This window comes from Dendrobates tinctorius, unplaced genomic scaffold, assembly GCF_039654945.1.
Source record: "Dendrobates tinctorius isolate UK_male_01 unplaced genomic scaffold, ASM3965494v1 ptg000039l, whole genome shotgun sequence".
Taxonomy (NCBI): domain Eukaryota; kingdom Metazoa; phylum Chordata; class Amphibia; order Anura; family Dendrobatidae; genus Dendrobates; species Dendrobates tinctorius.
Window position 1 is genome coordinate 7805059 of NW_027361707.1, and position 71666 is coordinate 7876724.

Consider the following 71666-nt stretch of genomic DNA (forward strand, 5'->3'; position numbering starts at 1 on the left):
CAAAGCCAGGGGCACACATCCAGAAACACAAGGCTTGCAGCCAGAGGCACGAGGCATAAAGCACGCAACCAGAGCCACAAGGCAAGTGGCCAGAAGCACAAGCGACACAGCCAGAGGCAGAAAACACGCAGCCAATACTCAAGGCACAAAGCCAGAGGCAAAAGGCACGTGGCCAGAGGCAGAAAGCGCGTGGCCAGAAGCACAAGGCACACAGCCAGAAGAACAAGGCATGAAGCCAGAGGAACAAATCTAGAGGCACAAAGCCAGAGGTACAAGGCAAGCAGTCAAAAGCACAAGGCACATAGCCAGAAGCACAAGGCAAGAAGCTAGGGGCACAAGGCACGCAGCCAGAGGCACAAGGCACGCAACCAGAGGCACAAGGCACGCAGCCAGAGGCACAAGGCACGCAGCCAAAGGCACAACGCATGCAGCCAGCGGCTGAAACTTTGTAAAAAAAAAAAAACATTAAAAAAAGCTGAAAAAGGCCTGGTGTGAACTTACCCTTAGGATAAAAATGTAGACTTCGGACCACCCCTTTAAGCTACAATTCAGTAGCTATATACAGAGATCTTTAGCAGTACGACTTGTGTTCCTGTCAAAGTCATCGTGTAGTCCTAACCCAAAACCGAACAGATCCTTTTAAATCTTCTTCAAAGCAGAAGTGAAATGTCTCCATTTATTTGTGTTGTGTCAAGTATAAATATATATCTAGTCCTACCAAAGAGTTGTTTTTTTGTTAAAGTAGATGTTGCTTCTAACTCACTAGAATCAGATGGGGTCTCCTTTTCTGTAAATATCTCCTCTTTGCTGTGATTCCAGTAATCCATATCTTCATCTTTTGCCCTGAAATTTATATGTTGTAAAATTGCACTTAAAGGGAAAAAATACAAAATTTATGCATATTATATACGCTTCTATATGGGGAGACTTAAAAAGGGAGATGGTGCATTTTCCAATCTGCTCACAACACTGCAGAACTATAGTCATGTGTACTGGAAGGGAAAGGATAATAGCCCATGTTTATTGTTGAAATTGTTTCCATGCACTCAGGGTCACGGTTTTTACGTACAGATTATATTTTTCCTGGCGTGTGCTGGATATACATGGCTCATCTGCAAAAAATACGGTAATTAAAAATCACATATACCACATATCATATTTCTATGACTAACGATGGTGGTGGCCTATATTTACTATACACAAGAGATTTATATAACTTTATTTTTTTTTATAGCGATGTAAAAAAAATAAATAAATTCCTTTAGTAAAAGGAAAAGAAGCAGCAATAAAATTGCTTCCTTCATTTTTAAAAAGGCCACAAAAATGACACATATTTGGCATGGCCGCATAACACATACATAAAAACTACTTGGTGAACATTTAAAAAAAAATAAATGTAAAAACTATCAGAACTACTGTTCTTTTTCATCTTGCCTCAAAGAAAAACTGAAATAAAAAGTGATCAAAAGTCGAACGTGTTCCAAAATGGTACGACTATAAACTACCACTTTTTGTGGTTTTGTGTTTGCAGGCAGCACCACTAGATGGAGGACACTACCTGAATGGCCAGGACGCAGTGCTGACAGTATTTTTCCGGCAATATGGGACATAGGTTCTCCATTGCAATAGAATCCAAAATCTTGTCTATAGTTGTCCATGTCTGACCTTAAAAACAAAAAGAAATAACAAATAACATGCCTCTACAAAGAAAACATCTAAATGAAACTAGGCAATCTCTGCCCCGAAAAACCACAGGGATGTACTGTACATATGTAAGTAATAAATCACCATTAATATTTTTTCTCATTTTTTATTTTAAAAGAAAAGAGGACAGCACAATGCTAATATATATATATATATATATATATATATATATATATATAGAGAGAGAGAGAGAGAGAGAGAGAGAGAGGTGGATTGGCTCACTTGGCTGCTCCTCATTCAAAATTTCAATTGGTTTATTAAAAACAGGCTTCATAAACTAGTCCAAACAAAAAAAAAGCCATATTCAATCATCTTGACATAAACAAAACAGCACTCACTATAGTTCTTAATCTTAACCCCTTAGTAACCAAGCCAATTTTGACCTTAATGACCAGGCCAAATTTTACGATTCTGACCACTGTCACTTTATGAGGTAATATCTCTGGAACGTTTCAACGGATCCCACTGATTCTGAGACAGTTTTTTTTCGTGACATATTGTACTTCACGACAGTGGTAAGTACATTTCTTTGATATGACTTACCTTTATTTATGAACAAAATACAGAAGTTTGGCAAAATTTTTGAAAATTCTCCAATTTTCAGACTTTTTATTTTTGTGCCCTTAACGTCCAATGACGGACACAGTCCGTCATGGCCGAGTGTCAGTTCCAGCACCGTGACAGACTGCATTTGTCATGCATTTAAACTATCACTGCGTGTAACTATGCAGTGACAGTTCAGTGCCGACAGCTGTCTGTGACAGTTGAGAGGCACGGCAAGGGGTGCAGGGACCGTGCTGTCGGTGCCCGCACCCAGATCGCTGTGATCGGTTAGTCAATCAGCACCTCCCGCCCGATCAGTCCAGCAGCTCAGCGATGGCCAGGTCATCAATCTTCGGAAAGCCCTTGAGCTCACAGCATGGTGTCAGAAGCTTTCAGAATAGGTACAATGCACTGCAATGCTAGTGCACTGCAATGCATTATACCTGCAATCAAAGTAAAAAAAAAGTGAAAGTCCCATACAGGGATGAGGTAAAAAATAAAACACTTTTTTAAATATGTAACTACAAAATAATAATAATAATAAAAAAAAAAAATACACTAATAAATGCACATTTTTTTTAAACAAAAAAAGTACACATTTGGTATCGTTGTGTCTGGAAGAATCCAATCTATAAAAGTGTCACACTAGTTAACCCCTTCAGTGAACACTGTAAAAGAAAACCAACAAAAGTAGCAAATTATGCTTTATCATTATACCGGTTGGAAAAAGTGGAATAAAACACGATCAAAAAGACAAATATAAATATAAACAGTATCACTGAAAACGCCATCTTGTCCCGTAAAAAACAAGCCGCCATACAGCTCCATCAGCAGAAAAATAAAAAAGTTATAGCTCTCAGAATAAAGTGATGCAAAAACAATTATTTTTTCTATAAAAGTTTTTGCGTAAAAAAGCCAAACCATAAAAAACTACATAATTGTGGCATTGCTGTAATCATACTGACCTGAAGAATAAAGTTACCTTATCAATTTTACCACACACAGAACGGAGAAAAAAAAATCCTGAATTGCTGGTTTTGCTCATTCTGCCTCCACAAAAATCGGAATAGAAAGTGATCAAAAAATGTCATGTGCCCGAAAATGGTACCAATTAAAAAGTCAGCTCGTCCTGCCAAAAACAAATCCTAACATGACTCTGTGGGCCGAAAAATGGAAAAATTATAGCTCTCAAAATATAGCGAGGCAAAAACTTTTTCTTGCAAAACAAAAGCATCTTTTAGTGTGTGACAGAAGCTAAACATTAAAAAAAAGATATAAATCTGGTATTGCTGTAATGGCACCGACCCGAAGAATAAAGCCGCCTAATTACTTATACTGCAAGAGGAATGACGTAAAAAATAAAACCAATTCTTCACCTGCTGTAGATTTGCTCATTCTGCCTTCCAAAGATCGCAGTAAAGGTCAGCGCACATTTATCCTGCGCTCTACGCTGAGCGCTTGCATCGGGGTTTCCATGTAAATCTCTGAAATACATGATACAGACAGAACCACCGGCAGAAGATTGGCAGATGGAGGCACTGTGAACGCCATAGGACCTGTGATCCAGCGGTGTCCGTCTTTTTCGGCATGCATAAAAACGCAGTCCACCATAGTTTTGTGCACCTCTGAAAGGAAGGATGATGCTGAACAGAGGCCAGACGGAGTCCAGAGTAACTCTGCTGCCTCATTATAGTGAATGGATCCCTCAAGGGTTTCATCTGTCACGTAGCTCGGAGATTTAGATGGAAACCCCAAAGTAAGTGCACAGTGTAGCGCGCCGGATAAATGTGATCACAAACATTATAAAAAATGTTCAACTCAATCCACAAAAAAGTCCCCACTCAGGTCTGTCATCTGTTAACAGAAATATAGAGGGCTTCCACGTTACTGGTAGCACAAAGGCTCTTGAAAAGCCAAAACAAATTCAGCAAATTGTGCGCTGTCCAGCCTCTGTTTGAAGACTTCCATTGAAGGAGAACTCACCACTTCTCGCGGCAGCCTGTTCCACTCTTTGATCACTCTAACTGTCAAAAAGTTTTAAACAGTTGACATTGGGATATCCCATTTCAGGATGATATTCTGCTACTTCTCTATTGGAGTCCTTAATCCCCAACATAAGTGTCTCTCTGGGCTACCACCCACTTGAATTTTCACGTTGGAAAGGTTTTCTGGATTTTTTTCTACAGCCCTCCAGACTGGCAGCATGCCCATTAAAGGATTCCTCGTATTTTAAGTGACATCTAATGTTGTGCCTACTTGCACAATCAGACAAGGTGAGAATAACAATTATCCATTCACCTTGATATATTTTATCACATCTACTATGCTTAAACGGCGCTCCTTCCTCACCCTTTTTTCAAGATGTAACTGTAGTTATATTTGAGGAAAATCCACCGAAAAAAAGGAGATTTTTGTGTACTCACCGTAAAATCTCTTTCTCTTAGCCTTTAATTGGGGGACACAGAACCATGGGTGTTATGCTGCTGTCCACTAGGAGGCGACACTATGCATAATCTGAAAAAGATTAACTTTGGCTCCTCCTCTGCAGTATACACCCCTGGACGGCGTCAGCCTTCTCCAGTTTTGTGCAAAAGCATTAGGAGGAATATACCAGAAACATAACCATGCCTGTAAGAAGGCTACTATAAACGAGCTCAAACAATATGAGAACCCAGCTCAAACAATATGAGAACCCAAACGTAACAACGGCCCGCAAGGGCAACAGGGTGGGAGCTGTGTCCCCCAATTAAAGGCTAAGAGAAAGAGATTTTACGGTGAGTACACAAAAATATCCTTTACTCTGTCGCCTTATTGGGGGACACAGAACCATGGGACGTCCCAAAGCAGTCCCTTGGTGGGAAGCAGTGGACGAATATTGTACTGACAGTTCCCTAAATTTGGGGTACTGCCGCCTGCAGGACCCGTCTACCCAGGCTTGCATACACTGAGGACTGGGTATGTACTCTGTAGTGTTTTGTAAATGTGTGCAGGCTAGTCCAAGTGGCTGCCTTACACACTTGATGTGCCGAGGCTTGATGCTGAATGGCCCAAGAGGCCCCTACCGCCCGCGTAGAGTGAGCCGTGATACCGGCCGGAAGAGTAGAATTGTTAAGGCGGTAAGCTTCTTGAATGGTGGACTTGATCCACCTAGCAAGGGTGGCGTTGGAAGCCGGTAGGCCCTTGCGAACGCCTTCTGGAAGAAGGAAAAGTGAATTAGACTTCCGGAAGGGAGCAGTCCTAGACACGTAAATACGCAATGCCCTGACGAGGTCTAGCGTATGCAGAGCCTTCTCCACTCTATGACCGGGAACCGGGCAAAGAGATGGTAATGAGATTTTCTCATTGAGGTGGAAGGTGGACACAACCTTCGGAAGGAAGGATGGCACTGTACGGAGAACCACCTTGTCCTGATGAAAAACCAGGAAGGGTTGTCTGCAGGAAAGAGCTGAAAGTTCGGACACCCTGCGTAGCGAGGTGATTGCCACCAGGAAAAACCACTTCCTGTGATAGAAAGCGGAGTGAGACCTCCTTTAGGGGTTCAAAAGGAGGTGTCTGTAGTGCTGTCAAGACCAGGTTGAGGTCCCACGTCTCCGACGGATGTTTGTAGGTGGGAACCAATCGAGAAACCCCTTGGAGAAAAGTCTTCACTTGCAGCTTGTTAGCAAAATGCCTCTGAAAGAGCACTGAGAGCGCTGACACTTGGCTCTTAAGCGAGCCCAGGGATAGCCCGGCGTCCAGACCTGACTGAAGGAAACCGAGGACCTTTGGAAGAGAATAGGGGAGTGGGATGTGCCCACCAAATTCTCACCATGTGAAGAAAGCCTTCCAGGTACGATAGTAAATTTTGGCTGAAGTTGGCTTTCGAGCCCTGATCATGGTTTTAACAACGGCCGATGAAAAACCTGCTTGGGTCAAAAACCAGGTCTCAATGGCCACGCCGTCAAATTGAGAGCCCCTGATTTCTGGTGGAAGAACAGGCCTTGTGACAGAAGTTCGGGACGTGTGGGGAGACGCCAGGGAGCATCTGCTGTGAGTTGCACTACGTCGGCCTACCATGTACGCCTGGGCCAGTCTGGAGCGAATAGGATGGTGGGAACACCCTCCTGTTTGATCTTCCTCAGGACTCTGGAAATCAGGGGAAGGGGTGGAAAAATGTACAGAAGCTGGAACTGGGTCAAGTCCTGAACCAGGGCATCTGCTCCGAGCGACTGCGGATCGCGCGTCCTGGCCATGAAATTGGGAACTTTGGCATTGAGATGGGATGCCATCAGAACCACGTCCGGGGTCCCCCAACGATGGCAGATCTGATGGAAAACTTCGGGATGGAGAGACCACTCCCCCGAGTCCATTCCTTGACGGCTGAGATAGTCGACTTCCCAGTTGTCCACACCCGGAATGTGGACCGTGGAGAGTACCGACCTCGCATCCTCCGCCCAGTGTAGGATACGTGTTACTTCGTTCATCGCCTGGATGCTGCGGGTGCCGCCTTGATGGTTCACATATGCCACCGCCGTGGCATTGTCCGACTGCACTCTGATATGAGAGTCTGGTAGCAAGTGATGGAAGGCTTTCAATGCCAGGAAGATGGCCCGAATTTCCAGGATGTTGATGGGCATGGTCACTTTCATTGGTGACCACTTGCCTTGCGCTCTGTGATGTAGGTGTACCGCGCTCCAACCCGTAAGGCTTGCGCCGGTGGTCAAAACCTCTCAGTGACCGGAGAGAAAGGATTTTCCCATTGCAAGCGAGGTTGGCTGGAGCCACCAGTGCAGGGACCTCCTGGTTTTCGCTGATAACCGGAACTCTCTCTTGAGGGAGAACAGATTCCTGTCCCAGGACTTGAGGATGGGGTCTGAGGTGAAACTGGGCAAATGGTACCGCCTCCATTGCCGCTGCCATCCTGCCCAGTCCGCTCATGGCATACCGGAGAGATCGGGGGAAACCACGGAGGAGAGTGTGAACTCCCAAACGGAGGGCCAGTGCCTTGTCCCTGGGGAGGATCACCAGACCCCTGGAGGTGTCAAATAGCATCCCCAGGAAGGTCAGAGACTGACTTGGGGTAGTCGAGGACTTCTGTAAATTGACTAACCATCCCAGGCGACTCAGAGTGTCGATCGTGATTGAGACTTTGACCTCGCAGTCCTTGAAGGTGGGGGCCTTGATGAGGAGGTCGTCCAGGTATGGAACGACTACTATGCCTCTGGAGTGCAGAACGTCCATGGTAGCTGCCATGTCCTTTGTAAATGTTCTGGGAGCCGTGGCGAGACCAAACGGGAGGGCCACAAACTGGTAATGGTCTTGGTTGATTGCGAGTTTGAGAAATCTCTGATGGGCGGAGCAATCGGTATATGCAGGTATGCGTCCTGTATGTCTATGGAGGCGAGATATTCTCCTTCCTCCATGGACGCAACGATTGACCGGAGGGATTCCATGCGAAGGTGACGAACTCGAACATACTTATTCAGTTGCTTGAGGTCTAGTATGGGTCGGACGCTGCCTCCCTTTTTGGGCACCACGAACAGGTTGGAGTAGAACCCTCGTAAGCGCTCGTCTGCTGGAACCGGTATTATGACTCCTGCTTGCAGGAGGGATGAAACCGCTTGATGGAAGGCTCGAGCTTTGAGTGGAGGTTTTGGAGGGACAGAGAGAAAAAACCTGTGCGGTGGGCTGGTAGTAACTCGATCTTGTATCCTGAAGACACTATTTCCTTGACCCACCTGTCTTCTGTAATAGGCAGCCAGACCTGCTGAAAGAGTAGCAGTCGTCCGCCTACAAGTGGGGTGTTTTCCGGAGGGGATGAGTAATGATGAATGAAAAGTCTGAGCTTTCCCTCCCTTGGATTTTGCCTGGCTTTCCTTTGACTGCCAGTTTCTGTCCGGCCTCTGTGCCGCCCGTGTGTTGTCCCTGAGAGGGGAACTGTTAAGATTTTGTGCCGGGCGCGAGACGGACTAGCCTGAAGAATTCCGAAAGGATCGGAAACGAGATTGATTACGTCTTTTAAACGTGCGTTTTGGTTTTAGCTGAGGGAGGGAAGTACTTTTACCCCCGGTAGCATTGGATATCATTGTATCCAGCTTTTCCCCCGAAAGGACGGCCCCTGAAGTACGGGAGATTTGTTAGGGACTTTTTTAAGGCCGCATCCACCTTCCATTGTCTTAGCCAGAGAATACGCCGGATTGTGATGGCGTTTGATGCTATTTCCTCTACCCCTCTTGCAGAATCCAACGCTGCATGGACCATGTAATCTGTCACTACTGCAATTTGCACCGCCTGGTCCGCCAGCTGAGGATTTGAAGCTTGGAGGCCCTGTTGTAATAGATCAGCCCAGGCCATAATGGCCTTGGCTGCCCAAACTGAAGCAAATGCAGGAGCTAAAGAGGCACCTGCCGCCTCGAAGATTGAACGAGCCATGCGTTCTACCTGTCTGTCTGCTGCGTCCTTGAGGGTTGAGCTGTCAGGCAGCGAGAGAAGCGTTTGTGCTGTCAGCCTAGAGACTGGAGGATCCACTTTAGGCGGATCTGTCCAATCCTTAGTGTCCTTCTGTGGGAAGGGGTACTTTGCTTTCAAGTATTTGCGATTGGCGTTTTCTCAGGCTGCGAAAAATGCTTAGAAAGTATTTTTTTTTTTTTTTTTTTTGAAATTCCGGGTGATCAGGAAAGATCTCAGATGGTTTCTGAACACTTTCAAAGGAAATCTTGTGTTCTGGTACTTCAGGGGTTGGATCAGAAAAGTCTAGCACCCGAAGGATGGAAGAGATTATATCCTCAACTAGCGCAGTATTGCTAGGGGGACAAGGGAGCAGAGCGTTCCTTGTTTCGTTATCTGAGTTGGAGTCACATATGCCCTCTGAGTCTTGTGTGGTCTGGGATCGTTGTGGAGATCCACATTGTCTCTCTCTATCAGGGGACGGTCTCGGTGACCTGTAGCCACTGTCTCTCCCTGGAGGGGGACGACCTAGTGCTATGTGAGGACGCAGATGAACGCGACCTGTGGGTCCGCTTACGTCTCGAACTGTCGTAAGCGGCCTGTTCCTGATACCGGACGTCCCTTTGCTGGGAAACGTTCATAGTCGAGACATGACCCTGCAGAGCCTGCAGTAGTGAGGAGGTCAGGTTATCTATAGACTTTGTTATAGACTGCGACATCTGAGTTGCCCATTCCGGCGCAGTAGCGGCCGCAGAAGCGTTGCTGTTCTTTGGGTACAGTCCCAGCAGTGCGGGTACGTGCTGCCGCTGGGGAGAGTGGCCTTGCAGGCTGTGCAGACTGCGTAAAAGCAGTCTTGCCTGGTCCTTTTTTGAGCCCGACATAGTACCTATTTGCAGAGGCCCTACAGGTGTATCTACGCAGAGGAAAGAAGGAGTAGGGGAGCGTTATAGGTTACAGGAACTCACAGCTGAGTACAAAGAACCCAGCTGTGATCTTACCCCACCGGTGCTCCCCCTAGGTCCAGCGCTGATAAATCCTCTTGTGCCCCCCAGAGACTGATGTGCCGCCTTCAGTTTCTTCAGGTGCAGCAAGATGGCCACCGGATTCTGAGGTGGAGGGGGAAGGGCGCGGAGAGCTGAAAAGGGCGAGCGAAGCTATGTAAAAGCGCGCCCTTCCTGTCTCGGTCCGCCCCTTCTATGACACTGTAGTGTCATTTTTCGTCATCCGGGGGGGCGGGCCGGGGGGCGGGAATAAGGCGGCGACTTCGGCTAGGCCGAAGCCGCGGCCTAAATTTGATAGCTCATGCCCAGAAGGGCTCCAGGACGGCGCGGTTGTCCGGGGGAGGGTCGGATTCCAACCAGACCCCCCCGGATTGAACGGTAGGCTAGCGGTGGGGACATGAGCGCCACCTGGGCCCTGTGGGGGGTCCCTTTGAGACGCTATGCAGCTGATGCTGCCGCAGAGACAGGGGTGCCGGGAGCCCTGTCTCTGACAAGTGCCATGCCTGCCTGCACCTCCCCCGGTCCAAACAGGAGCCCGCAGCTGGGCTGGGGTCCCTGGACATGTAAGTGGCCGAATGGTGCCTGGTACAGGCCCTACCTGCGGTGTCTCGACCTAATGCCCCCAGAGGGGGATTAGGGAGGGTGCTGCTGTCACCGTCAGGGGGCTTCGTCCTACCCTCGACCTCAACCCAGAGCCCAAGGAACTGGGGAAGGAGGGGGGGGGCCTCAACTTCGAACCAGTACCCGAGGGACTGGGGAAGGAGCGACATGGGGAAGAGCCATCTCGACCTCAACCGGGTACCCCTTAATAGGGGACCGAGGAGGGAGCCATGCCGGGGGTCTCACTGGAGACCCGCTTTTCTTCATCTGTAATCCGTTGAAAAAAATTAAGGAAAAAAACGGAAGAGCAAAAAATCTTAGGTGTGCCTCCTTGCGACACTAAGCAAAAACTGGAGAAGGCTGACGCCGTCCAGGGGTGTATACTGCAGAGGAGGAGCCAAAGTTAATCTTTTTCAGATTATGCATAGTGTCGCTTCCTAGTGGACAGCAGCATAACACCCATGGTTCTATGTCCCCCAATAAGGCGACAGAGTAAAATGGATTCACATTTACAACCTTTGTGCCAAGGGAGTAATATTTGACATATTTAGAGCCTTTTGTATAAGCAAGGATAAAGAAAAAGATCCAGACCCACTAGATCTACAGTTGTGGCCAAAAGTATTGACACCCCTGCAATTCTGTCAGATAATACTCAGTTTCTTCCTGAAAATGATTGCAAACACAAATTCTTTGGTATTATTATCTTCATTTAATTTGTCTTAAATGAAAAAACACAAAAAGAATTGTCGTAAAGCCAAATTGGATATAATTCCACACCAAACATAAAAAAAGAGGGTGGACAAAAGTATTGGCACTGTTCGAAAAATCATGTGATGCTTCTCTAATTTGTGTAATTAACAGCACCTGTAACTTACCTGTGGCACCTAACAGGTGTTGGCAATAACTAAATCACACTTGCAGCCAGTTGACATGGATTAACGTTGACTCAACCTCTGTCCTGTGTCCTTGTGTGTACCACATTGAGCATGGAGAAAAGAAAGAAGACCAAAGAACTGTCTGAGGACTTGAGAAACCAAATTGTGAGGAAGCATGAGCAATCTCAAGGCTACAAGTCCATCTCCAAAGACCTGAATGTTCCTGTGTCTACCGTGCGCAGTGTCATCAAGAAGTTTAAAGCCCATGGCACTGTGGCTAACCTCCCTAGATGTGGACGGAAAAGAAAAGAAAAATTGACAAGAGATTTCAACGCAAGATTGTGCGGATGTTGGATAAAGAACCTTGACTAACATCCAAACAAGTTCAAGCTGCCCTGCAGTCCGAGGGTACAACAGTGTCAACCCGTACTATCCGTCGGCATCTGAATGAAAAGGGACTGTTTGGTAGGCGACCCAGGAAGACCCCACTTCTTACCCCAAGACATAAAAAAGCCAGGCTGGAGTTTGCCAAAACTTACCTGAAAAAGCCTAAAACGTTTTGGAAGAATGTTCTCTGGTGAGATGAGACAAAAGTAGAGCTTTTTGGGCAAAGGCATCAACATAGAGTTTACAGGAGAAAAAAAGAGGCATTCAAAGAAAAGAACGCGGTCCCTACAGTCAAACATGGCGGAGGTTCCCTGATATTTTGGGGTTGCTTTGCTGCCTCTGGCACTGGACTGCTTAACCGTGTACATGGCATTATGAAGTCTGAAGACTACCAACAAATTTTGCAGCATAATGTAGGGCCCAGTGTGAGAAAGCTGGGTCTCCCTCAGAGGTCATGGGTCTTCCAGCAGGACAATGACCCAAAACACACTTCAAAAAGCACTAGAAAATGGTTTGAGAGAAAGCACTGGAGACTTCTAAGGTGGCCAGCAATGAGTCCAGACCTGAATCCCATAGAACACCTGTGGAGAGATCTAAAAATGGCAGTTTGGAGAAGGCACCCTTCAAATATCAGGGACCTGGAGCAGTTTGCCAAAGAAGAATGGTCTAAAATTCCAGCAGAGCATTGTAAGAAACTCATTTATGGTTACCGGAAACGGTTGGTCGCAGTTATTTTGGTAAAGGTTGTGCAACCAAGTATTAGGCTGAGGGTGCCAATACTTTTGTCTGGCCCATTTTTGGAGTTTTCTGTGAAATGATCAATGTTTTGCTTTTTGCTTCATTCTCTTTTGTGTTTTTTCATTTAAGACAAATTAAATGAAGATAATAATACCAAAGAATTTGTGTTTGCAATCATTTTCAGGAAGAAACTGAGTATTATGTCAGAATTGCAGGGGTGTCAATACTTTTGGCCACAACTGTATTTGTGGAGTAAACTGGTGCTACCTATGACAAGTGGTCCTAGCTGTGCTGCCAGTGAGCACCCTCCTCAGCAATATGCGTGGCTGAGGCGGCCTGTAGGGCCATCATATAACGTGTGGGTCCATCATACTGTGAGTGGGATACTGTGCAGACACCATACTGTGTGTGTGTGGGGGGGGTTGTGGAGGCATTATGTGTGGGGCTGTAGAAGCATCATAATGTGTGAGGATGCTGTGTGGAGGCATCATACTGTGTGTGAGAGGTCTGTGGGAGCATCATACTGTGTGAAGGGGCACTGTGCAAGTGTCATTCTGTTTGTTAGGGCATTATACTGTGTGTGGGGTCACAATACTGTGTGGAGAGGCACCACTGTGCAGGTCTGTGGGGGCAGCATACCGCGTGGTGGGGCATTATACTGTGTGTAGGGACATGTGCAGGTGTCATTCTGTGGGGGGGGGGTCTGTGAAGGCATCATACAGAGTGTGGGGTCATAATACTGTGTGCAGGGGCATTGTATGGGTGTCAATTTCTGTGTGGATGTCTGTCGGGGCATCATACTGTGCGTAGGGGCTGTGGGGACCTCATACTTTGAGTGAGGATCTATGGGTGCATTATACTGTGTGGAGTGGCACTGGCAGGTGTTATTCTGTGTGGGAAGGAGTGATACTGTGTGGGGGCGTCATACTGTTTGTGTGGGCATCACACTGGGTTGGGAGGTGTCATCATACTGTGTGCGATGGAGTCATACTGGGTGTGGGGCATCATACTGTGCGTAGAGGGCTGTGGAGACCTCATACTGTATGTGGGAATCTGTGGGTGCAATATACCGTGTGGAGGGGTTCTGGCAAGCGTCATACTGTGTGGGAAGGAGTTATACCGTGTGTGGGGCGTCACACTGTGCGTAGAGGGCTGTGGGGACTCATACTGTATGTGGGAATCTGTGGGTGCATTATACCGTGTGGAGGGGTTCTGGCAGGCGTCACACTGTGTGGGAAGGAGTTACACCGTGTGTGGAGCGTCACACTGTGTGGGAAGGAGTTATACTGTGTGTGGGGCGTCACACTGTGTGGGAAGGAGTCATACCGTGTGTGGGGCGTCACACTGTGTGGGAAGGAGTCATACCGTGTGTGGGGCGTCACACTGTGTGGGAAGGAGTGATACTGTATGTGGGAATCTGTGGGTGCATTATACTGTGTGGAGGGGTTCTGGCAGGTTATTCTGTGTGGGAAGGAGTTACACCGTGTATGGAGCGTCACACCGTGTGGGAAGGAGTTATACTGTGTGTGGGGCGTCACACTGTGTGGGAAGGAGTCATACCGTGTGTGGGGCGTCACACTGTGTAGGAAGGAGTCATACCGTGTGTGGGGCGTCACACTGTGTGGGAAGGAGTCATACCGTGTGTGGGGCGTCATACTGTGTAGGAAGGAGTCATACCGTGTGTGGGGCGTCACACTGTGTGGGAAGGAGTGATACTGTATGTGGGAATCTGTGGGGGCATTATACTGTGTGGAGGGGTTCTGGCAGGTGTTATTCTGTGTGGAAAGGAGTCATATCGTGTGTGGGGCGTCATACTGTGCGTAGAGAGCTGTGAGGACTCATACTGTATGTGGGAATCTGTGGGTGCATTATACTGTGTGGAGGGGTTCTGGCAGGCGTCACACTGTGTGGGAAGGAGTTACACCGTGTGTGGGAGCTGTGGGAACCTCATACTGTATGTGGGAATCTGTGGGTGCAATATACCGTGTGGAGGGGTTCTGGCAAGCGTCATACTGCGTGGGAAGGAGTTATACCGTGTGTGGGGCATCACACTGTGTGGGAAGGAGTTATACTGTGTGTGGGGCGTCACACTGTGTGGGAAGGAGTCATACCGTGTGTGGGGCGTCACACTGTGTGGGAAGGAGTCATACCGTGTGTGGGGCGTCACACTGTGTGGGAAGGAGTGATACTGTATGTGGGAATCTGTGGGTGCATTATACTGTGTGGAGGGGTTCTGGCAGGTGTTATTCTGTGTGGGAAGGAGTTACACCGTGTATGGAGCGTCACACCGTGTGGGAAGGAGTTATACTGTGTGTGGGGCGTCACACTGTGTGGGAAGGAGTCATACCGTGTGTGGGGCGTCACACTGTGTAGGAAGGAGTCATACCGTGTGTGGGGCGTCACACTGTGTGGGAAGGAGTCATACCGTGTGTGGGGCGTCACACTGTGTAGGAAGGAGTCATACCGTGTGTGGGGCGTCACACTGTGTGGGAAGGAGTGATACTGTATGTGGGAATCTGTGGGGGCATTATACTGTGTGGAGGGGTTCTGGCAGGTGTTATTCTGTGTGGAAAGGAGTCATATCGTGTGTGGGGCATCATACTGTGCGTAGAGAGCTGTGGGGACTCATACTGTATGTGGGAATCTGTGGGTGCATTATACTGTGTGGAGGGGTTCTGGCAGGCGTCACACTGTGTGGGAAGGAGTTACACCGTGTGTGGGAGCTGTGGGAACCTCATACTGTATGTGGGAATCTGTGGGTGCAATATACCGTGTGGAGGGGTTCTGGCAAGCGTCATACTGTGTGGGAAGGAGTTATACCGTGTGAGGGGCGTCACACTGTGCGTAGAGGGCTGTGGGGACTCATACTGTATGTGGGAATCTGTGGGTGCATTATACCGTGTGGAGGGGTTCTGGCAGGTGTTATTCTGTGTGGGAAGGAGTTACACCGTGTATGGAGCGTCACACCGTGTGGGAAGGAGTTATACTGTGTGTGGGGTGTCACACTGTGTGGGAAGGAGTCATACCGTGTGTGGGGCGTCACACTGTGTAGGAAGGAGTCATACCGTGTGTGGGGCGTCACACTGTGTGGGAAGGAGTCATACCGTGTGTGGGGAGTCACACTGTGTAGGAAGGAGTCATACCGTGTGTGGGGCGTCACACTGTGTGGGAAGGAGTCATACCGTGTGTGTGGCGTCACACTGTGTAGGAAGGAGTCATACCGTGTGTGGGGCGTCACACTGTGTGGGAAGGAGTGATACTGTATGTGGGAATCTGTGGGTGCATTATACTGTGTGGAGGGGTTCTGGCAGGCGTCACACTGTGTGGGAAGGAGTTACACCGTGTGTGGGAGCTGTGGGAACCTCATACTGTATGTGGGAATCTGTGGGTGCAATATACCGTGTGGAGGGGTTCTGGCAAGCGTCATACTGTGTGGGAAGGAGTTATACCGTGTGTGGGGCGTCACACTGTGCGTAGAGGGCTGTGGGGACTCATACTGTATGTGGGAATCTGTGGGTGCATTATACCGTGTGGAGGGGTTCTGGCAGGCGTCACACTGTGTGGGAAGGAGTTACACCGTGTGTGGAGCGTCACACTGTGTGGGAAGGAGTTATACTGTGTGTGGGGCGTCACACTGTGTGGGAAGGAGTCATACCGTGTGTGGGGCGTCACACTGTGTGGGAAGGAGTCATACTGTGTGTGGGGCGTCACACTGTGTGGGAAGGAGTGATACTGTATGTGGGAATCTGTGGGTGCATTATACTGTGTGGAGGGGTTCTGGCAGGTGTTATTCTGTGTGGGAAGGAGTTACACCGTGTATGGAGCGTCACACCGTGTGGGAAGGAGTTATACTGTGTGTGGGGCGTCACACTGTGTGGGAAGGAGTCATACTGTGTGTGGGGCGTCACACTGTGTAGGAAGGAGTCATACCGTGTGTGGGGCGTCACACTGTGTGGGAAGGAGTCATACTGTGTGTGGGGCGTCACACTGTGTGGGAAGGAGTGATACTGTGTGTGGGGCGTCACACTGTGTGGGAAGGAGTCATACCGTGTGTGGGGCGTCACACTGTGTGGGAAGGAGTCATACCGTGTGTGGGGCGTCACACTGTGTGGGAAGGAGTCATACTGTGTGTGGGGCGTCACACTGTGTGGGAAGGAGTCATACCGTGTGTGGGGCGTCACACTGTGTGGGAAGGAGTCATACCGTGTGTGGGGCGTCACACTGTGTGGGAAGGAGTGATACTGTATGTGGGAATCTGTGGGTGCATTATACTGTGTGGAGGGGTTCTGGCAGGTGTTATTCTGTGTGGGAAGGAGTTACACCGTGTATGGAGCGTCACACCGTGTGGGAAGGAGTTATACTGTGTGTGGGGCGTCACACTGTGTGGGAAGGAGTCATACCGTGTGTGGGGCGTCACACTGTGTAGGAAGGAGTCATACCGTGTGTGGGGCGTCACACTGTGTGGGAAGGAGTCATACCGTGTGTGGGGCGTCACACTGTGTAGGAAGGAGTCATACCATGTGTGGGGCGTCACACTGTGTAGGAAGGAGTCATACCGTGTGTGGGGCGTCACACTGTGTGGGAAGGAGTGATACTGTATGTGGGAATCTGTGGGTGCATTATACTGTGTGGAGGGGTTCTGGCAGGTGTTATTCTGTGTGGGAAGGAGTTACACCGTGTATGGAGCGTCACACCGTGTGGGAAGGAGTTATACTGTGTGTGGGGCGTCACACTGTGTGGGAAGGAGTCATACCGTGTGTGGGGCGTCACACTGTGTAGGAAGGAGTCATACCGTGTGTGGGGCGTCACACTGTGTGGGAAGGAGTCATACCGTGTGTGGGGCGTCACACTGTGTAGGAAGGAGTCATACCGTGTGTGGGGCGTCACACTGTGTAGGAAGGAGTCATACCGTGTGTGGGGCGTCACACTGTGTGGGAAGGAGTCATACCGTGTGTGGGGCGTCACACTGTGTAGGAAGGAGTCATACCGTGTGTGGGGCGTCACACTGTGTGGGAAGGAGTGATACTGTATGTGGGAATCTGTGGGGGCATTATACTGTGTGGAGGGGTTCTGGCAGGTGTTATTCTGTGTGGAAAGGAGTCATATCGTGTGTGGGGCGTCATACTGGGGCGTCCTTCAAAAAGAGCCTGAAGACCCACCTCTTCCGACAAGCCTATAACCTGCAGTAACCACCGATCGACCAAACCGCTGCACGACCAGCTCTACCCTCGCCTACTGTATTATCACCCATCCCTTGTAGATTGTGAGCCCTCGCGGGCAGGGTCCTCTCTCCTCCTGTACCAGTTATGACTTGTATTGTTTAAGATTATTGTACTTGTTTTTATGTATACCCCTCCTTACATGTAAAGCGCCATGGAATAAATGGCGCTATAACAATAAATAATAATAATACTGTGCGTAGAGGGCTGTGGGGACTCATACTGTATGTGGGAATCTGTGGGGGCATTATACTGTGTGGAGGGGCACTGGCAGGCGTCATTCTGTGCGGGGAGGTGTCACACTGTGTGCGGGGAGGTGTCACACTGTGTGTGGGTTGGCATCATACTGTGTGGGAAAACTTGGGAGTTTTCACTAAGGTCACTATTAGGTCTCATTCAGATGTCCCACAGAAGAAGGAAAAAAAAACCTTATGGCTCAAAATACGAGCACATAAAGCAAACAACCTAAAAAAATATAAAAAACATTTTTTCTTGTAGTGAAAAATAAAACATAATGTTGTCATCGCTGTGTTTGTACCGACCCACAGACTACAGCTATAACCGCACTTACACCGCACAGTTAACGCGGGAACAATAAACCGATATTTTTTTCCTCACATCCCAGGGGCCTGCTGGCAGTGACACTGTATACCCGGCCTCACAAAGCACAAGGAAGGGGCAGAAATAAACAAGCTGCGAATCCCAGATGATACTGGTGACTTCTGTGCTCAGTTTTAGGTCTGGACACACAGCGGTGATGATCATGGAGAGTTCACTCTGAACATGGCGGTGACTCCTAATCGATTCCCTCACGTACAATTTCTCCTCACGACGCCGTCACTGAAGGCGGGAAACCTCTCACTGCCTGCGCCCGTCAGCGCCACCTTCCGGACATTTTTTTTAAACTGTACATATATTTCGCGTCGCGTTGCTGCCCTCTTTTGGTCAGATGACGCTATTGGCTGTGTATTTGACGACTGGCGCGATTTTTCACTCATTTTGGTCCTCGCAGCGCTTCGTAGTTTTTATCGTGACGTCACATGATTGAATGTAATATGGAACCGGCAGCGGGAAAGCTAGTCCGAGAAAAAGTATGTATGTCATGTCATTATATACTGCTAGGAGTATACCGGAGGCTGCGATCGGTGTTTAGACACTTTCATAGCCGCGTAATAACGCGCTGGCTTGAACTACAAGTCCCGGAATGCATTGCGCGGTTAGAACCATGTAGGGATATAACATTTGTCTATAACAACCAATAAGGTTTCTGCTTTCATTGTCTATACCGCACTGTTATTGGTTACAATGTACCGTGGTGCCTTGATAGCTACCAATGAAGTAGCTGCTATCATTATACCGCACTGTTATTGGTTACAATGTACAGCGGTGTCTCATAGCTACCAATGAGGTAGCTGCTATCATTATACCGCACTGTTATTGGTTAGAATGTACAGTGGGGTCTGATATCTACCAATGAGGTTGCAGCTTTCATTAGCTATACTGCACTATTATTGGTTGCTATGCGCAGTTATGTCTCCCTTAACAACCAATAAGATTTCTGCTTTCATTATCTATACTGCACTGTTATTAGTTGCTCCGGGAGATGCCATTGTTTCTATATAGCGGTTTTCTCAGGTGTATGTGCAGACCCCTGTGCTGTGTTCCAGCCTTCTCCTCACCCTTGCTGTCAGTTGCTAGTGTCTGACACCCTGTTCTGGGCTTGTCACAGCTCTGATATACTGTAGTGACCCCCCCCCCCCCCCGCGCTTGTGTGTGACAGATGCTTAGAGTCAGAATGGGTTTTGAGCTTTCGTATTTCCTGACGGCAAGCAGAGATCTTGAAAACCATGTCAACTTGAGAGCATTAATCAGAAAAAGTAGTGTTCGGTCACCACCGATATCACCATATTGTGCATAGCCCCCTAATAATTGCCAACATGCCTTTTTACTGACCTGATTAATAAGAGAATAGCGCCCCCCCCCCCCCGAAGGGCGAAAATAAAGCGAGTGTCAGCTGTTTATTATCACCGACACCCAGCTGCGATCGGTGTTTGCCTTGGTCGCGTCCGTTTAACCCACCTGGATGCTGCTGTCACCAGCGATGGCGGCACCTAGATGGTTAATAGAAGGCGCAAGCTCAATCTTGAACTCCCTTGGCACCCTGCGATCGTGTGGTCCTGATGGTTGCTATAGCAACCTGAAGCCAAAAAACATCCTTGGGCGTCTGGCATCCTTTTTTTTTTTTCTAGTGCAGAAAAAATGAACATACAAGCTTCTCCTATCCATTAAAACAAGACGCCACACTAAGATGGTATCTCTTTTTTTCCTACAGACCCATTGATCTGTGACTCGGTTTTGCAGACACTTGATTCGCAGATTCTCAAAGACATGTGAACAGATCCATAGACTATAAAGGGTAAGTGTGCTCTCTGGGGAAAAATGGACTTCTGACTGTGAGTTTAGGCTTAATTCATATGTCCGTGCACGGACTGACCCAAGCTCGGTAGCCCAAGAATCTATTAGCTTTTGTCAGGAGACTCGGCAGTCAGGCCGAGTAATCCAATACGAGAGCAGACATGTGAAACCGGCCCTGGACATAGGGCTTACTCACGGTGCACAGGGCTTTTAAGGCTCATACAAGTGAGTGTATGTATAATGTCCATGGACGATAAAGAAACCAGACAGAAGAAGAACCAGCGCCTTCGAAATGTGCTGGAGAAGGATGTTATCAATACCATGGATGGCAAGGAGAACACACGAAACAATTTTGGAACAAATCAAGCCAGACATGTCACTCAAAGCAAGGATCGCCACGCTATGACTTGCCTACTTTGGGGATATCATACGAAGAGCGCAATCACTGGAGAAGGACATCATGGTCAGAAGAAGGGAAGGAATAAGATGAAGACCAGCAACCCAATGGCTTGATACTATGAAGATAACTGCAGAGAAGACCCTGGAGGACCTATCTTGGACAAGATTGATCTTCCTACAGAGTGTCCATCCATCAAGTCACCATGGCTCGAGATCGAGCCAAAGGTTGTTAAATAAATAAGATCATAGAATCATAGAATCGTAGAGTTGGAAGGGACCTCCTGTGCCATCTGGTCCAACCCCCTGCTCAAAGCAGGATTCGCTAAATCATCCCAGTTAGATGTCTGTCCAGCCTCTGTTTGAAGACTTCCATTGAAGGAGAACTCACCACTTCTCGTGGCAGCCTGTTCCACTCATTGATCACTCTAACTGTCAAAAAGTTTTTTCTAATAACTAATCTGTGTCTCCTCCCATTCAGTTTCATCCCATTGCTTCTAGTCTTTCCTTGTGCAAATGAGAATAAAGTTGATCCTTCTACAATGTGACAGCCCTTTAGATATTTGTAGACAGCTATTAAGTCTCCTCTCAGTCTTCTCTTTTGCAAACTAAACATTCCCAAATCCTGCAACCTTTCCTCATAAGACAGGGTTTGCAGACCGGTCACCATTCTGGTCGCTCTTTTCTGAACTTGCTCCAGTTTGTTGATGTCTTTTTTAAAATGTGGTGCCCAAAATTGGACACAATATTCCAGATGAGGTCTGACCAAAGAGGAGTAGAGGGAAATAATTACTTCACGTGATCTAGACTGTATGCTTCTGTTAATACATCCTAGAATTGCATTTGCCTTTTTTGCTGCTGCATCACACTGTTGACTCATATTCAGTCTGTGATCTATTAGTATACCCAAGTCTTTTTCACATGTGCTGTCACTTAGCCCTATTCCTCCCATTCTATATATGCTTTTTTCATTTTTATTGCCCAGATGTAGTACTTTGCATTTCTCCCTGTTAAAAACCATTCTGTTAGTTGTTGCCCACTTCTCCAGTTTATTTAAATCTTTTTGAATCCTCTCTCTCTCTTCTCTAGTATTAGCTATCCCTCCTAGCTTTGTGTCATCAGCAAATTTAATCAGTTTACCCTCAATTCCTTCATCTAAATCGTTGATAAAGATGTTGAACAATACAGGGCCCAGGACAGAGCCCTGTGGTACCCCACTTGAGACATTCTTCCAACTGGATGTGCAGCCATTTACGACCACTCTTTGGGTCCGATCACTAAGCCAGTTATGAATCCACCTAACAGTTGCCTTGTCCATTCCATACTTAGTCATTTTTTCAATAAGGATTGTATGAGAGACTTTGTCAAATGCTTTGCTGAAGTCAAGATATACTATATCTACAGCATTTCCTTGATCCACCCAATCAGTAATACCATCATAGAAGGAAATTAAATTAGTCTGACATGACTTATTAGTTACAAACCCATGCTGACTCTGTTTAATCACTTCATTCTTATCCAGGTATTGACATACATGTTGTTTAATAATTTGTTCAAAGATCTTTCCTGGTATAGAAGTCAGACTCACCGGCCTATAGTTGCCTGGGTCCACCATCTTCCCCTTTTTGAAGATAGGAACAACATTTGCTCTTCTCCAGTCTTCTGGCACTTCTCCTGTTCTCCAAGAATTTTCAAAGATTATGGAGAGGGGTTCAAAAATTTCTTCTGCTATCTCCTTCAGTACTCTGGGGTGTAATTCATCTGGACCTGGAGACTTGAATACATTTAGGTTAGCTAAGTGTTTCCTCACTATCTTTCTGTTTATAGATATCCTGGATTCTTCTATTCCCTTAATAGGACAGTGAATAACAGTTGATGTTACATTTCCTTTCTGAGAGAAAACAGATGCAAATTAGGAATTTAAAAGTTCAGCCTTCTCAACATCCTGTCTTACCATTTCATCATTTTCATCCTGTAAAAATCCTATAGCATCTTTGACTTTTCTTTTACTTTTGACATATCCCCAAAATCCTTTATTATTGCTTTTGACATCTCTTGCAAGCCTCAATTCATTTTCAGCTTTAATAATCTGATTTGTGCCTTGCAGGTTCTGCAGACAGCATTATATTCTTCTTTAGATATGCCTCCTTCTTTCCATTTTATAAACATTTTTTGCTTCCTTTTTAGCATGTGCTTAAGTTCTGTGTTCATCCATCCTGGTTTCCTTAAATGCTTCCTATTCTTCCCTCTTTTCGGAATTGTTAACAACTGTGCTTTGAGAATTTCATTTTTCAAGATTTCCCATCCTTCCTGGACATTTTTGTCTTTAAGGATATCCAGCCATTGGATCCCTCCAATTCTCTTTCTGAATCCCTTAAAATCTGCCTTTCTGAAATCTAACCTTGACGTCTGAGTCTTCACAGGTCTTCCGCCTCTAGTTATCCAAAATTCTAAAATAGCATGGTCGCTACCTCCTAGGGTCCCATGTGCCAAACAGAGCTCAGACGGACCAACGCAAGTTAGTGGGGTATTGGAAATTAATGGTTTTAGATGTGGGCCAATGGTTTGCTTTTACAAAATCACACCAGGGACTATTCCCATCCGTTTTTGGATCAGGCTGACCAATTAAAATCAATGGGTGCATAAAAAAAATGAGTACCATGAACACACCAGTCGTACGGGTTTTGTTTTTGACAGATCCAGTGCATTTAACTTAAGAATCTCTGTTTGGCCTTGTGGGTTTTTTTTTTAATCTTTGATGCATGAAAAATATGACTTGCAGATGTCAAGATATGACTTATGGAACACCATACCAAATGAAGAATCGGCAGCATATCTGCTGCTCAATTTTGAAGCTGCAAAAGCTGTACCATATTCTGCTTATTTACCTGCAGATTTCACTGCAGAAATGTTTGGAAGGTGAATGGGACTGTGGTCCAGTGCCATTTGAAATCCATGGACAGGATTGGTGCTTTTCTATTTTTTGGAGACAGGTGCTGTTTTTTTATAATCCTGGTCAGCCAATTTAGGGCAACACGGCGGTCTGTAGTCACACAACATGAATTCCTTAATGGCGATCTACCAGTCACAACTAATGAAAGGTGGTAACGTACTTGAAATATCTGATTTAACTTTTTTTTACTTCTATCATTTGTACAGAAACAATCATGAACTGCGGAGATCGCTTTGTTGACACATTGAGGAAGGTGAACTATCCTAAAGCCTCTAAGTTGGACGGAGAAGACTTTGACTGGCTGTTTGAAACCACAGAGGCAAAATCTTTCCTAGACTGGTTCTGTGCCAGCATCACCGAGCAAAACTGGGCGTCAGAAGACAAACTGCAGGCCATTAATGAATTGAAGGAGTCTGGAAGGGCTCTGCTGGATGAAAAGGCTTTGGAGGAGGTGATGAAGACATGCAAATCCTCCAGCTCTAACGTCTCTGAATTGGAGGAGGTGACGGTGGAGAAGTTGGAGGAAGAACTTAGCCACCTGCAGAAATTACGAAGGCTGCACCTACATAGGCGTAATAAGCTTCAGATGATGGCGTCCGCCAACATCCACTCATGTCTGAAATTCAAAGACCTAGAAGACAAGGAGGCCAAAGCCTTGAATGAAACCTTGAGCCACCTGCAAGTGATCGGCAACAAGATGAACCGTGAGCTCCAGACTCTTTTGGAGAGCATCCAGAGGCTCATTTCTTTCTATTGCCTCGATGAGAAGGATCCAATGTCCTCATCATCACCACCCATCTTCTTATTCCAGGTCCTCCTAAATGAATACTTATCATGTGAAGAACAGAGTACGGAAGCACTCACAAAGTTCACTAAAGAACATTTCTTAGATAATCCCTCAAAGTGTATAGAGAAGACTGATGAAGATTTTAAGCTCATCCAGCTGGACAGAGGTAGCCAGGATGAGCCGTCCCTCGAAGAAAAGTGCAAGGAGACTATGAGACTCCAGGTGGCTTACATCAGTGCCAGACACAGGCTCATAGAGGCGAAGGCCAAGCATTCAAGTTTAATGGCTGGTCTACAATGGGTGGAGGCCAATGCCAGTGCCGCTCAGAGCATGGTAAGAGTGTTTTTGGTTCTGCAAATGCACATTTTAATCAGTCCCATGCAAATTCCTAAGCATGAGGCTTAAGGGCAACCTGTCATCACTTTCATGCTGCTCGAACCACAGACTCATGAATCGTACACCACCTGTGCAATTGTTGCCAGATGTGTTTTACTCAGAAATGTAGCAGCATGTCAGAGAAAACATGTAGTGAAAAGCCAGTCGTGGACTATTCCTCTCGGATGACTAGTCCGATGTAGTCAGGCTTCTCCCTGCCCCTCTAAAGTTGACTTACAGGTCTATCCTTGTATGCATACATAGGTAGAGATCTGCAAGTCATAGTGATTGTGGCATGACAGGGCTTCAAACTTTAAAAAAGCCTCTTTCATGACAAAAAAAAAAAAAACATGTAAGAAAACCAAAAAAAAAGTAAAATAAAAACGCCCGTTAACACACTGACTTTTTAGGCCAAACGCTGTAAAAAGTAGCCTAAAACATGCAAATTGGCTCATCACCCAAAGCAAGTATCCATTCTCCAGGCATATTTTTTTTCATTCTGATTTCCTTGCTGTATTTCATGTTTTATTTTCTAAAACCTGATTTCTTTGCATTACAAAGGCCCCTTGTAAAGACAAGCTAGCCGTGAGAATATCAAGCTTGAAGAATGAGACTTCGAAGATTGAAAATCACATTGAATCCATAAAAAAGGAGACTCTTCCAGCCTTAGTCCGGGAGAGCTCCCAGATGCTGAAAGTGCCCATTGTTAAAAGAGACTACGATATGCAGATAGACCGCTACCGTTTATACACGTCCAGGCAGGATCTGGTGTGCCACTATCTGATGAAGCAGAAGGCCTCCTTTGAGCTTTTACTCCTCGGCTTTGAGCTGGAGTTAAGGAAACACAGAACTCTGAACCGCCAACTGGAAGCCTTAATTCAAAAGCTGAGAGAAAGCGCCGACAGTCTAGAAGCAAGATTAATGATGTCTGAGGGTTCTTTGTTGGCATCAAACAAGCCAAGGATCAATATCGACTCTAGAGATTCAGCCGCCCATGGGTAAGATGGTCAAGTATTCCGAAGCTGCATACTATATTAGTAGATAATGGCTTTACAGAATATATCCTAAATTTGTCTTTATTCGTATGCGACTTTAACGTCTAGACGGTCCACGTTTTACTCTACAATGTCATTGCAGAGTAAGCGGGAACAGGGAGCCAACTATCAGAATCTCTCCCTGCCTTCCTGATCACTATATACACAGCACAGAACGAGCGCCGTATATACAGTAATTGGAGACCCGTACAGCGCCTCCTCTCGTTCTAACAATCGTGTGATGGATGGGTGAGTGGAGGCAACAGGCGCTGGATCAACTCTGCAGTGCAGACAGGATCCTGAATTTGCCAGCTCCAGTTACAAAAAATGCTTGTAGATCTTTGGCACTCTGTCTGGTTGTGAGAGTCGCAATCTGAACTAGTGAAGGGTAGGGCAAAATGGAGAGAAGTAAATCATGGCAAAATTGTAGCATTGGCCCTCTCCCAATCTCTGTACCATCCAGCATCCTGCTTCAACTACGTCTTTCCCACGTGACCCCAGAAGGTTTTGCAGCTTGTCATTGGCTGTTTATGTAGAACAAGATGTCATTGCAAGAAGTTTTTTCTTTTTGGGTCATTTGCGTACAGCAGGTAGTGCCATGTACATAGTAAATAGCGATTAATGTAAAATAGTAGCCAGTCTGGTCATTGAATTTTTATTTCTTCACAATTAGGGCTCTTTTCCACTGTAACTGGAGCTCCTATCAATGCCCTGGTTACAGGGGAGAAAAAATGAGGAAGAATAGAAACATTTGTTCCTCAGAGATCTTTGATGACCTCTTGTGGAACAAATTATATATACATATATATTCTTTCCAAAAAAGGCAGCACTCCATAGTAACTTTTTTCAAAGTGGTAGGTGAGTTTTATTCAGCCCACGTATCAAGTCAACGTTTCGGCTCAACTGAGCCTTTCTCAAGCAGTGGGTGTTACAAAAAAGTGTCTTTTTATAGACCATATAACAATCTCAATTATCAATCATTTTACAATACAAGAAATTACAATTCAGTGCATACAATTTCTTTCATTATAGTCAATAGGCTCTATATGTGCAAACAGTGCAAAAAGTGCTTTGTGCTCAATACAATCTTTATAGTGTCCGCCCGCCGCCACCCCTTCGCGGGCGAACACTAAAAATCCAGCCCGCGGCTTTGGCCGGATGTCCCGCCCTCCCTGTGCGACGTCATTGCCTGAGCCGGGCGCCGGATAAATTGAGCCCCCGGGTTCGCGTCAGGGTAGGCCGCAACCGGGAAAGGATGGTCGATCCGCCCACAGCACGAGTGCGCACATCGGAGAGGAGAAACTGGCTCCTCCGGAATGGGCCCTATCACTATCGCAGTCTATGGCATCGCTTACAAAGGCGATCGAGTCTCTTCACGCCCCAGATAGGGTCAAGGATAGTGGCTCGCTTATCTTGGAGGGGTCCTCCACCTCACAAGAGCCTCCGGCCTGCAGGGGCTGCTCTCACTCCAGGCAGGCGCAAAGGAAACGAACCCGCACGGCATCTCCCGGCCCATCCGGTGCCTCGGCATCCGTGAGTTCGGCATCACGCTCTCCTTCACCAGTAGTCGGGAGTGGGCAGAGTTCAGATTATGACTCAAACGAGCCGCTGGACCTAGATACCCCGGGGTGTCGAGAAACAGTTGACAGCCTCATCGAAGCTGTTAATCAGACTCTGGGGGTTGAGGATGACGTCACCTTGGCCTCAGGCCATAAGGTATCCTTTAAGCGGGCTAAGCGACCGCATAGAGTGTTTGGCACTCACCCAGAGTTTGAGGACATAGTGCAGCGTCACAGGGAACCGCCGGATAGGCGTTTCTCTGGCCAGAAGACAGAGGCAAGATATCCGTTTGCCCCGGAGCTCTGTAAGAAATGGGCGGAATCCCCAGTGGTGGATCCACCAGTGTCACGCTTGGCCTCGAAAACCTTGTTATCTGTACCTAGTGGTTCTTCTATTAAGGACCCCACTGATCGGCTCATAGAGAGTTTGGCTGGCTCAGTTTTTGAAGCGTCAGGATCAGCACTCTCTCCCTCGTTCGCGGCGACATGGGTAGCCAAGGCCATGATGTCATGGTCAGAGTCATTGAACAAAGTCTTGCGGGATAGAGACCTGCCTACGGAGGTATCAGAGATCGCGAGTCAGATCGCTATGGCTGGTGACTACTTAATCAACGCTTCCTTGGATGCGGCCGCGAACGCGGTAGCCATTAGGAGAGCTCTATGGTTAAGGACTTGGCGGGCCGATTCAATTTCCAAGAAGTCCTTGACTTCCCTGCCTTATCAGGGTGGCCACCTGTTCGGGGAAAAGTTAGACCAACTCATCTCCGATGCTACAGTGGAAAAAGCAGCTTCCTCCTGCAACAAAAGGTCAAACAGCCATTTCGCCAGGCTCGGGCACGGGTTCGGGCCTTTCGCAACCCCGGGTGGACGGCAGCGGCCAGTTCTGTCGCTCCAACCAGGATAGGGAGCGACAGGTCTCATATAGAGCCACCCCATTGGGGAGAATGCGTGCTCGCCAGCCCAGGTCGAGGGGAACCAGGTCCCAGAGATCCTCAGCAAAATGACTTGGAGCACTTTTTAGGCGACATCAGCAGAGTAGGCGGCCGCCTGCTCTGGTTTCGCCATGTCTGGGTTGCGGTAGCACACGACTCATGGGTGGCGGAACTGGTGTCCTCAGGGTACAAGATAGAGTTTATCAAGTATCCCCCAAAAGGATTTTTTTCTGTCCCGACTTCCCAAAGTGGAGCCCCGGGCAAGGGCGTAGCTAGGGGACATCAATTCACTCCAGCACAACGGAGTCATTGTTCCCGTACCAGAACACGAGAAGGCTCAGGGTTTTTATTCCAATCTGTTCGCGGTCCCCAAAAAGGACGGGACAGTCAGGCCGGTTTTGGACCTGAAGCTCCTGAACAAGTTCATCAGAATCAAACATTTCCGAATGGAATCTCTCCGTTCAGTTGTATCGGCCTTGGGGCAAGAAGAATACTTGGCCTCTATCGACATCCAGGATGCCTACCTGCACGTCCCCATTTTTCCTCCGCATCATAGGTTTCTACGTTTCGCCATCAATGGCCGACATTTCCAGTTTGCAGCACTGCCCTTCGGGCTAGCCACCGCCCCCAGAGTGTTCACAAAGGTAATGGCAGTTGTTATTGTTGGTCGTCGGGTTCCTGCAGCTGCACAGCAGGAATCCAGAGCCATGCAGCCAGCGGTCTCCCATTCCCCTCCGACCTCTCAGGGACCTGCACAGCAATCTCGGCGATCCAGACGCCCTGCTCAGACCAGTTCTCTGGGTCTGGTTGTTGCTGCCACCTCTGGACCAGCAATAGTAGCGCAGCCTGCTCTGCAGCAAGCCACTCCAGAGGCTAAGTCCTCTCGCTGCGCTACTGGGCATGCTCACGAGATGATCTCTCAGTGGAGATCGGGAGTCACGTGCTCAGGTCCTTCTTCTGATCTGATTGGTCCATCTCAGAGATCTGGAAGCGCACGGCTATAAAAGGCCCGCATGGCCGCTGGGCCATGCGCTAGTATAGACACTAGATGCTAACTGTGTGTATGATGATGGATGTATGGACTTGCAAATTACTCATTATGATTCCCTTCCCTCTGATATTACGTATGTGGACAGGGAACTAGTGTTAGAGTCAGCGCCAGTCAGTGGCACGTTACAGGCCACGGTCTCCATCTTCACAGTGGTAGTGTCCGACGGTGCGCCTGTCCAGGCATTGTCGTATTGCGTCTAGTTTAGTCGCCGCGCTGCAGTCAGCAGCAGTTGGGGCGTTCGCGGTAGCGACGCCGCACGCACGGTAGGTCAAGACGGACTTTGACCCAGAGTCTAGGGCCTATTCCTGTGACCGATTAACGTGTGTGCACACCGCCGAGTCCTGTGAGGACAACAGGCTCGGTATTCATGTCTATGTTTAAAGCGTCTCTGTGATTCAACAGAGTACGCTCCGCGCACAGCGGGTGAAATTCAACCCACGTGCGTTATACCGCCATACAGCGCGTCTGCCATTAGCTAGCAGCGATGTAACACCTACTGTACTGTGGACCCCGGGCGGCGAACGCACATTATTATTTATTTATTTAGTGCGTTCTGCCGTCCTTAACATTATACTAGCGCCAGGGTCTGGCAAGCTACAGCGGTACATTCGGCAGCTGGAGAGCAGGTTGGCGGCTATTGAGAGCTCCACCTCAGCTGCGAATGCTATAGTGGCCACTGCTCAGGCAGTCGCAGAGGCTGTCTCACGCGTGTCCACGCCTATGCCGACAATAACCCGCCTCCCGTTGCCCGTTAAGTTTTCCGGTGACAGCACCGCCTGCAGGGGTTTCGTGAGTCAGTGCTCTATCCAGCTTGAGTTACTGGCCACATTTCCTATAGAGCGGGCTAAGGTGGGGTTTATTGTTTCTCTCCTATCAGGCAGGGTGTTAGAGTGGGCTACGCCATTGTGGGAGCGTGTTGACCCCTGTGGTTCAGGACGCTGCTCAGTTCCTCACGGCCCTGAAGCAGGTCTTTTTAGGACCACGGATCACGCACAACACCTCTCTCCAATTACTGGCCCTAACACAGAGGTCTCTCTCGGTCAGCCATTATGCCGTCCGATTCCGGACATTGGCTTCCGAATTGGAGTGGCCTGATAGGGACGAGTGCTTTATGTTTTGGAGAGGGTTAGCGGAGCATGTCAAAGATGCTCTAGCAACCAGAGAGTCTGGAGGAATTGATTGCCATCTCCACCCACATTGATCTCCGGTTTACGGAGCGCGGGCTGGAACGTGCGCAATCCAGACCAAGGGTTAACTTGGCTCCCACCTTCTCCGAGCCGCTAAGATTTCCCTTCTGATCCTATGGAGGTGTCTCGAGCCGGCCCCAAGCCACGTCCGGTGCGAAGCTCCGCACGTTGTTACCAGTGTCGGCAGTTTGGTCACTCGGCTAGCACATGTCCTCTGCGGTTGAAAAAACGATCACGTCCAGTGGTCGTAGGTGGTGGTCTAACTAATATGAAACCCTTTTCTCCCAAACCAGTATTCCGAGGGACCTTAGATAGCGGGGCTTCCACCTGGGAGGTAGAGGTCACGGTGGATTCTGGGGCAGAAGGGAACTTTATGTCCTCGACCTTCGCCCTAAAGCACGCTATTCCTCTGGTGTTACTGCCCCAACACCTGACCTTCAGGGTGTTTAATGGTGCACCTTTACCATCTCAGGTGACCCACCAGACAGCACCAATCGGTCTCTCAATCTCACCGTCCCACCGTGAGATTTTTTTCCTTGTTCATTTTGCCTGATGGCATCGACCAGGTGCTTCTTGGAGTTCCCTGGCTCCGTTGCCATTCCCCTCATATTGATTGGGCTTCGGGGAATATACTGGGTTGGAGCAAGGACTGAGGGAAGGTGCCTGAGGGGCAGTGTTCAGGTAGCTTCCACTGAAGTGCCCGCGGATCTCTCCGCGCTTCCCAAACCGTACTGTTGTGAGTTCATTTTCCCCTTCACCGTCGATGTCTGATGAACTCCCTCTTCTGGTGAAGGAAGGTAGTGAGACTGATTACCAAACACCTAATCTTGTAGATGATGACTGGGTAACAGGAACGTCTGACTGGATATAAGGCAGCCGACGCCCTTCTCAGTTGCTGGTGATTTCTCTGCTGGATTCTTGGAGACCAGTCTGATTCCTGCTTCCCAAAGATACGTTTTTGCTCTGCTATTGAACTTATTAGTTTTGTTTTGTTTTCCTTGTTTTTTGGAGTTCAGCCATCCCCGGTCGGGGGTGTGCTGAGTTCCATTTTTGTCTCTGATCAGTTTGTCTCTTTGCTCTGTCTTCAGAATTTACCTGAGTGCTGATATAGTCATTTTGAAGTCCTAGCGACTTCAGGGCCTTTTTCCTATCAGACAGTTGGGACATTTTTTGGTAGGGTTTTTTACGGATTGCAGACAGCAGCTTTTCTATCCTGTCCTTTTTAGTTAGCTTGGGCCCCATCGTTTGCTCAACCTATCTTTCTATCTGTACAAAAATACTTGACACTCAAAAATGAAGAAGCAGTGTATTTATTTAGCATCCAGACAAAAATAGACTCATATCATATGAACGTTTTCGGTCCAACAACGGACCTTCATCAGAAAGGTTTTTTGGTTTCTTTTGGTAGAAAACTATAATTTACAGACAGAGTAAACAAGAGAACAAAACAAATAAATTTTTTGTCAGAAACTGCAACGGACATAGGTTTCTATTACAATTGCATTTAAAAAGGGTCAAACGTCAGAAGAATAATCTATAGTGAAGGATGGTGACCGCAGAAATTCATTCCAGCAGTGTAGAAGAAGCTCTCAGAGTTCATCTGTGTCATATTTGAAGGTGAAAACATTATTAAGGAAAGCAGGTCTCAATACCGGGAAAAAACTTGGATCACTGCTGGAATGAATTTCTGCGGTCACCATCCTTCACTATAGATTATTCGTCTGACGTTTGACCCTTTTTAAATGCAATTGTAATAGAAACCTATGTCCGTTGCAGTTTCTGACAAAAAAATTATAGTTTTCTACCAAAAGAAACCAAAAAACCTTTCTGATGAAGGTCCGTTGTTGGACCGAAAACGTTCATACGATATGAGTCTATTTTTGTCTGGATGCTAAATAAAGAATACACTGCTTCATTTTTGAGTGCCAAGTATTTTTGTACATATTTACTGGTTGGAAACCTTACTTGAGCACCGAACAACCTTACTTTTTTTTTCCTCTGGAGTGCCGTGTTTTTTTGCCTATCTTTCTAAGCTAAGCTTTTCTGCTTTGCCTGTTTGCATTAGTGTTTTGTGTTTGTTTTCCTTGCTTTTCTGGATTCTGCCATTCCCTGCTGGGGTGAGCTGAATCTCCTTTTGCCTTTAGCTCTGTCTTCAGAATATTCCTAGTACTGACATAGCTTTTTGAAGCCTAGCGTCTTCAAGGCCTTTTTCACTGTCAGTCTGTTGGCTCTTATTTTCATAGGGTTTTTCACGGATTGCAGACAGCAGCCTTCCTGCCCTTTTCTATCTAGCTAGATTTGGCCCCGTCTTTGCTCAGTCTATCTTTCTGCCTGTGTTAGTGTTTTCATCTTGCTTCACCGTCATTATATGTTGGGGGCTGCCTATTGCTTTGGGGTCTGCTCTGGGGCAGTTTAGATTTCCCCTTTCTTTAGGCCTATTTAGTTCTCCGGCTGTGATCGAGGGGTCTAGGGCATCGTAGGAACCCCGGCTACGGTTGGTTGTTGTGGATAGGATCAGGGGTCTGCAATCCGATAGCTGCCAACCTCTCCAGTTTTCTGGACTTAGCTTGTATTTTTGTTTTTTCCTCCTTCGGTGACTCATTCATAACAGAATCACCAGCCATACCGCAGATCCTAGGGTACTCAATCGCAGGAAAGAATTGTAAAAAAGAAAAGAGTTTGTCAGAATTTTTTTTTTTTTGTGTATATTTTTTCCTCTATGTCTCTGAGGCCGTAGGGGGAATTTTTTTCTTTCTCAATGGAGATGAAGCAATTGTCTGATAGTGTGGAGCAGCTCGTTGCTGAAGGGCGGGGAATTTCCACCTATCTTGCTCATAAACATGCTGCTGAACCAAAGATCCCTACTCCTGATGTTTTTTTTGGGGATCGGTCTAAATTTTTGAATTTTAAGAATAATTGTAAATTATTTTTTGCCTTGAAGCCTAACTCGTCGGGGAGCTCCGCGCAGCAGGTTAAAATTGTCATCTCTTTGCTGCGTGGCGATCCCCAGGATTGGGCGTTTTCTTTGAAACCTGATGATCCTATTCTTACTAATGTGAACGCATTTTTTCAAGCCTTGGGGTTGTTGTATGATGAACCTAATGCTATTGATCAGGCTGAAAAGGCCCTGTTGGCATTGAGCCAGGGTCGGGATTCTGCAGAGTTGTACTTTCAAAAATTCCGAAAGTGGGCGGTCCTTACTACCTGGAATGATGGTGCCTTGGCAGCTCTCTTTCGGAAGGGTTTGTCAGAAACCGTAAAAGATACTATGGTGGGATTTCCTGTTCCCTCTGGTCTTGACGATTCTATGTCATTAGCCATTCAGGTTGATCGGCGTTTGCGTGAACGCAAAACCGCACGAGAGGTGGTGCCACCTGTTGAACAAATGTCTGAACCTATGCAATGTGATAGAGTTTTGTCTAGGGCGCAACGTCAGGAGTTCAGAAGGCGTAATAAGCTGTGTTTCTTCTGTGGTGATGCCTCGCATATTATTTCTGTCTGCCCTAAACGAGAGAAACGTTTTGCACACACATTTGCTGTGGGTGGTGTTCAACCTAAGTTTCTTCTGTTAATTACTCTGATCTGCTCCCTGTCCACATTTTCCGCTAAGGCTTTTGTGGATTCGGGAGCAGCTCTGAACCTGATGGACTTGGATTTTGCTAAACATTGTGGATTTCCTATGACACCTCTGCGGATGCCTATCCCTTTGAGGGGTATTGATGCTACCCCTTTGGCGAAGAATAAACCTCAGTTTTGGACCCAGGTGGTAATGCGGATCGCCCCAGACCATCAAGAGAATTGCAGATTTTTGGTGTTGCATAATTTGCATGATACCATTGTTCTGGGGTTTCCCTGGTTGCAAATCCATAATCCAGTTTTGGATTGGAGATCTGTGTCTGTGGTGAGTTGGGGTTGTCGGTGTGCCCTTAGTGATGCTCCTGTTTTCTCCACCTCTCCCCAGTTGCATGATGTTCCTGACTATTTGGCTGATTTTTATGATGTATTTAGTGAGAATGAGTCTGCGTCTTTGCCTCCTCATAGGAGTTATGACTGTGCAATTGAGCTGAGCCCTGGGTGTAAATTTGCCAAGGGTCGACTTTTCAATTTATCTGTACCCGAGCACGAGGCTATGCGATCCTATATTAAGGAGCCGCTGGAGAAGGGTCATATTAGACCATCCTCTTCACCCTTAGGTGCTGGGTTTTTTTTCGTGGCTAAGAAAGATGGGTCATTAAGGCCTTGTATTGACTATCGTTCCCTCAACAAAATTACTGTTAAATATCAGTACCCGTTACCCCTGATTTCTGATCTATTCTCCAGAGTTAAAGGTGCTTGCTGGTTTACAAAGCTTGACCTCAGGGGGGCGTATAATCTTATTCGCATTAAGCATGGGGATGAATGGAAGACGGCGTTTAATACTCCGGAGGGACATTTTGAGTACCCGGTGATGCCTTTTGGGCTCACTAATGCCCCTTCTGTCTTCCAGTGCTTCATGAATGATATTTTCCGAGACTTGGTGGATACATTTTTGATCATCTATCTGGATGATATTTTGATCTTTTCCAAGGATTGGGACTCTCATGTGGAACATGTTCGGACTGTGTTCCGGATTTTGAGGGAGAATTCCCTGTATGTCAAGGGATCGAAATGCCTTTTTGGTGTACAGAGGATTTCATTTTTGGGATTTATTTTGTCTCCGTCAACTATTGAAATGGACCCGGCCAAGGTACAGGCCATTTATGATTGGGTTCAGCCCACTTCTTTGAAGGCCCTCCAGAAGTTTTTGGGTTTTGCTAATTTTTATCGTAAATTTATAGCTAATTTTTCTGGTATTGCCAAACCATTGACTTATTTGACTAAGAAGGGTGCTGATGTGCTGAATTGGTCTCCGGAGGCTGTTTCTTCCTTTCAGGAGCTGAAGCGAAGGTTCACTTCTGCTCCGGTTTTGCGGCAACCTGATGTCTCACTCCCGTTTCAGGTAGAGGTGGACGCTTCTGAGATTGGTGCAGGAGCTGTTTTGTCCCAAAAAGATCCTGTGACATCTAAAATGAATCCCTGTGCTTTCTTTTCCCGAAAGTTCTCCCCATCCGAACGTAACTATGATGTGGAGAATCGGGAACTGTTAGCCATGAAATGGGCATTTGAGGAGTGGAGACATTGGTTGGAGGGAGCTAAACATCAAGTCGTGGTCCTTACTGACCACAAGAATTTGATTTACCTGGAGTCGGCCAAACGCTTGAATCCTAGACAGGCTAGGTGGGCCTTGTTTTTCACACGTTTTGATTTTGTGGTCTCTTTTCTTTCGGGCACTAAGAATGTCAAGGCAGACGCCCTCTCTAGGAGTTTCTTTGCTGATTCTCCTGTTGTGACCAAGCCTGCTACCATCTTAGGTAAGGGGGTAGTTCTTTCTGCCCTCTCGCCCGATTTGAGACGTGCTCTGGAAGAGTTTCAGGAGGACAAACCTGAGCGTTGTCCCATTGGAAAATTGTATGTTCCTGACCAGTGGAGGAAGAGAGTGATGTCTGAAGTTCATTGCTCTGCATTGGCTGGTCTTCCAGGTATTTTTGGTACTAGAGATTTGGTTAGTCGGTCTTTTTGGTGGCCCGCCTTGTCTCGTGATGTCAGGAATTTTGTGTAGTCCTGTGGGACTTGCTCTCGGTCTAAACCTTGTTCTCGCTCTAGTGGGTTGTTGATGCCTTTGCCGGTGCCCAGGAGGCCATGGACCCATATTTCAATGGATTTTATCTCTGATATGCCTGTCTCTCAGAGAATGACTGTTATTTGGGTGATTTGTGATAGATTCTCTAAGATGGTCCATCTTGTACCCAGGGCTGTGGAGTCGGAGTCGTGGAGTCGGAGTCGGAGTTAGTTTTGGTCGGAGTCGGTAGAAATGTACCGACTCCGACTCCAGCTTTAAAAAAAAAATGTATTAATATTTCATAATTGAACTTTCATATGAATTTTATAAATGTTACTCAAATATATATGTTCTATCAAACTATGAACAACAGTGATAAGCAGTTCTGCTGGAGATAGAGACATTTCTTACTTCTTGTGTGTCACTGTTCTCCACTGCCCTTATCTAATCTTATACTTGGTTAACCTCATGCTGCCCCAACCCCCCTACTTACAATGTATGAAACTGAAAGTGAAAATGTGTTGCAAATTCTTAGTAGTAAAGCTCCTCCTCTAGACTAGATCATACTAGGTGTGCGTCTTCCAAGCATCTCACAGCTGCCTGCTACTCAGAAGAGGAAGACTGTAAGAAGTATTATCCTTTCAACAAACTTGGCATCAGTTAACTGTGAGTACATGAGGAATAATAACAGTATTACTGACCACTATATCAGTTGTACGACCTGGCAATAATTTTGTACAATTGTTTTTAGGAAAAACAATTGTCATTTGGATTGTGAATGCAGAATTAAAAACCTGAGAATGTCAAAGAAGCATCACATTAAATCAGCTGTATTTGAACATTTCACCATCACTCAAGATAGAAAACATTATGTCTGTCAGTGTATGACAAATGATCCAGACGAAAACAAATGCTGTGAAGCCAAGATGAGTGCATATTCAGGCAAAGATAAAAATGCTCCTACCAGAGCTTCTAATCTAAAAAGACATTTACAGAGCTTTCATCCAGAAGTACTGAAAGCAGTGGATGAGAGAGACTGCATCCAAACCAATGAACCAGTGCCCAGCTCTTCCAGCCAAACAAAGGAGCAGAGAACTTTGCAGCCATCAGTTGCAAGATATTTTGTCAGTGACAAAGTTACTGTGACAATGACAGTAGATACATTTAAAAAACAGATCATAGAGCTTGTTGTAAAGGATAGTGTGCCTATTTCATTATTTTTACGACCAGCTTTTATGTGTCTGAATGGGGAAATGGCCCGCAAGCTTGGTGTTTCTCTGGAGAGAGAGTATTAGAAAATTAGTAATCGAAGAAGCTTTTAAACAAAAGGAAGAACTTAAAAAAACTCTCAAGGGACGCTTTCTGTTTCTTAAAATGGATGCCTGCACATGTCACAGAGTGAACTATTTTGCCATCAATGTCCGATTTGTTTGTGACAAAAATGAGTTACCAAGACATTGGCAGTAAAAGACACCAAAGCTCATCACACCAGTGAGTTTCTCCAGGTCTTGGTGGAAAAGGTTCTGCAAGACTATGAACTTAAAAATTCCAGGGTGGCAGGCTGGGCAGTGGAGGCTCGCGACATTTGGGATTGCATCCAGGATGCTATTCGAGCCTCTAAAGAAAGAATGAGCTCGTCTGCCGACACACATCGGCGTCCCGCTCCAACCTTTTCCTCCGGCGACTTGGTGTGGCTCTCTGCTCGAAATATCAAGCTGCGGGCCGAGTCTACCAAGTTCGCGCCGCGATACATCGGACCTTTTAAGGTTCTCGAGCTAATCAGCTCGGTGGTCTACCGCCTGGCTCTTCCACCACATTTGGCCATCTTTGACGTCTTCCACATGTCCCTTCTCAAACCTGTTCACATGGCCCGGTTCTCCGAGTCATCTGCCGGCTCATCAGACTTGTCTTTGGATGAGTTTGAGGTTAACGCCATTGTGAGACGCAGGATTGTGCGTGGCAAAAAATCTTATTTGGTGGACTGGAAGGGTCATAGTCCGGAGGCCCGGACCTGGGAGCGAGTGGAGAACATCCACGCTCCGCTCCTGATCGCGGCCTTTGAGCGTAGCGAGGCTCGGGGGGGGGCCCTAGGAGGGGGGTAATGTTAGGCGTCGGGTTCCTGCAGCTGCACAGCAGGAATCCAGTGCCATGCAGCCAGCGGTCTCCCATTCCCCTCCGACTTCTCAGGGACCTGCACAGCAATCTCGGCGATCCAGACGCCCTGCTCAGACCAGGTCTCTGGGTCTGGTTGTTGCTGCCACCTCTGGACCAGCAATAGTAGCGCAGCCTGCTCTGCAGCAAGCCACTCCAGAGGCTAAGTCCTCTCGCCGCGCTACTGGGCATGCTCACGAGACGATCTCCCAGTGGAGATCGGGAGTCACATGCTCAGGTCCTTCTCCTGATCTGAGTGGTCCATCTCAGAGATCTGGAAGGTCCCGGAAGCGCATGGCTATAAAAGGCCCCCATGGCCGCTCGGCCATGCGCTAGTATAGACACTAGATGCTAACTGTGTGTATGATGATGGATGGATGGACTTGCAAATGACTCATTATGATTCCCTTCCCTCTTGATATTACGTATGTGGACGTGGAACTAGTGTTAGAGTCAGTGCCAGTCAGTGGCACGTTACAATTTATATAGACTTGGCACACACCAAAAAGATTCTGATGCAGAATTGCAGTACATACATACAGACGTTTCGGTCTAGGACCTTCATCAATGTACAATAAGTTGTACTGTGAGCTCTTAGTGTCTCACCGGATGTGGATCTGATGGCCTCCAGGGTGAACGCCAAGGTGCCCGTGTTCGTCGCTCGGTCTTGGGACCCGAGAGCGATCGCCGTGGATGCGTTGGTTCTGCCATGGAACCAGTTTTGCCTTCCATACTTGTTTCCCCCGCTAACACTACTTCCGAGGGTCATCAAAAAGATCAAAACAGAAGGGGTTCCAGCTATTCTGATGGCCCCGTCGGGCTTGGTACGCAGATCTAGTGCAGCTGCTCGCCGACGTCCCATGGCGACTGCCAGAGCGCCCAGATCTACTGTCCCAGGGCCCGATCTTCCACCCGAACTCAGGGGCCCTGTGTTTGACGGCATGGCCGTTGAATCTTGGATTCTGACCCAGGCAGGATTTGGGCGTGAGGTGGTCGCTACAATGGTTAGCGCCCGGAAGCCTACCTCGGCGAGAATTTACCATCACACCTGGAAAGTCTTCTTTGCTTGGTGTCGAGATCGTGAAGTTTCTCCACTGACATTCTCTATCCCCAACATCTTGGCCTTTCTCCAGTCAGGCCTAGACTCAGGATTGGCCCCGAGCTCCCTTAGGAGGCAGATATTGGCGTTGTCCATCCTTTTCCAGCGAAAAATTGCTACCAATATGCAGGTGAGGACTTTCATCCAGGGAGTCTCCCACTTGGTACCGCCCTATAGGGCGCCCCTGGACACCTGGAACATTAACCTGGTCCTCAGTGTTCTGCAGGAAGCTTCATTTGAACCGCTACAAGATATTTCTTTGTCGTACCTTTCCTGGAAGGTGGTATTTTTGGTAGCCATAACTTCCATTAGGCGAGTCTCGGAGTTGGCGGCCCTGTCTTGCGAGCACCGTTTCTCACCTTCTACAAGGATAAGGTGGTGCTTAGAACAGCTTCCCCCTTTCTGCCGAAGGTCGTGTCCTCATTCCACATTAATGAGGATATTGTCTTGCCCTCGTTTTGTCCAGTGCCAGTACATCGCGTGGATAAAGCTTCTTCACACGTTAGACCTGGTGAGAGCACTCAGGAGGTACGTGTCACGGATGGCACCCTTTCGTCAGACGGACACGCTGTTCGTGCTCCCCGAGGGGCGCAGGAAGGGACTCGCAGCCTCAAAATCGACCATAGCCAGATGGATCCGTCTATTCAGGAGGCCTACCGCATCAGGGGTGCGCCGGTTCCAGCAGGGATCAGCGCACACTCTACTCGGGCGGTGGGCGCCTCTTGGGCGCTTCGGGACCAGGCTTCGACGGAACAGGTGTGCAAGGCAGCAACCTGGTCCAGCCTGCACACGTTTACTAAACGCTACAGTGTCCATACTCAGGCTTTGTCAGATGCGAGCCTAGGTAGAAGGATTCTCCAAGCAGCGGTGGCGCACCTTTAGAAATGAGGTGCATGTAGCTTGGATTGGTGAGTCAACTTCCCACCCAGGGACTGCTTTAGGACGTCCCACAGTACCTGTGTCCCCCAATGAGATAAAGGAGAAACATGGATTTTTGTGATAACTCACCGTAAAATCCTTTTCTCCGAGACGCTCATTGTGGGACACAGCACCCACCCTGTTAGCCAAGTTGGCTCTTGTTTATTTAATTAATGTGCATTTTTTTGTTGATGTCAGGGTGGTTCTTTTCCAGACATATTGTTATCTGCATTAAGGCTGATTTTCGTTATTCTCCTACTGCTTTTGCACTAAACTGGTTTCCGCCCGCAATCGGGGCGAGGGTGTATACGGCGGAGGAGGAGCTAACCCTGTGGTGTTTACTTAGTGTCAGCCTCCTGATGGCAGTAGCATGCACCCACAGTACCTGTGTCCCCCAATGAGCGTCTCGGAGAAAAGGATTTTACGGTGAGTTATCACAAAAATCCATGTTTTCTTACGACAGTAACACACAGCCCTGTAAATGGCTCACAGAAGTCAGGCTCGTTGCCCCTACATCATGTTCCTTTCAGGTTACATAGCAGAAACCTGCTAACAGATTCCCTTTAAAGCATGGTAAGATCGGCCAACCATCTTATTTTTCGTGAAGACACCGTCTCTACCCTGACAGATGATGTCAGAGGAAGGAAGAATCGGGCCATTGAAATTTCTTTTTTTTTTAATTAAAGTAATTTTTATTGAAATTTTTAATACAAAAAGGAAAAACAAAGAAGAAAACAACCCGCAATAGAGGTACATACACCTCTAACCCCGCTCCCCCCTTCCCCCCAGTTTATAACCCCAATCCAAACAATATTTTAAAGGTAGAATGGTATAGCTGATTACATATAGTGCCACTCCCAAAATTGTTACAATAGTACAAAGGAAGATAACAACAACAGGTTAATACAAGCCTCAGTTAAAGAGCTACATATCTGAAGTCTCCTTATTGTAAGCCAAATCAAATTATAATGTAATAATCTCTGTCAGAGTCAAATCTTGTTCCACCTTTATATCGTCGTATCAGGATAGACCCAACCTGAACCTGGTCAGCTCTCTCGACGCAAGACCAGAATGATCAATCCAACATGCCCATATTTTTTCAAATTTGGAAATAGAATCTCTCTTGCGATATATACCTCTTTCCAAATTAACTAACCAGTTAATTTTTATTACATATTCTGCAATTGAGGGGGGTTTGGTGGGAGATCCAATACTGGGCTATCAATTTTCTGGCCATAAAAAGCATTCTAGACACTGCTAACTTCCCGACCTCTTCTGTTGACAAGTCTTCTATATATCCTAGGATACATACAAAGGGGGTTCTGCTCAGCTCATCTGAATATACTCTATTAATTAACTCTATTACTCCTCTCCAGAATGCTTCAAGATTTGGACATGACCATAACATGTGCAGTAGGGTGGCTGTGTTTGTTCGACACCTTGGATAAAGAGGATCAGGCCTAACTCCAATATCGAACAAAAACTTGGGAGTACGATAAACTTGATGAATTACATATAACTGTGACAAACGATGGGCTTCTCTCAGCGAGAGTCCGGGAACTCTTTCTAATATTTCTGACCATAAATTGTCCTCAATAGGACCAATATCTCGCTCCCACCTCTCCCTCACACGTACAGGAGGATTCAGAAGCACCAAATGCAGTATGTCCCAATATAAATGAGAAATCAACCCAGCTGTTCCTGTGGATTTTTCAATACACTGTATAATCTTATTCTGTAGCATGGGTTTTCCTGCAATGAGGCTTTCTGCTTGGTACGCGTGTCTAAGTTGTAAATACTTGTAATATTCTGGATCCCAAATTCCATACGCAAATAAGTAAAATCTCTAATTCTATCTCCCTCCAATATATGTTCGAATCTATGTATCCCTCTTCGGGCCCAGCTCTCAAAACCCTCCAAGTGGCTGAGATTAGAAAGGGAAGGGGTATTCCATATAGAAGTATAATGAGACACTCCATGGATATCCTGCATTTTTTTAACTTTTTCCCATAGTTTGTGTATTAACAGCAGAGTAGGGAATTCATGTGTTTTTGTACCAAAACCCCCCCGAGTCCAATACCTCGTAGAAACTATCCGAGTCAAAGTATTGTTGCAAAAGTTGAAGCTGAGCTCCCCGTCCCCCAGGATCATCCCAACCATGTATGTGTTGTAACTGTGCTGCCGTGTAGTAAACCCATGGGTTAGGGACAGCAGAACCCCCATTGCTTTTTTTTTCTTTGCAAAAGTTCCAATCTGATCCTTGGAGGTCCTTTACCCCATATTAGCACTCTAAATAGTGAATTTATCTTATGGAAAAATCTCTGCGGGATCCATTGTGGTGAATTGTGTAGCATATATAGTAATTGAGGCATCCAGATCATTTTGACTAGGTTAGTTCGTCCCACCACCGATAAAGGCAAACTTAGCCAGATATCTTTCTTAAACGTAGAAAGAATGGGGAGGAGATTAAGGCTCTCATAACCATTGACCTGCAGTGTAATTTGTACCCCCAAATATTTAAATTGTGAGACCACCGTAGGCCTGAAAAATTATAATTGGATGTATTAGCCGTATTATCCACCGGTAGAAGTGCTGATTTGCCCCAGTTGATCCTCAACCTAGAACATTGCCCAAATTCTTGAATCACCCTCATGGCTTCTGGCAGCGCATGAGATGCATTAGCCAGAAAAAGCAATGTGTCATTGGCATATAAGGCAACCTTTTCCTGGCCATTGAAATTTCAACGGCCTATCCTTTTGTTTCCTGGACCAGCAGCTGCTTTCTCCTCTCTTCTCATTGAAAAATCCATGAACGTCTGGCCGAGCCTATTGCTTCTGTGTATGGGGGAAGTCGGGACAGATAGGTGTCTGCTCAAGTTGGTGCAAATTGATTCCCAGGAACCGATCGTACAGCCATCTCAATCTGTGGTCACTGTACGAGATCGGAAAAACCACCTCCTACCTCCCGACTCCTTTTGATGTCTTTGTAACATGAAGCACGTGATTACCAGGCCGGTTAATCAAAAGAATAGCCGTAGATACTGTCTGGTAAGAAGCGGTTCTCAACTTCTCAGGACTCCCAGCGGCCACAAATAACTGACCTGGTTCATGGAAAGGGTCCTGCGAATCCATTTGCACCACCTCTACTGTTTGCTGACCGATGGTTATCCCAGCTTTACTCCATCCAGCTCCGACCATTGGACATGGATCTATGGAAAAAGCTAAGAGCTGCTGAGCTGCCCTAAGTTTGTAACTCCTATTCATAACTTGGCCAAGTCTACCTTCAGGGATCAATGATGCACAGAGCTATTCCTGTCTCTGCCATTAAGGACTGAGATGAGAATAACCCTTGAACAACCAGTGGGATCCACACTGTTCTAGGCCATTAACCATACTATTGTGCACTATTATTTTGCAGATTATTTGAGCTTCTGGATGGAGATGACACTCAGAAACTCTTCAGAACGTACAGCAGTCTAGAAACTGTGGCACAGAAGCTATCCCAGGACACCCAATCACTAAAGGACCAGCTCGCCGTCTCTGAGCAAGAACAGTCTCTTTATGTGTCAAAACTCGAATCCAATCTGAAGACATTACGAGATTATATGTATCCGGATGGAAGCGAACTTATGTTAAGTACCCCAGTGAGTACTTTGTATGTTACATCTGTGCTGTAATTGGGACTGGTTGTCACACGGCTGACACAGAGAACATAGCAGATCTGCTGTACCCTGCAGTGACCACTACACATCTGACAAAGCTGAACAGCTGTTTGTGAGGCTGTCTGACTCCCACAGATCTGATGTGACTTATTGTTTGGATAAGTCATCAATATAAATTTAGTCAAACAAACCCTTTAAGGTTTTGTTTCGGGGAAAAAGTCCTTAGTCCAATTTGAACTTTGTCTAGGTCTGGCAAAGATGAGTGATAACCAGTATGGTTGTCATCACGTGTCTCTCTAGGATTGTCATCCAGCTTTCCGAGAGTCCCGAGCGTCTAGTCTACAGTTATGTAGAGGATATTTTTCACATTTGCTGAGTTTACAAGAATAGACTGTTGCGTAATCACTTCATAACGATTCTTTTTTTTCCGCCTTTGTGTTTTCAGGAGCTGTCTTCCAGTTTTCAGCAATTAAATTCACATCTAGACAAATTAAATAAGATTTTATTGGAGGTTCTGGAGGATCTGCGAGTGAAGCGGAAGATTTTACAGTCAAGCAAGTTTGACAGATTGGAAAAAGAACTTTACGTTTACTTCTTCCAGAACGAAGAGCTTCTGAAGAGCGTCGTGCAAAACCTGGAGTCTCAGGCCGATCGTCTCGCCTCGTAGCGGTCCTTCTTTTATTGTGGATTTTATGATTTGTATGTGCAATAATATAAATCTGTTTTTACTGAAAGTGTAAATGAAGATAGAAATTTTAGGCAAGAATGCTGTGGCCGCAACGTCGCAGATCAGTCATTAAAGGGATAGTAATTTATCTTACTGATTGCAGGGGGGAAATGACCATTTCAACCTCCCTCTTAGAAATCCTGGGAATGGTAGGTGAACTTGCTCATCTGCTGCTCCATTCATTGTCTATGGGATTTTTTTTTTGGCAGTTCCATAGAATAGAGGTGGGCAACTAATTTTCCCAAGGGGCCACATAAGATACTGTGACTGTAGTAGAGGGCCAAATCAAGATTTCAACTATTATTATTATTTTATAACAAATTCTATGACTTAATATTGAGCAGGAATAAGACTGTTGACTAACTGCTACTGTTAATACATGATAGAATAGGGCTTATTGTAACTTGTATTCATACCTGTAGCAGCTAATAAAACTATATAATTTACTGAGGGGATTTTTAGAATGTATATAAAAAGCAGAAATCATGCTGCTCCTGTTATTCAGCCTTTGCACATTGGTCCACCTGGCCCACAATTGGAAGAGACTGAGTTCACTGATGACCAACAACTTGTTATGTCAGAGGGAGAGTACGTGGCAGGGCCAGTGAAAATGGTCAGCGGATCACTGCAGGACATCTCAGACGAAGAGGGAAAACAGGTACTGTCACATACACACTTCTCAGCACGTAAAGTTGGGGTGTGCCTGCAATGGTTAATTTATCTCCACTCACTCAATCCAACACTTAACCTCTGTTATAGGCTATAAAGTGACAATACATCACACCCCAAAATAGTCCTCACACCCCGATTTCTTCACGTGCAGCCACCACTCATAAAACACATGGGGTGATGAGTCCCTGAAAAATGTTACTGTTAGACAATCAAAAGGTCACAAACTTTTAAAGACTATGGCTGTTTTAGAGCATACAAGGATCAAACTTATTACAAATCTAAAGCTTTAATATAAAAATAAAATGGCACACAAATATGCAAAACAGTTATAAAATAAAAGGGAGAATAACAGAAATTACTAAACATTTTCGTCTCTTCTGTTTCCTTAAGGGAAGAAGAAATTAATTATAGATAATATCAGCATACACAGCCCTCACATGTGAACAACTGCTGCTACCCAGCTTTTTATAGTCCTGACCATTGGCTGATATTTCCAGGATGACCCAGGCTGCCTCATTTAAAAGTTGTTCTTTGTGAATGGACGATGGACTAAGTGGTGGCATTTCATATCAATATCCTGTGCCCCCACCCTTCTCTCTAAACAGTCAATAGGAAATATTTTGCCAAGTCGCAAACCACTTGTTATCTCCGTCTGAAGCTCCCATGTTTGACACCTCTCAGTATTCTCCCTGAAGACCCCCCCTGTGGTTCTGAGTTCCTGTAATAAGAGTAGGCAGATGTTATGTCCTTTGTCTTAGAGACAATCATGTGGATACAGCCTTACTAGTTATTTTACTGACAGTATAGTTTCCCTTACAATTATATATTTCCTTCACAGGTACCAACTGGTGCGTCTTCTTGCAGTGTGCCGACCGTCAAGTGGGGCAGGGGTGCAGAGTGGTTTGAAGATGATGCTGGGGATGATGAGGTCCTAGACCCCACAAGGAGCGAAGGCCATCATAGCGACATGGTCAGTTCAGTAGAAGAGGACGTTGTTTCGCTGCCCCAACATTACAGACCAAGAAAGAACAGAGTGGAAAAGCACAGCCATTTGACCGTATGTCAGCTACTACTGCCCACCGTGCCAAGGAAATGAGCGCACCCAAGCCAGCTCAAAGGAGCTTCCTGTCGTGGGATTTCTTCAAACAAATGTTCTGACAACAAGACACGGGTGGTTTGCTGTGCCACCAGAGCCTGAAGCGAAGCATAAATTTGCGCACCTCCAGGTATCTGAAATCTAAGAACGAGCTGCAGTGGAGTACAGATATTAACAAGCATGACAGACCAGAGCCTTCTCCTGCTCACTCTCATTCTGCAGTCTCGGCATCTTCACCCCCGCTCACGATCAACAGGGCCACCTGCCTCTCCGCAAAGAGAGGATGTGACACTACCACCATCACCAGTGTCGCTGAGTATCTCCACACTGCCCTATGCAACTGATCAGCTTTCCATCTGACAAACCCTTGCGAGAAAGACTAAATTTGCCCTAACCACCCACGAACCATGCTCCTCAAATACAGCATTTCAAAATTACTCTCCTAGATGCTTCCATTCTGGCTTGTGGACACAGACAGTTTCAAAAATCTGATGAAGGTGGCTGTCCCACAATACTTTGTTCCCAGCCGCTAATACTTCTCCAGGAGGGCCAGCCCTGCCCTGCACACACGTGGCAGACAAAATCAGGTGTACACTGCACAACACCAACAGTGGCAAAGTCCACATAACGACTGATCCGCGGACCAGTAAGCACAAGCAGAGATGTTACATCTCCCTAACTGCCCACTGGATAAATATAGTGGTGGCTGGGCCAGAGGCAGAAGGTGTTCTAGCGGATGTCCTACCACTACCAAGGATTGCTGGACGTTCCCTTGGCCAGGTTGCCGCTTCCTCCACCACCTCGTCATCCGCTCACAGTAACACCTGCATCACCAACTTCAGCACAGTCAATGGGTAGCGACAGCAGGCGGTTCTGAAACTAATCTGTTTGGCAAACAGACCCCACACCTCACAGGATCTGTGGATTGGGATCAAAGAGCAGACACAATGGTTGGTGCCACTGCACTTCAAGCCTGGCCAGGTGGTGTGCGATAACGGGCTGTGGAAGGTCGGCTCAGTCAATTGCTTCATGAGGTAGACACATGAACACTTTGTATTCAAGTCTCTGGGTGGTTTATTGCTTCATAAACCATAAAGCAAAAATAGTAACACAAAAACAGCCTTATTGGCACAAATGAAAATAAAAAGTCCATACAAAAGTCCTCCCCAGTATGGCTCCAACCTTCTGGAACAAACACATGGCAGCTCTTACCAGAGCTTCAGCCTGGAGGCTTCCTTCCTCCAAACAGACCAGGCCGGAAAAAAAACGGTACCTGGATATTTAACTCCCTCCAGCCACACCCTTGAGGTGGAGATATTGTGAGTAGGCATCCGGCCCATCTCTAACACATACAACAAAACCCAGACCCTGATAATTACTGATTTACTCTCAGCACATGTCATGCTGGAGGGAAACTTATGGCGTACGTACGAGAGCAGACGTAGTATGATGAAAGTAGTACTCTCATCAGCCAACACCTGTGACTGGCGGTAACCTTTTTACTGCTGGTTCACACACTGTCTTCTGAATGGGAACCGCAGTGCTCTGACCGGCGGTTTCAAACTTACTACCGATCAGAGCCTGTGTGTGTCACGGGTTTTCTGTGACAGAGAGGAGCCAGAAGACTGCAGTGTCTGATTTCTCCTACTCCTGCACTGATTAGAAGCACTTCACTTTCAAATTAAACAGTGCAGGTTTCTTTTTAATATTTGAGAGCTTCTGGAAGCTTTCCTGCATTAAGGCTCAGCTGTTCACTGTTAGCCACTCCAATCTCCTATATAATCTAGGTCCTGGCTAGCACTCATTGTCAGAGGTAGCTTTTGCGCCATGACTTTAGGTTGTTGGTGGTTGTTATTTCAAAAGGCGTTTAGTGGATTTATCTGTGACTGTTTTGGGTGTGTGATCATTCCTATTTTCCTACTTTGGTTTTACCCCATCCTCCACTCCTAGGTACAGGTACATTCCTCTGTTGCTTGTGTGAGTGTATTTGTATGATTGGTATTTTTCATTATTTCTGTTCGTATTACCTTGTTAGTCTAGTTGGTGTATTACGGTAAACTACTGCTCTCCTCTTCCTGGGTGGGGGACGTGTATAGACCGAGGGCAGATTCAGGAGCTAAGGCAAGGTACGTGGCCCCGGCGTCTTCACCATCAGAATTGATCCAGAAGAAAGGGCGAGCTAGATTTCCCCTAGCGTTAGGGGCAGGTAAGGAGCCCCTGATCCTGGAATACTCGACAACACTGACACTGTGTTTCTCTCGCTGTCACGCAAATGACAGCGTGGGAAACACCCGATGTTCGGGTTGACGAACCCGAACAGTAACACAGACCTCCTGGAGAAGTCAGTGTTCGGGACTGTGCACTGCATTCACAGTCATTACACAGTATGATGTGCCCACACCACAATATGATATCCACACAAAGTATTATGTCCCCACACGGAGAATGATGTCCTCAAACCAACCTCTTACACAGTATTATTTTCCCATATAGCTCCCTACCTCCACCCAAAATGATGATGTAAAAACAAAACCTCACCTAACCAGTCTAGTCTGCTCTGTGTACTGAGACACTGTACTGTACCGTACTGTTCTTTCAGATGCACAGGCTCAATGATGGAACAAGGTGCTGAGAGCTTTCTGTTACATCATTATATTCACTAGTATCATAAAAAGTGAGACGTCGAACAGAAGGAGGCCACGTAGTGCAGGACACATCTGCATATAGACCTTTGACTGTCCTGGTCTGCAGACCACACTGGAACACACAAAAGGCCGCATGAGGCCTTCTTTAGCCCAGTTTCAGAGTCTTTATAAAGAAATTTTTTTAGGGTACTGAGGATTTCCCTTTTTCTTTCGGACCTCCATATGTAGATGAGGGATCAGGCACCTTAGTAGACAATGCTTTTATTGAGGTTTTTGTACTACTAATGCTACCGGTCGACGTCGTTGCGCAGTTTTGTGGAGAAGGTGAGGGTGCAGCTCTGCTGAAGTCTCGCCATAAGTCTGACACCATGAATATCAGCACCGTAAAGACTGAAAATGGAAAAGTCTCCTGTGAGACCGCAGAGGGAACTGTGGTGCACATTAATATTAACCAGCGATCTTCCTTGGACTGCTTGCTGGACACCTTCCGTTTCTTCCGGGACATGAGGAAAAGTGGAGAAAAGACCAAGCCCTCCAGTACACCTGCTTCTGCAGCACACCTAGGGTTTGGGGTTGCCTATATTTCTTTGGGTGTGGTCTCTGTCATGTTGGCCATTATTGTCTGTCTTGCTCAGATAGATTATGGGATCTTCTACAGTGGAGCCCACTTCTGGGTGGGATTTCCGTTCATTGTATCTGGGATACTGAATCTTGTAGCCTATAAGTTTCCAAAAACATTCTGGAAGACTGTTGCCTTCATTTCCATTGTGGTCAACCTTGGTGTGTCTATTGGTGGCATGGTCGTGGCAGTTAGTGATATACCCCGTTTAAACTGGTATAGAAACGAACAAGTCTGCGACAATCTGCTTAAGGCATCTAATGACTACTACTACAGAACAACACAGCCTCCAAGATACTACAATAGATACGAGTCGTATAACTATGATTTGCGCACATGCAAAGATGCATTCCAAAATTTGAAGCTATTGCAAAGTTGTCTGGTCTATATGAGCTTGCTGATTATGATCTGGGGTCACTGCCTCGCCATTCTCTATATTGGCTGTAGAGTAAAGTCATGCTGCAGTTCCTGTAAAGTGGAGAGGGTTGAGAAGGACGATGAACTGCTAAAACCGGATCCATCTGATGACATCATCATTGCCTAAGGCGGAGATCCTGGGCTCTGAACAGATTCTACTAATCATGGACTAGATGGGTTTCATTACTTCTGATAGTGTGCCTCTTCTCTTACAGCCATTTACCCACTACTCCTGTCATTAGTCATTTCTTTGGTCCAATATTTCTTTAGTTTTCTAAATTTAGGTGATAAAAGTAATCACTGGCTCCCGTACACCTGAAATACCTTGGATTTCCAATAATCCAACACCCAGCGGTTCAGGAATCATGATAACCCCATTTATCCTCTCTCCTTCGGTACTTGTGTGTGCCTTGTATTGCTCATGTTTATTGTACTTGTCTTTGTATGCCCCTTTTTTCACATGTAAAGCGCCATGGAATAAATGGTGCTATAAAAATGAATAATACATGGAAAAACACTCCCATGCCAGTATTGTCTGTAAAGCGCTATGGAATTAATGGCGCTATATAAATGAGTAAAATAAAATAAATAAATAAATACTAGACAACTTCAAGTAAAGGAGCATATTTAAAAAGGAATTGGACAGCAGGATTTTACCCCCAAAATTGTTTATGTGTGCATGTAGTGCTTTCAAAAACAAGTCCAGTAATAAGTTTATGTGGCCACGTCATTCCTCCATTACTGAGAAATCAGCATTTGAATTGATGTGCAAATGCGGCTGAAGAGCTACGGTAGATCTGAAGCCTCTGTCACTCCAAGTCTCCTAAGGCAGGGTTCCCCAACTCCAGTCCTCAAGGCCCACCAACAGAACAGGTTTTCAGGGTTTCCTTAGTATTGCCCAGGTGATAATTGCATCACCTGTACAATACAAAGGAAATCCTGAAAACATGACCTGTTGGTGGGCCTTGAGGACTGGAGTTGGGGAACACTGTCCTAAGGAGACTACAGAATACAGGAAAAATGAATAAAAAAAGTTTAAAAATATATATCAAAAATTCAAATCTCACCTTTTTTTCCCAATTGTTTAAAAAAAAAAAAACAACATCAGGTCAGCGGGTAAAAATAAGGCCCTCACACAACTCTATCGACAGCAAAATGAAAACATTACAGATCTTGGAAAATGGTGATGCAAGTTTTTTCTACAGATTTTTTTTTTAAAAATGTCACCACTAGTGTTGAGCTTTCCGATACCGCAAGTATCGGGTATCGGCCGATATTAGCTCTATCGGAATTCCGATACTGACTTCCAATACTTTTTTCATATCGGATACCGGAATCGGAAGTTCCCATAATGCTATCAGCCCGCTCGCTTTGATTCAGCCAATGGGAATCCTCAGAAGTGTGGGCACATCCTGTCAGGCATGTAGGCATGTTAACTATTGGCATGGCTGTGATTGGCTGCTGAAATGATGTCATGATGCACTATAAAAGCCGCCGCCGCCATTTCTGTTCACTCTGCTGTGAATTCAGTTAGGGACAGGCTGCTGTTGAAGACTGTGAGGGACAGTTAGAAATAGCGATTCTCAAAACAATATTGTGCTTTACCCAGGCTACATAAACCACCACTGTAGCTTGCTTTTCCCTAGCAGCAGTGTTCACAGCTGTCTGCAAGGGCTGTGTGAGTGCAGCTCACACTGTGGAGTGGGTCCTTCAGCCACGTCTGGTTGTAGGCCGCCCAGCGTGCCTCACTGCTGCCTCATACATTTTTTCTTTTTGAGCTGCTTATTTTTAAAAAATTCTATCTAGTGTGCTTCCATCCGTATCCATATACGTTGGTTGCAAACACTAGTAGTAGACAGCGGAGCCTTTCTGCAGCCTTTCAGTGCTAGTGCCCACTTAGCTGCACTGTTCAGGGCTGTCTGAGAGGTCTCTGACTGTGTGTGAGTGCAGCTCACGCTGAGTAGTGTGTCCTGCAGCTACATCTGGTTGTAGGCCGCTCAGCGTGTCACTGCCTCACACATTTTTCTTTAATTGCAGCTTATTTTTTCTTCTATTAGTGTGCATCCATCCATATCCATCTACATTGGTTGGTTGCAAACACTATATAGGAATAGATAGAGGAGCCTTTTTTCTGGCTTGTCCCCTTCAGCTGCAGCCAGATTAGTATTACCCAATTTTTTGGAGCCTCATCTTTTGCATTGTAGGTTACCTGCCTGCATTGTAATAGCTCCAAAAAGTTGGTGATACTATCACTTTCAAATCTTTGGTCACATCCTTTTAGTTTTTTTTCCCCAAAAAAAAAACAACAAAGTTCACCAAACACTACATTTGAAAGTTGTGTAGGCCACATTAGCTCCCATTAAAGTGTAGTCGACACACACATTGCATAAAATTAGTGTTTCTTATACCTGTTACCAGCTGTTCAGGAATAAGCACACTAAGGCCCCCCTTTGTACTTTTCTGCCTATCTTTCTCAGTCTAGCAAGATGAAGAAGGCAGGGAGTAAGACACGTGGTCGTGGAGTTTCAGCAGGGAGAGGACGTGGGGATTCTGTGCCTGCTGTTGGCACCAGTGAGTCAGCATCCCCCAGTTTTAGCAGGTAACAGTCCTTTATGCGCAGCTTTGTAGGACCTCACCGTATCCCACTGCTGCGGGAGGAACAAATTGAAGCCGTTGTGGGATGGATGGCAGCTAACGCATCGACTTCAATTACTTCCACATCCTCTCAGGGCCAGAGCACCGAAGAGCAACCATCTGTCTCTTCACCACCTGACAAAGTTTCCAGGCAGTCAGAGAGCCCTGGACAGGAGCCATCACAGTCTCTACTTCTGTTCTCAGAATCTGTTGGTTTGGAAAGAGGGGGCCAGCCAAGCAGCATTCCAGAATGTGAAGAAGAGGGAGTATGCAGTGATGCGCAACTTCTTTGTCCCTCTGAATCTGAAGAGGAGGGTGGGCCAGTGCCTATGGTCAGCACACCTCAGTACGCATCAGATGATGATGAGACACAGTTGCCACTTTCTGTTGCGTACGGTGCTGGCGAGACAACCCAGGAGAAGCAGGTGTTTGAAGAGGGGAGTGTAGATGATGAGGTCCTTGACCCATCATGGCGTGAGGAACAGAAAGGTGGTGGGAGCAGCTCTGAGGAAGAGATTCCCCGAACGGCCAAAACCGGAGGGAGGGGGCAGACTTGGTTGCCTGTAGCCTCCACTTCGGCACCCGTTAGGAGCATTCCACTTTCAAAAGGCAAAACGGGCGCTCCCAAGACTTGCAGTGCGTGGTCCTTTTTTGACACAGTTGCAGATGACATTTGCTTTGTCAAATGCAAGCTGTGTCATCAGAGAGTCAAAAGAGGGAAAAATGTCAGCAACCTCACTACCACTAATATGTGGAAACGTGCGGACCAAGCACGAGGTGGAGTTACACAGACACACTGAAGACGTAGGCCAACGTACAGCACCACCTCTTCAGCTTGTATTGGGGCCTCTTCCTCCAGCTCACACACAGCTGGTTCGGCTTCCTCACAGGATCGCCAAGGAAGAACCTCTGGCACTGTTGTCCGGAGACCCTGTGACATTCCACCCACAGCACCACGTTCCAAGTCATCCTCACACTCCCAGACCACTTGACAGCCATTGGTAGCACAGGCATGGGAGAAAAGGCGGCCATACTCGGCAAACCATCCCCGAGCACAGGCTCTGAATTCTGGCATTGCCAAACTACTGGCACTTGAAATGCTGTGATTCAGGCTGGTGGAGACTGACACCTTCCGGGACTTCATGGCATTGGCAGTCCCACAATACACTGTGCCCAGCCGCTTTTATTTCAGCAGGCGAGCCGTCCCTGCCCTGCAGAAACATGTGGAGGCAAACATAAAACATGCGCTACTAAACGCCGTCAGTAGCAACGTCCACCTGACTACCGATGCGTGGACCAGTAACCATGGACAGGGACGATACCTTTCCCTCACTGCTCATTGGGTCAATGTTGTGGAGCCGGGTACAGATCTGGAGAGTGGCGCTCTACATGTTCTGCCAACTCCACGGATTGCAGGAATCCAGTCTGTACACATTGACTCCTCCTCCTACTCAAATTCCTCTGAAACAGCGCAGCAGGAGCCTGTTACGACCGGTATGAGCAAAGTCATGGCCAAACGTCAACAGGCCGTACTGAAATTAATTTCTTTGGGGAATCGAAGCCACACAGCGCAGGAGCTCTGGAATGCCATCAAGCAGGAGAGCGATGTGGTTTCTGCCAGCGAATCTCCAGCCAGGTTTGGTAGTGTGTGACAATGGCCGAAATCTGGTGGCAGCTCTTGGCCTTGGCAACCTCACTCACATCCCATGTCTGGCACATGTGCTCAACTTGGTCGTGCAGAGCTTTCTGAGGGACTATCCGGATCTTGATGCAATGCTGCACAAGGTCCGCATAGAGTGCGCTCACTTGCGGCGTTCCAGCACGGCAAGGTCACACCTTGCTGCTCTGCAGCGCCGATTACGCCTTCCGGAACATCGCATCATATGTGACCTACCCAACAGGTGGAATTCTACGTTACATATGTTGGAGCAGTTGTGTGAGCAGCAGGCAGCAGTCATGGAGTACCAGCTGCATCAGGCGCAAACAAGTCGCACTGTGCGCCGGTCACACTTCAGCACCACTGAGTGGGCCTCTATGAAGGACATCTGCCTTGTTTTGCGTGCCTTCGATGATTCCACACGGATGGCGAGTGCAGATGATGCACTAGTCAGCATGACTGTCCCCCTTATCTGCCTTCAAAAAACACTGCAAGCACTAAGGGATGAGGTTTTGGAAGAGGTGGGGGATGAGGAGTCCCAAATGCCATCTGCTTCTGGACAGTCTGCGCTACGTGCTTCCTCACAAAGGCCTAGGCAGGGGACACTTTGTGAGGAGGATGAGGAGGAGTCGATGGAGGAGGAAGACATCTCTCCAGAGGAGGGAGGTACACAAAGCTCTAGTCAGTATGTAGAGCGAGGGTGGGGGTGATGCAGAGCAGGCAGAGATCACGCCTCAAGCAGGGGACAGTGGTTCTTTGGCAGTTGGGAGTCTGCAGCACATGGTTGACTTCATGCTGCAGTGCCTGAGAAACGACCGCCGCATCGCCCACATTCTCTACACGGCTGATTATTGGGTGTACACCCTCCTAGATCCTCGCTACCGGGACAACTTGCAAACCCTCATACCAACGTTGAACCGGGAGCGTAAACTGCGGGAGTACCAAGACACACTGGTGCAGTCCATCATGTTTTCCATTCCACCCGACAGCAGTGGTGCTAGTGCTTTACAAAGCACCTCTGTGCGTCGAGCCAGTGGAGGAAACACGGCACAAAGAGGGAGCAGAGGCAGCGCCTCAGCACAAGGCAAGACCACTATGGCCCAAATGTGGCAAAGTTTTGTGTGTCTGCCACAATTGTCTACACCATCACTGACGGCTCCAGTCAGCAGGAGGCAACGTTTCCGTCAGATGGTGACAGACTACATGTCTTGCCCTGTGACTGTACTCCCAGATGGCTCTTCCCCCTTCAAGTTTTAGGTCTCTAAGGCTAGTTTCACACTTGCTTTTTTTTGCAGCGCGTTTTTCCCGCAAAAAAACGCATTGAAAAAACGCATACATAAGCATACAACTGCTGCGTTTTTTTCAAGCATTTTTATGAGCATGCATGAAAAAAACGCAGCGTTTTTATGCGTTTGTATGCGTTTTTAGTGCGTTTTTACCGCGTTTGCGTTTTTTTCCAACATTTTTAGGTGGCCCCTCACACTACCCAAACCATGACTTTACTAACCCTAACCCTGACCCTAACCCTAACCCTAACCCTGACCCTAACCCTAACCAAATCATACTTAACCCTAACCCAAACCCTAAACCCTAACTAACCCTGACCCTAACCCTAACCCTGACCCTAACCCTGACCCTAACCCTAACCCTGACCCTAACCCTAACCCTGACCCTAACCCTAACCCTGACCCTAACCCTTAACAAAACCATACTTAACCCTAACCCTGACCCTAACCCTAACCCTGACCCCAACCCTAACCCTAACCCTGACCCTAACTCTAACCCAAACCCCTAAATTCCATGGTTAAAAAAAAAAAACGCATATGCAAAAAAACGCATACATGAGCATGCCAGTGCGCACATATGCGCATCCATAGGCTATAATGGCCATTTTTAGCGCAAAACGTGCGCATATGTGCGCATGCGCTTTTTTGCAGGGCCAAAAAATGCAACATGCTGCGTCTGGAAAATACCAACGCACACCCCAAAAAAACGCAGCGCATGAAAATCGCATACATGCGCTTACCAGCGCGCAGGTATGCGCACCCATGTTAAATATAGGGGAAAAAACGCATGCGCAGGTATGCGTTTTTTTCCAGCGCTAAAAAACGCAAATGTGAAACCAGCCTAAGCTGGATACATGGCCAGAGCTTAGCCAGTATGCATTGGAGGTGCTGGCTTGCCCTGCTGCCAGTGTATTATCGGAATGCGTCTTTAGTGCCGCAGGTGGTGTACTAACAGACCGTCGCACGCGACTTTCTTCCGATAACGTCGACCGGCTTACTTTTCTGAAAATGAACAAGGCCTGGATCTCCCCAGAATTTGCCAGTCCTCTTCCCGACTAAATAATTGGTTGGCAACTGTATCCAGGTCTCCTGTTGTGTTCATGTTTCTACCACCTGAACTATAATCCCTGGGCTTCAACACAGCCAGTTGTCGCTCAGATGTGTCGTCTGTGTTATTGGGGTTCAGTAATGCCAGCTGCTCCCCTGCTGTGTGGACGGCAAAGTCTCCTGCTCCACCCACATTCAAACTACTACTGATTTTTAACCGTGCTCCACTTAGGCCTCTGGCTCCACTGTCTCTAGTATTTCCCCTGGCCTTCAACCCCGCCAGTTGCTGCTCTGAAGTGGCGTCTGCACAATCCACACTTGTTCCTGAGTTACTGGGGCTCAGTCACGTCAGTTGATCCCCTGATGTGTGTCCGGCAAGGTCTCCTGGTCTGTCCACATTCCCATTACTAGTAGTGTGAATGAGGACAGAGCAGGAGACCTTGCCGGACACACATCAGGGGATCAACTGACGGGACTGAGCCCAAGTAACACAGGAACAAGTGTGGATTGTGCTGACGCCACTTCAGAGCTGTCACTGGCAGGGTTGGAGGCCAGGGGAAATACTAGAGACAGTGGAGCCTGAGGCCTAAGTGGAGCACGGTTACAATCAGTAGTAGTCTACAACCTCTATAAAACATATATAACAAAAAAACACACGAAAAAAAGTCCCATACAACAATTTTTCAAATTACCAAAATGATTTTATTAGAGTATAACAGGAATATCGGAAAAGGTGGTAAAAAAGTCAATTCTGACCATAATTAGCACATGAGCAAAGAAACCAAGGGTACACCATAGGTAATGGACATAGGGATATAAGTAATGATGTCAAACCCTAATACAAATGTAATTATTCAGCTTTATCCCAAAATAATATATAGCAACCAGTCCGGGTATACATGCTAAAAAACTATTGTAGCCCTCACATATGGTGGAGCCTGCCACCAGTGAGGACAAATAACATGGTCACACCAAATAAATAAAACGTGCTGCAAGTTGGCCTCAGCCTGCTCCATGCCTCATCCTGGGCTCCAACAACGCCAGTTGGTGTTCAGAAGTGCTGTCTTCGCAGAGAAAAACACACTTGCTACTGTGTCTGTGGGTTTCAGTAATGCCAGCTGTTCCCCTGCTGTGTAGACGGCAATGTCTCCTGCTCCATCCACATGCCAACAACATCAGACCTCTGCCTGCTCCATGCCTCAACCTGGGCTCCAACAACGCCAGTTGGTGTTCAGAAGTGCCGTCTTCACAGAGACAAACACACACTAGCTCCTGTGTTAGTGGGGTTCAGTAATGCCAGCTGTTCCCCTGCTGTGTAGACGGAAAAGTCTCCTGCTCCATCCACATGCCAACAACATCAGACCTCTGCCTGCTCCATGCCTCAACCTGGGCTCCAACAACGCCAGTTGGTGTTCAGAAGTGCCGTCTTCACAGATCCAAACACACTAGCTCCTGTGTTAGTGGGGTTCAGTAATGCCAGCTGTTCCCCTGCTGTGTAGACGGCAAAGTCTCCTGCTCCATCCACATGCCAACAACATCAGACCTCAGCCTGCTCCATGTCTCAACCTGGGCTCCAACAACGCTAGTTGGTGTTCAGAAATGCCGTCTTCACAGAGACAAACACACACTAGCTCCTGTGTTAGTGGGGTTCAGTAATGCCAGCGGTTCCCCTGCTGCGTAGACGGCAAAGTCTCCTGCTCCATCCACATGCCAACAACATCAGTCCTCTGCCTGCTCCATGCTTCATCCTGGGCTCCAACAACGCCAGTTGGTGTTCAGAAGTGCCGTCTTCACAGAGATAAACACACACTAGCTCCTGTGTTAGTGGGGTTCAGTAATGCCAGCGTTTCCCCTGCTGTGTAGACGGCAAAGTCTCCTGCTCCATCCACATGCCAACAACATCAGACCTCTGCCTGCTCCATGCCTCAACCTTGGCTCCAACAACGCCAGTTGGTGTTCAGAAGTGCCGTCTTCACAGAGCCAAACACACTAGCTCCTGTGTTAGTGGGGTTCAGTAATGCCAGCTGTTCCCCTGCTGTGTAGACGGCAAAGTCTCCTGCTCCATCCACATTCCAACAACATCAGACCTCTGCCTGCTCCATGCCTCAACCTGGGCTCAAACAACGCCAGTTGGTGTTCAGAAGTGCCGTCTTCACAGAGCAAAACACACTAGCTCCGGTGTTAGTGGGGTTCAGTAATGCCAGCTGTTCCCCTGCTGTGTAGACGGCAATGTCTCCTGCTGCCTCCACATGCCAAAACAATCTGGCGTCAGCCTGCTCCATGCTTCATCCTGGGCTCCAACAACATCAGTTGGTGTTCAGAAGTGCCGTCTTCACAGAGACAAACACACACTAGCTCCTGTGTTAGTGGGGTTTAGTAATGCCAGCGGTTCCCCTGCTGTGTAGACGGCAAAGTCTCCTGCTCCATCCACATGCCAACATCAGACCTCTGCGTGCTCCATGCCTCAACCTGGGCTCCAACAACGCCAGTTGGTGTTCAGAAGTGCCGTCTTCATAGAGCCAAACACACTAGCTCCTGTGTTAGTGGGGTTCAGTAATGCCAGCTGTTCCCCTGCTGTGTAGACGGCAAAGTCTCCTGCTCCATCCACATGCAAACTACTACTGATTTTTAACGTGCTCCACTTAGGCCTCCGGCTCCACTGTCTCTAGTTTTTCCCCTGGCCTCCAACCTCGCCAGATGCTGTTCTGTAGTGGCGTCTGCACAATCCACACTTGTTCCTGAGTTACTTGGGCTCAGTCACGTCAGTTGATCCCCTGATGTGTGTCCGGCAAGGTCTCCTGCTCTGTCCACATTCCCTTTACTAGTAGTGTGATGAGGACTGAGCAGGAGACCTTGCCAGGGGAGGCCAGGGGAAATACTAGAGACAGTGGAGCCGGAGGCCATAGTGGAGCACGGTTACAATCAGTAGTAGTAGTCTACAACCTCTATAAAACCAGCTACAAGTTGGCCTCCGCCTGCTGCTTGCTTCATCCTGGGCTACAACACAGCCAGTTGTAGCCTGGAAGTGCTGTCCACACAGATTGAAACACTCGATCCGGTGTCTGTGGGGTTCAGTAACGCCAGCTGTTCCCCAGCTGTGTGGATGGCAAAGTCTCCTGCTGCCTCCAAACTCACACTACATCGTATTTTCTCCTCGCTCCAAGTAGGCCTCAGCCTGCTCGGAGCATTGATCCTGGGCTACAACACAGCCAGTTGTAGCCTGGAAGTGCCGTCCGCACAGATTGAAACACTCGCTCCGGTGTCTGTGGGGTTCAGTAACGCCAGCTGTTCCCCTGCTGTGTGGATGGCAAAGTCTCCTGCTGCCTCCAAACTCACACTACATCGTATTTTCTCCTCGCTCCAAGTAGGCCTCAGCCTGCTCGGAGCATTGATCCTGGGCTACAACACAGCCAGTTGTAGCCTGGAAGTGCCGTCCGCACAGATTGAAACACTCGCTCCGGTGTCTGTGGGGTTCAGTAACGCCAGCTGTTCCCCTGCTGTGTGGATGGCAAAGTCTCCTGCTGCCTCCAAACTCACACTACATTGTATTTTCTCCTCGCTCCAAGTAGGCCTCAGCCTGCTTGGAGCATTGATCCTGGGCTACAGCACAGCCAGTTGTAGCCTGGAAGTGCCGTCCACACAGATTGAAACACTCGCTCCGGTGTCTGTGGGGTTCAGTAACGCCAGCTGTTCCCCTGCTGTGTGGATGGCAAAGTCTCCTGCTGCCTCCAAACTCACACTACTACTGATTTTTAACCGTGCTCCACTTAGGCCTCTGGCTCCACTGTCTCTAGTTTTTCCCCTGGCCTCCAACCTCGCCAGTCGCTGCTCTGAAGTGGCGTCTGCACAATCCACACTTGTTCCTGAGTTACTGTGGCTCAGTCACGTCAGTTGATTCCCTGATGTGTGTCCGGCAATGTTTCCCGCTCTGTCCCCATGGGAATGGGGACAGAGCAGGAGACCTTGCCGGACACACATCAGTGGATCAACTGACGTAAATGAGCCCCAGTCACACAGGAACAAGTGTGGATTGAATCATAGAATCGTAGAGTTAGAAGGGACCTCCTGGGCCATCTGGTCCAACCCCCTGCTCAAAGCAGGATTCGCTAAATCATCCCAGTCAGATATTTGTCCAGCCTCTGTTTGAAGACTTCCATTGAAGGAGAACTCACCACTTCTCGTGGCAGCTTGTTCCACTCATTGATCACTCTAACTGTCAAAAAGTTTTTTCTAATATCTAATCTGTGTCTCCTCCCATTCAGTTTCATCCCATTGCTTCTAATCTTTCCTTGTGCAAATGAGAATAAAGTTGATCCTTCTACAATGTGACAACCCTTTAGATATTTGTAGACAGCTATTAAGTCTCCTCTCAGTCTTCTCTTTTGCAAACTAAACAATCCCAAATCCTGCAACCTTTCCTCATAAGACAGGGTTTGCAGACCGGTCACCATTCTGGTTGCTCTTTTCTGAACTTGCTCCAGTTTGTTGATGTCTTTTTTAAAATGTGGTGCCCAAAACTGGACACAATATTCCAGATGAGGTCTGACCAAAGAGGAGTATGTAATATCCACACGTTATGAAGAATTCAAGGTATTAAACTTTAGATATGCTTTATTCTTCGTCCTCCAGCACACAGCATAACAGTTGCATTCCCATGCTACACAGAAGTGAAACTGAAACTTTCCTTCTCATCCCTCTTGTCTCCACCCCCCAAGTCCCATAAGTCTGGCTTGCTTAAAGAGACAGATCTAGTTATTATACATTACATCATCCCCTTTTTTTTTTTTTTTTCTATAAATAAACCATATTACTGATAAATGCAACAACATGAAAACGTCCAAAGAAATCATATGTCCGTTTTGTCTTATTTGTTCAATTCCAAAACCAGAGAAAACAAACAAAAAAAAAAACAAAACAAAACTGTAATTACACTTCTTCAATAAGCCTCGATGGAGCTCTTCTCTCTCGTGTAGGATAACGTCTGGGCTCATTGAGAGGGTTCATTATTGATGGACCAGCTACCTCTTGTTGGTCCTCTTCACCTTTCGGATACCAAATCTTCCACTAAAGAGAGTTCATTGTCATCATTCTGCGGTATGACTTTAAAATATGAAGAATTTCGCGTTATGGAGTGTCCATCTCGTTCAGCTGTGATCATGCTGCCTTTCCTTTTAGTAACATAATATTTTGCAGGACCATATACAGGTGAGGTCTTGTTGGTTGGTCTTTGACGTACCACCACGACATCCCCTCTTTCGATGGCACTTGACTGTGTCCTTCGCCTTCTGTCTGCATAACGTTTCATGGCTTGTTTGTTGGAGAAATCTGTGGATCTCACTGAGGAGTCACTCGGTCGGGGATGGCTGGTCACATCAGGGAGACGTATACGCAGGGTTCTGCTGAACATTAAATGAGCTGGAGCAGCATTAGTAGTGGAGTGTGGCGTATTGCGGTAATTACGCATGAATTTGTATAATGACTGTTTCAGTGGGATGTGCTCCAGACTCGCTGCCTTGATACGTTTCCCCAGAGTGCGCATAAAACGTTCCACAATTCCATTGGCTTGCGGCCAGCAAGGTGTGATTTTCCTGTGATTGAATCCCAAGTATTCAGAAAATTGTGTAAACACATGTCCATTGAATGGAGGTCCATTGTCTGTTTTGACCACTCTTGGAATACCATATGCCGAGAAAATGTCGTCCAGCTCTGGTATAACATTATTAGCAGATGTTGAAGAGATAAATGAAATGACAGGGTATCGAGAATATTCATCAATTGTTACGAGAATGTGTTGGCCATTTGGCAATGGTCCATATACACTCACTGGCCACTTTATTAGGTACACCTGTCCAACTGTGTGTTAAGACTTAATTTCTAATCAGCCAATCACATGGCGGCAACTCAGTGCATTTAGGCATGTAGACATGGTCAAGACAATCTCCTGCAGTTCAAACCGAGCATCAGTATGGAGAAGAAAGGTGATTTGAGTGCCTTTGAACGTGGCATGATTGTTGGTGCCAGAAGGGCTGGTCTGAGAATTTCAGAAACTGCTGATCTACTGGGATTTTCACGCACAACCATCTCTAGGGTTTACAGAGAATGGTCCGAAAAAGAAAAAAAATCCAGTGAGCGGCAGTTCTGTGGCCGGAAATGCCATGTTGATGCCAGAGGTCAGAGGAGAATGGGCAGACTGGTTCGAGCTGATAGAAAGGCAACAGTGACTCAAATTGCCACCCGTTACAACCAAGGTAGGCAGAAGAGCATCTCTGAACGCACAGTGCGTCGAACTTTGAGGCAGATGGGCTACAGCAGCAGAAGACCACACTGGGTACCACTCCTCTCAGCTAAGAACAGGAAACTGAGGCTACAATTTGCACAAGCTCATCGAAATTGGACAGTAGAAGATTTGAAAAACGTTGCCTGGTCTGATGAGTCTCGATTTCTGCTGCGACATTCGGATGGTAGGGTCAGAATTTGGCGTAAACAACATGAAAGCATGGATCCATCCTGCCTTGTATCAACGGTTCAGGCTGGTGGTGGTGGTGTCATGGTGTGGGGAATTTTTTCTGGGCACTCTTTGGGCCCCTTGGTACCAATTGAGCATCGTTGCAACGCCACAGCCTACCTGAGTATTGTTGCTGACCATGTCCATCCCTTTATGACCACAATGTACCCAACATCTGATGGCTACTTTCAGCAGGATAATGCGCCATGTCATAAAGCTCGAATCATCTCAGATTGGTTTCTTGAACATGACAATGAGTTCACTGTACTCAAATGGCCTCCTCAGTCACCAGATCTCAATCCAATAGAGCATCTTTGGGATGTGGTGGAACGGGAGATTCGCATCAGGGATGTGCAGCCGACAAATCTGCGCCAACTGTGTGATGCCATCATGTCAATATGGTCCAAAATCTCTGAGGAATGCTTCCAGCACCTTGTTGAATCTCTGCCACGAAGAATTGAGGCAGTTCTGAAGGCAAAAGGGGGTCCAACCCGTTACTAGCATGGTGTACCTAATAAAGTGGCCAGTGAGTGTATATCGACTGCCACTTCCTCCCAGACAGCAGTGGGTAACGGAGACATTTGTAATGGCTCTAAGGTTGATGATGGAGTGATTAATTGACAAGTAGAACAGCGTCTAATCTTTTCTTCCACCAAGTGATCCATATTTGGGAACCACACTTTTTCTCTGAGTAACTTCTTTGTGCCACCAATTCCTAAATGACCTTCATGTGCTATCTGTATGACTAAGTTACGCAAAGTCTTAGGTACAACTAGTTTGGTACCCCGAAGAATGAGGTGTTCTTCAGTGACTGATAATTCCTCACGTACGTTTGAGAATAGTTTTAACTCTTTCAGATTAATCTCAGAATCAGGAAATTTTTCTTTTTGAATTTCATGCCACCTTCGATTTTGGATGATTTGTATTAGGGCACAGAGTGTCTTGTCTTTTGTTGTTTCATTTATAAATTGATCAAGAGAAAGTGCTTTTGGCACGGCATGATCTGTAACAAAACGTAGGTATTCTTCAATGGAGGAATGCACAGGTATATCATCATTAGTAGGATGTCTTGAAAGATAATCAGCCGGATTGCTGTATTTTCCAGGTTTGTGAACAATGTTATAGTTGTAGTCCTGTAGACGTAGGCCCCATCGTTCAATTAGTGCAGGCATTTTAGCTCTGGGATTTCCAAAAATTGTAAGAAGTGCTTGATGATCTGTGACAATGGTGAAGGGAGCTCCATAGAGAAATAAGTGAAAGTGTTCACATCCCCAGACAACTGCCAAGCTTTCTTTTTCAGGTTGAGAATATTTACTTTCAGTGTTTGTTAAGCTCTTACTTGCATGAGAAATGATGTGAGGATTTTGATTGTTATCCTTGTACTGCGCTAGAATAGCACCCAGTCCCACAGGACTGGCGTCCACAATCAGTTCAGTTCGAAGAGCTGGATCAAAATAAGCCATAGTAGTTGTCGAGCAGAGTTCATTTTTAATTGTTTCAAAAGAGGCCTGACAGTCTTGAGACCATTGAAAAATACAACTTTGTTTTGTAAGTTCCCGTAGTGGATTGCTGATTGTTGAAAAATTCGGAATATATCTAGCACAGTAACTTGCCATTCCAAGGAAAGAACGCACTTCACTGGCATCCTGTGGAATTGAGGCTGTTCTGATAGCTTCCACTTTCTTGGGGTCTGGTTGTACTCCTTTTGCCGAGAAGATGTGACCATAGAATTCTAATGAACCCTTGTCAAACTCGCACTTCTCTTTGTTTAAAGTGAGTCCAGCAGAAAGCAGACATTCGAAGATAGCATATAGAGCACGATTATGCTCAGCTTGAGTTTTACCAAAAACCAATATGTCATCACTGTAATTAAAGGCATTTGGGATGTGTTGAATGACACTCCTTATTGCATCCTGAAAAATTTCTGCTGCTGAGCAGACTCCAAAAGTCAATCTTTTGTATCTTCTGAGGCCCACATGGGTGGAAAATGTGGTCAAGTATCGGGACTCTGGACTCAGTTCTAATTGATGATATCCCTTATTGAGGTCGAGCTTTGAGAAGACGGTGGCTCCATTTAATAAATGAATGATGTCATCAATCGTAGGTGAGATATGTCTTTCCCTCTGGATAGCGGTGTTGGGCAGGCGCATGTCAACACACAGTCTCACTTGATCAGGAGTCTTTGGTTTTGGAACTACCACAAGTGGAGAGACCCACGGAGTGGGACCAGTAACAGTTTCAATAACGTCCTCATCCATGAGCAATTGGAGTTCCTTTTCTACCTTCTGTCTCAGGTGAAATGGAATACGCCTGTGAGGCTGGGCTACTGGACGAACATTGTCATCCACATGAAGGTGTACTTGAGAGTCCTTTAGTTTTCCCAAACCACTAAATAGGGAGGGAAAGCTGTTCACCATAGTTTGTACATCCATATCCGCAGGGTCAGTTATGGCATGAATAATCTGGATGAGCCCTAGCTCCAAGGCAGTGTGATAGCTGAGAAGACAGCCTCCCGATCCTTGTAATGTGTGGAAAGTGGTTTTCTGCCTGTTTTCTTTATATCTAATTTCAGCATCAAATTGTCCCATTATAGCTAGAGGTGTTTTAGATCCATAAGGAAAGATTTTAGTCTGCACTTGTTGTAAGACTGGCCTTGTTTTCAATTGTTCATATGTAGTGCCATCTATGATATCCACTGAAGCTCCTGTATCTATTGTAAAGGTAATGTCAGTGTTGCAGATTGAGAGTGTAACACAGGGAGACTGTACTGAACCAGTGACAGAGGTAGTGAACACATAGTTCTCAGTCGCAGACATCTCTTCTGTGTCCTGATTTATTACTTTTACATCTGCAGATTTTGTCATAGGCAGCGGAGGCTTGTAGTGCGCTGATTTGCAAACAGCTGCAAAATTATTCCCTTTTCCACATTTACTGCAGGTTTGTCCCATAGCTGGACATTTGTTCTGGTGGTGAGGGAAATCCTGTCCACATCTATAACATTTCTTCTGTTTCTGGGCTTGTTTGTCTGGTAAATTTTTCTGTTTGAGATTATGCACATGTAATTTATCCCCATTCTCCATTACGGTAGCCTGATGATCTGCTATTTCTATAGCACGGGCCATTTTGAGCAAATCATGTAGAGAGATATCCTGCTGCAGAGCCTTACGCCTTAGGTTATTAGACGAGCAGGTGACAATTATTTGAGTTAGGATTTCATCATCTACATCTGTAAAGGCACATCCATGTGCTAACTCTTTCAGCCGTGTGACATAAGTGTCTATGGACTCTTCTGGAAGCTGCTTGGCAATCCTGAATTTATATCTTTCATATCTGATGTTCTGTTTGGGGTTGAAGTAGCCAGTGAGAGCTTTAGTGCAGTTGCTGTATGTGTCTGTTTCTGCTGCAGGTAACGTACTGTATATGTCATAGACTCCTGTGCCTGCACAATGCAGGAGCAAAGCTCTCTTTCTTTTCTCCTCCTTTATGTCCATGGCTTCTAGGAAATTCTCAAATCTGTTTAGCCATATTCTCCAGTTATGGGAGAGATTAATGACATCAGTCATATCAAATTGTGGGAATGTGTGCAAGTAGTCAGCCATGATAGAGTCTCTCAGTGGTGCTGGCGTGTGAAGCGGTAAAATAGAGTCCGTACTCACAGCAGTAGGTGATTATATCCCATCCTCGTCGCCAGTTGTAATATCCACACGTTATGAAGAATTCAAGGTATTAAACTTTAGATATGTTTTATTCTTCGTCCTCCAGCTAATTATTATACATTACAGAGTAGAGGGAAAGTCTTAGTTACTCACCGGTTAACGGTATTTTTCGGAGTCCATGACAGCACCACCTGAGAGAGGGGATCCGCCCTTTAGGAACAGGAAACCTACAGATACAAAAGGGTGGCACCTCTCCCACGCATCAGTTGGATTACAGAGCACAAGAGGACTTCCAAGGTTAATGCATGATTTATGTACAGTATTCTTTACAATTATAAACTTTTATCACCAGTGAGCATATACAAGAGGAGACGTGCACACCCAATTAAACTAAAGGGAGGGAATATACGGGTGCTGTCATGGACTCCGAAAAATACCGTTAACCGGTGAGTAACTAAGACTTTATTCGGTCGTCCATGACAGCACCACCTGAGAGATTTACAGAGAGTAATATCAGGTTTAGGGAGGGACTACAGCCTGCAGCACCCTTATACCAAAAGAGAGGTCTGTAGAAGCACCCAGGTCTAGCCTATAATGACTATAAAATGTGCTCGGAGAGGACCAAGTAGCCGCCTTACATATCTGGTCAATGGAGACTTCTGATCTTTCGGCCCATGAGGCCGCCATGGCCCTGGTGGAATGCGCCCTCAGCTTCCCGGGTGGCGACCTGCCCTTTGAGGTGTATGCTATTGAAATCGCCTCTCTAATCCATCTGGCTAGTGTATTTTTTGATGCCCTACAACCTTTCCTGGGTCCTTGGTGAGAGATAAATAGGGCATTATCTTTCTTCCAGGGATCGGTGACTGTCAGATATTCTATGAGGCCTCTCCTGACATCCAGGGTGTGTAGTTTCTTTTCCTTCTCGTTAGTTGGATTAGGGAGGAAGGATGGGAGAACTATTTCCTGTGTCCTATGGAAACTAGAAACTACCTTCGGCAAGTACGCTGGATCAGGTCTAAGTATCACCCTATCCTCTTTGAACTGTAAATAAGGAGGACACCTAGATAAAGCCTGGATATCGCTTATTCTGTGGGCTGATGTTAGAGCTACCAGGAAGGCTACTTTGAGGGACAGGTTTTTTAGGGAAGCCGACGAGATAGGTTCGAATGGGGTTTCTGTCATAGCAGTGAGGACTAGGTTCAAGTCCCACGGCATGAATCTATCCTTTATTATTGGCCTGGATCTACCTGCCGCCTTAATGAACCTGCTTACCCAATAATTACCAGCGATGTTACAGCTAAAAAGGGCCCCCAAGGCTGACACTTGTACTTTAAGGGTACTGGTAGAGAGCCCCATGTCCAGACCTTTTTGTAGGAACTCTAATATCTGAAATATAGGTGCTGAATCCCCAGCGACTACTCCTGAGTTTTGGAGGAATTTTTTCCAAATTCTAACATAAATTTTTGTGGTAATGATTTTCCTACTCTTGAGTAGGGTGTTAATTAGGTCTGAGGAGAAGCCCTTCTCTTCTAATAATGACCGTTCAAACTCCACGCCGTCAGATGTAGGCCAGCCACCTGAGGATGGAAGACTGGGCCCTGGGACAGGAGATCCGGGATGTCCGGCAGAACCCAAGGATCGGACACCGACATGGTCCTGAGGCATGAGAACCATGCTCTCCTGGGCCAAAATGATAACTATAACCCTCGCTCTGTCTTTCCTGATCTTCCTCATCACCAGGGGTAGAAGAGATAGGGGAGGAAAGGCATAGGCTAGTCTGAAGTCCCACTTTATCAGGAAGGCATCTACCGCCAGAGGATTCTCTCTGGGATTTAGGGAGCAGAATTGTTTCAATTTCCTGTTGTCTCTGGTGGCGAAGAGGTCTACCTCTGGATATCCCCACTTTTGTACAATCAGATTGAATATGGAGGTGTTTAGGGACCATTCCCCTTGCTTTAGCTGATTGCGGCTTAAAAAGTCTGCCGTGATGTTGTCTCTTCCTTTTATATGCAACGCTGTTAAAGATAGAAAGTATTGTTCTGCTAGTTGGAACAACCGCTCTGCTACAATCATCAGGGGTCTGGAACGGGTCCCGCCTTGGTGATTGATATATGCCACGGTGACCTGATTGTCGGAGAACACTCGTACGTGATGGCCCTGTAGATACACAAGGAGATTTTTAGCCGCCTGCTCTACTGCTGTCAATTCTTTTAGGTTAGATGACATTCCTAACTGATGATGTTGCCATTGGTCCTGGACTAATATTTCACCCATATGAGCTCCCCAACCGGAAGGACTAGCATCCGTGGTGACTATGCGGGTTACGTTATACTCCCAGGGCACCCCTTTAGACAAATTATCCTTGTCTAACCACCACTCTAGGGACTCCCTTGTGTTACAGGACAAGGTTAGCTGACCCTCCAAGTAACCCCCAAGGACTTTTTGATGTAATAAGACCTCGCTCTGTAGTTTCCTTGCATGAAACTGGGCCCACTGGACTGCCGGGATACAGGCTGAAAGAGAGCCTAAAAGGGACATGGCTTTCCTGAGGGACATAGTGGGGTTATTGGAGGCGTTCAGGATCTGATAATGGAGGCGAACAAGCTTCTCCGGAGGCAGACGGCATTCCTGTTTCTCAGAATCTAGGGTTAGGCCCAAGAATTGTTGGACTTTCATTGGTTGCAACCGAGATTTTTTGACGTTCAGCAACCATCCTAACCGTTCTAGGGCAGACATTGCCTTTTGTAGCTGTTGTAAACAATGATTTGCCGTTTTGCCTACAATAAGAAAATCGTCCAGGTAGGAGATCACCAGAATGTCTGATTCACGTAGATGGGCCATGACCTCCGCTATCACTTTAGTAAACACTCGGGGAGCGACTGCCACTCCAAAGGGGAGGGCCGCATATTGGAAATGTCGAATTGACCCATCAAACTGAACCGCCACTCTGAGAAACCGCTGATGGCCTGCATGGATGGGTATATGGTAGTATGCGTCTTTTAAATCTAACACCACCATAAAGCAGTTTTGGAACAGCAATTTTATTGCAGATTTAATTGTTTCCATTTTAAATGGACGTATGACCAGAAACTTGTTGAGGGCCTTAAGGTTTATTATTGTCCTAAAGGAGCTGTCTGGCTTGCGGACCAGGAACAGAGGGGAGTAGAATCCTTTCCCCCATTCTCCCTCTGGAACCTCTATTAGGACTTTCTTGGCGCACAGGTCATGAACCTTGGCCTCCAGGGCAGCTTGTTCTGAAGCAGAAGACCTGAGTGGGGTGATTTTAAATTGATCAAGGGGGACCCTAGAAAACTCTAGTCGTAGTCCTACGGCTATTATCCCCAAAATCCAGCTGCTATTAGAGATCAGAGACCAGGATGGGTAGAAGGCAGCTAGTCTCCCTCCTACCGGGGCAACTAGTCATTGGGGCGGCTTTTTCGTATCCCGAGCTGGACCTTCCTGGCGCCCCCCTCCAAACATGAATCCTGTACCTCTCCTTTTTTTCTCATCCCATCTGCCCTGATCTCTGGACGGCCTTCTCCGGAAAAAAACCTTTTCTGGTAAAGGGACGTCTGTAAGAGGGGTTCGGGAGACTGGGAAATTTCTTTTTGTCATCTCCAGCTTTTTCTAACAATTCGTCCAAGATGGGGCCGAATAGGTACTCCCCCTCACAAGGAATGGAACAGAGACGGGACCGGGCTTGAATATCTCCCGGCCAGCATTTTAACCAGAGCGCTCTTCGCGCTGCATTAGATAGACCCGCGGCTTTAGCCGCCATTCTTGCAGAGTCTGCTGAATCATCGGCTAAAAACGCCGCGGCATTCTGAATGATCGGCAAACTTTTCCGAATAGATGTTCTTGAAGCTCCGTCTTTTAGCTCGGAATCCAGCTGATCTAGCCAGACCATCATGGATCTGGCTGTACAGGTGGCAGCTACCGCTGGTCTTAATGCGCCTGCTGACATCTCCCATGTCCCTTTAAGAAAAGAATCTGCTTTTTTATCTAGCGGATCTTTCAAGGAGGCCATATCGTCAAATGGTATGGCGGATTTTTTAGACGCTTTGGCTACTGCTGCGTCTAGTTTCAGGGCTTTATCCCATCTGTTTACTACCGGGTTATCAAAGGGGTATCTCCGCTTAAAGGCTGGTGGCATGGTGCCTCTTTTTTCCGGTCTCTTCCATTCTCTGTCAATTAGGCTCTGGACCTTATCGTTTAATGGAAAAGCTCTGCGTTTTTTGGGGTCTAGACCCCCGAACATTATGTCCTGTGCTGAGAGTTCCCGTTTTTTGTCCGCTACCCCCATGGTGGACCGTATTACTTTCACTAATCTGTCCATCTGGTCTAAGGGGAAGCAGAACTGGCTAGAGTCTTCATCCGAGGAAGACGACGAGGAGGCCGAGGAGTCCGAGGAGTTGTCACCCTTCCTAGGGGCGACTGAGGCCTCCGAGCCTGAACCACTAGCCTCTCTTCTCCTAGAAGGTTCACTTAGAGGTAAGACTTTCATTTCTGCCCTGATCATCTCTCTCAGGTTTGAAGTGAAGTCAGGTGTCTCTTCCGCTACCTGCATAAACGGGGGAGAGTATAAGGGCCTGACCATCTACCCCTGGACTCCCTGTCTTTATTAACCCCTACCGTCTGCCGTATGCATGGCTGGCATAATTTTTTAGGGTGGCCATCTGGTAGGGGGGAACTACAGAGGGCACATTCCCTGTGCTTCTGTTTTCCCGTAGCCTTCTTCCCCTGCAAAAAAAACATAAGGGAACACTGCATCAGGGTACATTCACGGAGATCTCTTACCCATGCAGATGAAGCAGGTACCGGATCACAGAGGGAGGCAGGGGGATCCTTTCTGGAGGAACTTTCGCGGCTTTGGTCGCTAGTTCGTCTCTGCTTCTTCTGCTGGCCACTCGTATGCGGTTTTGTCGTGGCCTGTTTTTGCGGGCGCTCCTGCGCCTCGTCCTGCTGGTCTAAGGGGGCTTCCGTCGTATCCATCGCTGGGGCCTCCGGAAGCACCCCAGCGGCATCCCCATCTGCCTTATATGGCCTCCTGGTGTCC

At 46.8% G+C, this 71666-nt stretch overlaps 1 protein-coding gene and 2 long non-coding RNA genes across 4 annotated transcripts; 2 read left to right on the forward strand and 1 right to left on the reverse strand.

Moving 5' to 3' along the window:
• Positions 1-784: 784 nt before the first annotated feature.
• On the reverse strand, positions 785-18420 carry LOC141088408 (uncharacterized). Its single transcript, XR_012231941.1, has 4 exons — positions 18311-18420; positions 1559-1665; positions 1070-1112; positions 785-843 (listed from the first exon to the last, which is right to left on the reverse strand). It is a non-coding gene; the product is annotated as an uncharacterized lncRNA (long non-coding RNA).
• Positions 18421-18444: 24 nt separating this feature from the next.
• HAUS3 (HAUS augmin like complex subunit 3) lies at positions 18445-44822 on the forward strand. 2 transcript variants are annotated; one of them, XM_073574450.1, is made up of 6 exons: positions 18445-18584; positions 19826-19909; positions 23464-24377; positions 24981-25417; positions 43406-43631; positions 44095-44822. In XM_073574450.1, the coding sequence occupies exons 3-6, from the start codon at positions 23472-23474 to the stop codon at positions 44314-44316; spliced, it is 1791 nt and encodes a 596-aa protein (XP_073430551.1). In that variant the 5' UTR covers positions 18445-18584; positions 19826-19909; positions 23464-23471; the 3' UTR covers positions 44317-44822. The 2 variants fall into 2 exon arrangements, with proteins under 2 accessions (XP_073430551.1, XP_073430552.1); XM_073574451.1 differs by lacking the exon at positions 18445-18584 and adding an exon at positions 18591-18720.
• Positions 44823-49075: 4253 nt separating this feature from the next.
• LOC141088409 (uncharacterized) lies at positions 49076-49291 on the forward strand. The gene is made up of 2 exons (XR_012231942.1): positions 49076-49113; positions 49149-49291. It is a non-coding gene; the product is annotated as an uncharacterized lncRNA (long non-coding RNA).
• The last annotated feature ends 22375 nt before the right edge of the window (positions 49292-71666 follow it).

Coding starts and splice junctions, on each gene's coding strand:
- HAUS3 (XM_073574450.1), top strand. CDS start 23,472: ATGAACTGCGGAGATCGCTTTGTTGACACATTGAGGAAGGTGAACTAT. Junction 24,378..24,980: donor CCAGTGCCGCTCAGAGCATG/GTAAGAGTGTTT, acceptor TGCATTACAAAG/GCCCCTTGTAAAGACAAGCT. Junction 43,632..44,094: donor AACTTATGTTAAGTACCCCA/GTGAGTACTTTG, acceptor TTGTGTTTTCAG/GAGCTGTCTTCCAGTTTTCA.